The sequence below is a fragment of the Sciurus carolinensis genome, chromosome 10 (assembly GCF_902686445.1).
Source record: "Sciurus carolinensis chromosome 10, mSciCar1.2, whole genome shotgun sequence".
In the NCBI taxonomy this organism is placed as follows: domain Eukaryota; kingdom Metazoa; phylum Chordata; class Mammalia; order Rodentia; family Sciuridae; genus Sciurus; species Sciurus carolinensis.
In genome coordinates, this window is record NC_062222.1 from 103,657,796 (window position 1) to 103,729,884 (window position 72,089).

A 72,089-nucleotide genomic window follows, 5' to 3' on the forward strand; every position below is an offset into this window, starting at 1 on the left:
TCATTTTTATCATGTTCTAACAAGTGTCCCTATTGTCAACATGACATCTATTGATGTTAGCTAGCGTATTTACATAATTTATTTGGAATTCTGCATGGAAGACCTGTCTTTTCTCATTTATTTATATAATTATTGATTTGTTTATTCATTCTGTTTATATTAGCATAGGTAAATGGATATGTTTTATATATGTTTTGTTAGATCCATGCTATTTTATTTTGTTGCTCATTTTTCTGCCTTGGTGGTCATTGGGAGTTCTTTCAGTTGATGGTTTCTTTTCTAGCATTTCTTTACTTTATGACACTGTAAGAATCTTTAGGGTCCATTGTCTTGTATGTTTTCCTCCTAGTCCAATAATAAGCCTTTTTGCCAATGACCTCTGTACCCTTTCATTGAGAAAGATATTAGAAATTGAGGTCTAGATGCTAGACCCTGTTTCTCTTAGAAGTACTTTATTGTAACTTTGTGTAACTGACAGATAATGTCTCTCTCATTAAATATAAAATATAATACTATTTGGAGGTAAAATTAGAAGTAAAAAGGAAACTGCAGAAATTATATGTCAAATGTTTCTAATTAAATCTCAGAGTAAGTAACAGAAAATCATCTAATTATGTCTGCCTATAATTGGTCTGAATAAGGTAAGTTGCATATAATTTTGTAATACACTTGTGAAATGCAATATATATGAAGCAAATTTTATCTCATGAAATATCCTGCCATGAATAAAGAAATTTACTGAATATAAACCTTTACAATTCTAGGAAGCTATTAGTAGATAAAAAAAAATCATGGTAGCAAAACTGAGAATTTTTCTTTATGATATAATGGATTGCAGTGAGTTGTAAATTTTTAAAAATTTAATGTATTGTAGTTTAATACTATTAACAAAAGAATAAAAAAATATTTGTCTTAGTCAAATTCTCATCACAATAACAAAAAATTTAACTCAATTAACCTATGAAGAATAATGGAGGGGGAGGAGGGAAGGAAAAAGAAAAGTACTGATGGCTGAATTGTAATAAATTATATTCCATACTTGTATGGATTATGTAGGAATGAACCTCAATATTATGTATAAATATAGTGCACTAATAATAAACCAAGTGAAGGAAAATACAGGCAAATATGTAACCCTTTCCTTTGGGCTCTAACTCACTTTCTTTCAACATTATAAGTGGATTGTATTCTATAGACATGAGTGTTTCAAATGTTGTTTAAAAGTATTGACAAGTGCTAGGTTATCACAAATGACCATCACTGTTTCTTTGGAGGAAACCAAACAAATAGAGACTTAGAAAAAATTAAAACAGCTTCTTAGCCAGAATACATTTTATCTGAGCTCTTAAAATAGGTAAGACAAAAATAAAACATGAACCCCAACCTTTTATTATTTGCAACCTAATTAGTGAATAATAAAAATTTATATATAATAATAAAGTTAGAATAAATAAAGAGAAAAATAAAGAATAAAGATTAAAATAAAGAGTATGTGTTTATTTATTTCATAGTTTGGGAGGTTTCAGTCCACAACTGAGTGGCCCTACCACTTTGCACCTACAGAATAGCAACATATCAAAGCACAAGTGTGTGGTAAACAGAATTGCTCAATTTATCAGCCAGGAAGCAAAGAGAAAGAGAACAGAGCTGAAACATACCCCCAGTGACCTAAGGACATCTCATTAGGCTCCACCTCCTAAAGATCCCATCACGTCCCAGTAGCACTACCTAGGAGACTAAGTCTTTAGCACATGAACCTTCAGGAGACATTCAACATCTAAACTACAGCAAGGTTCTAAGTGATTATTTAAAGTAAGTATGTTGATTAATCATGCTATGTAATTCTAAATATATTCATTTCTAATCATAAATCATAAATCAAATTATTCTGTGAAGTTTTGGAATTGATAAAATTATGACATATAATAATGATCTGAAGAGCTAATTTGTTTGATGTACATGTCAATCTTAGAAATTGTAGTCAACCTGCAAAATTGTTTTAAACATACATCAACCATGTACAATTCTTCTGCTATACAGATAAAAACCATTCATTAGACTGATATATTTGTCTCATTTTTCTCTAAATACTAGGAAATACAGGTTATAAAATAAATTATTAGTTCTATCAAATGAGTTATGGTTCCATATTTCATATTAGGCATGTTTTTTAGAACCAGATAATTAAGACTTAAAATACTTTCCACTTTTACCAGACTACTAAAACCAGCATATCATTTCCAAGTGTCTGTTTTCTTCATGTATAAAAAGGAGAATCATAATAACTATTTATCAGGGCACTTGCAAAGATTGAAATACATGTAGAGGGTTTATCATAGTGACTGGTGCATGATGAATGTTTCATTGAGGTTACCTTCCTTTTTTTTCTTATTATTAGAAATAATAATATAAGAACCCTGAGATCCTAGGAAGAAAAGATCAGAAACCACCTTCTGTACTAATAGTCTCCTAGAAAGTTGTATAAAGAGAGCACCAGTTGAAAGTTTGCGTAAGGCACGGTCATGAGACTCCTAGAACAGATTAACTGTATTACTTTTGAACAATGAAGAATCTTGATCTTTAAACTACTGAATAAGAGGCAGAAAATCATAAATCACATACATTCCAGATTAGATTTCTTTGAAAAGAAAGAAAGAAAACAACACAAAGAAACTACCTACTCAACCACATGAGGTAAACTTAAACATTATCAGATAATGGTTTAGTAAAAGAACACATTTATTTCAACATATTAAAAAAGTGGCATACCTGGCAACATTTTGAATATTTGTAAAACTGCTCCAAGGAACCTGGTTAGATAAATCCTCCAATGCAGTGTACAAAGTAAATAGAAATTTCCCCAAACAATACTAGATTATTCTTAGTGTACAATTTTTAAAAATAAGAATAGTTATAAAGAATGTTTTCTAAATGTACATGTTTTTTAAATTTGAAAATCAAAGAAATATAATGCTTACATATACTAAGTACTAAACCAGAAATTAGATAAAATGAGTATGCTGTATATTTGAATATTCCACAAATTTTCTATTATTGGAGTAAATCTTTAATCATGGACCTAATGACCCTGATGTCTATCCTCACAGGGTTCTATTCTGTGTAATTTTTAAAATAACTACTCCAATTTTGGTGTATTTTTATATATAATAATAATGTCCTGGAAGCAAAAATCAGATGGATGAGTTCTTGAGAATCCAAGATATTTACTTGGATATGATGTTTTACTTTTATGAAACAATATTACCCTACGTATATGTATGATTACATAAATGGTGTGAATCTACATTGTGTACAACCATAGAAATGAAAAGTTGTACCCCATGTGTGTACAATGAATCAAAATGCAACCTGTAAAATTAAAAAAGATTAAAAAAAAGAAATATGTACTCATTTACTAATTTTCATACTCATATTGTGCCATGCTAGCACTTAGGTATTGTTCAGATTCTTTTTGCTCTTTGAGATGACCTGAAAAATACTTCAAACATTGGGTGAATAAAGTCATTGAATTTCTTAAGACTTTAACCATAATTATTTGATTATTATATAATGGTAAATGACATAAGATTGTTGCTATATAATATCATGCTATAAAACTGAATTTGAGTATAAGCATTATTTATAGTTAATTTATAGATATTTCATTTTCTAAATAAAAAAATAAAATAATGCAATATTAACCAAAATCGGTCACCTAACTGATGGCTAAATGTGGAAGTTAACATGTGAATAAGGAACTGATTGATAAAGTTTTTGTAATTTATAATGCTAAACACAAAAACAGGCTATTTTTTTTAAAAAATTATTTTTTTCTAATTAGTTATACATGACAGTAGAATGCATTTATACATTTTGATAAATCATACATAAATGGAGTACAATTTCCCATTTTTCTGATTGTACATATTGTGGGATCACATCAGTCATGCAGTCATAGATGTACATGAAGTAATAATGTCTGTTTCACTCTACTATCCTCCTACCCCCATACCCCTTCCCCTACCTTTACTCCCCTCTATTTAATATAAAGTAACTCTATTCTTCCCTAGCATCCCCTCTCATCGTGAATTAGCATCCACACATCAGAGAAAACATTCAGCCTTTGGTTTTGTAGGTTTGGCTTGTTTCATTTAGCACGATATTCTCCAACTCCATCCATTTATAAGCAAATGCCATAATTTCCTTCTTCTTTAAAACTGAGTAATATTACATAATATACATAAAGATACATTGTTTTATGTCAGATACTAAAAAGCAGTAGTACGTTAATCTACTCATGTATTTGTAAATCCCATTTCACTTTTTTAAGCCAAATTTTCTTTTTTTTTTTTGGTTTTATTTTTTTTTTATTATTTTTTTATTTTTTTACATTTACATAGGGTAATGATGTTTATTTTATTTTTCCCCTCCCCCCACCCCTCCCACCCCTCCCACCCCTCTTTTCCCTCTACACAGTCCTTCTTTCCTTCATTCTTGCCACTATCCTTAGCCTAACTCTAAACCTAACCCTAAACCTAATGCTAGCCCCTCCCACCCCCCATTATATGTCCTCATCCGCTTATCAGCGAGATCATTTGTCCTTTAGTTTTTTGAGATTGGCTTATATCACTTAGCATGATATTCTCCAATTTCGACCATTTGCCTACAAATGCCATAATTTTATCATTCTTCATTGCGGAGTAATATTCCATTGTATAAATATGCCACAGTTTCTTTATCCATTCATCAACTGAAGGGCATCTAGGTTGGTTCCACAATCTGGCTATGGTGAATTGAGCAGCAATGAACATTGATGTGACTGTATCTCTGTAGTAAACTGATTTTAAGTCCTTTGGGTATAGGCGAAGGAGTGGGATAGCTGGGTCAAATGGTGTTTCCATTCCAAGCTTTCTGAGGAATCTCCACACTGCTTTCCAGAGTGGCTGCACTAATTTGCAACCCCACCAGCAATGTATGAGTGTTCCTTTTTCACCACATCCTCGCCAACACCTATTGTTGCTTGTATTCTTGATAATCGCCATTCTAATTGGGGTGAGATGAAATCTTAGGGTAGTTTTGATTTGCATTTCCCTTATTACTAGGGATGTTGAACATTTTTTCATATATCTGTTGATTACTTGTACATCTTCTTCTGTGAAGTGTCTGTTCATTTCCTTAGCCCATTTGTTGATTGGATTATTTGTATTCTTCGTGTAGAGTTTTTTGAGTTCTTTATAGATTCTGGAAATTAGCGCTCTATCTGAGGTATGGTTGGCAAAGATATTCTCCCACTCTGTAGGCTCTCTCTTCACATTTCTGATAGTTTCCTTTGCTGAGAGAAAGCTTTTAAGTTTGAATCTATCCCAGTTGTTGATTCTTGCTTTTATTTCTTGTGCTATGGGTGTCCTGTTAAGGAAATCTGATCCTGAGCCAACAAGTTGAAGATTTGGACCTACTTTTTCTTCTATAAGATGCAGGGTCTCTGGTCTGATTCCGAGGTCCTTGATCCATTTTGAGTTGAGTTTTGTGTAGGGTGAGAGATAGGGGTTTAGTTTCATTCTATTGCATATGGTCTTCCAGTTTTCCCAGCACCATTTGTTGAAGAGGCTATCTTTTCTCCATTGCATATTGTTGGAACCTTTGTCTAGTATGAGAAAATTGTATTTATTTGGGTTTGTGTCCATGTCCTCTATTCTGTACCATTGATCTACCTGTCTATTTTGGTACCAATACCATGCCGTTTTTGTTACTATTGCTTTGTAGTAGAGTTGAAGATCTGGTATTGCAATACCCCCTGCTTCGCTCTTGCTACTGAGGATTGCTTTAGCTATTCTAGGTTTTTTATTCTTCCAGATGAATTTCATAATTGCTTGCTCTATTTCTGCAAGGTACATCATTGGGATTTTAATTGGAATTGCATTGAATCTGTATAGCACTTTAGGTAGTATGGCCATTTTGACGATATTAATTCTGCCTATCCAGGAACATGGGAGATCTTTCCATCTTCTAAGGTTTTCTTGAATTTCTTTCTTTAGTGTTCTGTAGTTCTCATTGTAGAGGTCTTTCACCTCTTTTGTGAGATTGATTCCCAAGTATTTTATTTTTTTCGATGCTACTGTGAATGGGGTAGTTTTCCTAATTTCTCTTTCTGAAGATTCATCACTTATGTATAAAAATGCATTGGATTTATGAGCATTGATCTTGTAACCTGCTACTTTTCTGAATTCACTTATGAGTTCTAAAAGTTTTCTGGTGGAACTTCCAGGTTCCTCTAAATATATAATCATGTCATCAGCGAACAGGGATAGTTTGAGTTCTTCTTTTCCTATTCGTATCCCTTTAATTTCTTTGGTTTGTCTGATTGCTCTGGCTAGAGTCTCAAGGATGATGTTGAATAGAAGCGGTGAAAGAGGGCATCCCTGCCTTGTTCCAGTTTTTAGGGGGAACGCTTTCAGTTTTTCACCATTTAGAATGATATTGGCCATGGGCTTAGCGTAGATGGCCTTTATCATGTTAAGGAATGTTCCCACTACCCCAATTTTTTCTAGTGTTTTGAGCATGAAGGGATGCTGTATTTTATCGAATGCTTTTTCTGCATCTATTGAAATAATCATGTGATTCTTAACTTTAAGTCTGTTGATATGGTGAATGACATTTATTGATTTCCCGATGTTGAACCAACCTTGCATCCCTGGGATAAAACCCACTTGATCGTGGTGCACTATCCTTTTAATATGTTTTTGTATGCGATTTGCTAAAATTTTGTTGAGAATTTTTGCATCAATATTCATTAAGGATATTGGTCTGAAATTTTCTTTCCTCGATGTGTCTCTGTCTGGTTTAGGTATCAGGGTGATATTGGCTTCATAGAACGAGTTTGGTAGGGTTCCCTCCTCTTCTATTTCATGGAATAGTTTGAGAAGTATTGGAATGAGCTCTTCATTAAAGGTTTTGTAGAACTCGGCTGAGAACCCATCTGGTCCTGGACTTTTCTTTGTTGGTAGGCTTTTGATGACCTCTTCTATTTCATTGCTTGAAATTGGTTTATTTAAGTTGTGTATGTCCTCCTCGTTCAGTTTAGGTAGTTCATATGTCTCTAGAAATTTGTTGATGTCTTCGAGGTTTTCTGTTTTGTTGGAGTATAGATTTTCGAAATAGCTTCTAATTATGTTTTGTATTTCACTAGTGTCTGTTGTGATGTTTCCTTGTTCATTCTGAATTTTAGTAATTTGAGTTTTCTCCCTCTTTCTCTTTGTTAGTGTGGCTAAGGGTTTATCAATTTTATTTATTTTTTCAAAGAACCAACTATTTATTTTGTTGATTTTTCCAATTGTTTCTTTTGTTTCGATTTCGTTGATTTCGGCTCTGATTTTAACTATTTCCTGTCTTCTACTACTTTTGGTATTGGTCTGCTCTTCTTTTTCTAGTGCTTTGAGCTGTAGTGTTAAGTCATTTATTTGTTGATTTCTACTTCTTTTTTTGAATGCACCCCATGAAATAAATCTTCCTCTAAGTACTGCTTTCATAGTGTCCCAGAGATTTTGATATGATGTGTCTTTGTTCTCGTTTACTTCTAAGAATTTTTTTATTTCCCTCCTGATGTCTTCTGTTATCCATTCATCATATAATAGTGTATTATTTAATCTCCAGGTATTGGAGAAATTTCTGTTTTTTATTTTGTCATTTATTTCAAATTTCAATCCATTATGATCTGATAGAGTACAAGGTAGTATCTCTATCTTCTTGTATTTGCTAACAGTAGCTTTGTGGCATAAAATATGGTCTATTTTAGAGAAGGATCCATGTGCTGCTGAGAAGAAAGTGTATTCGTTCTTTGTTGGATGGTATATTCTATATATGTCCGTTAAGTCTAAATTGCTGATTGTGTTGTTGAGATCTATAGTTTCTTTATTCAATTTTTGTTTGGACGATCTATCCAGTGGTGAGAGAGGTGTGTTAAAATCACCTAGTATTATTGTATTGTGGTCTGTTTGATTTCTGTAATTGAGAAGGATTTGTTTGACGTACGTGGATGAGCCAATGTTCGGGGCATAGATATTTATGATTGTTATGTCTTGCTGATTTATGCTTCCCTTAAGCAGCATGTAATGTCCTTCTTTATCCCTTCTGACTAGTTTTGGTTTGAAGTCCACATTATCTGAGATGAGGATGGATACTTCAGCTTTTTTGCTGTGTCCGTGTGCATGGTATGTTTTTCCCCATCCTTTCACCTTTAGTCTATGGGTGTCTCTTTCTATGAGGTGAGTCTCTTGCAGGCAGCATATTGTTGGATTTTTCTTTTTAATCCAATCTGCCAGTCTGTGTCTTTTGATTGATGAATTCAGGCCATTAACATTCAGGGTTATTATTGTGATATGATTTGTATTCCCAGTCAATTGACTCATATTTGTTTTTGACATGATTTGGTTTCTCCTTTATTTGGCTATTCCTTTAGGCTAGAGCCTCCTGTTGCTGATTTGCATCGTTGTTTTTCATCTCTTCCTCATGGAATATTTTGCTGAGAATGTTCTGTAATGCTGGCTTTCTTTTTGTAAATTCCTTTAGCTTTTGTTTATCATGGAAGGATCTTATTTCATCGTCAAATTTGAAGGTAAGTTTTGCTGGGTATAAGATTCTTGGTTGGCATCCGTTTTCTTTCAGGGCTTGGTATATGTTGTTCCAGGCCCTTCTAGCTTTTAGGGTCTGGATTGAAAAATCTGCTGATATTCTTATTGGTTTCCCTCTGAATGTAATTTGATTCTTTTCTCTCGCGGCCTTTAAAATTCTGTCTTTATTTTGTATGTTAGGTATTTTCATAATAATGTGCCTTGGTGTGGGTCTGTTGCAATTTTGTATGTTTGGAGTTCTATAAGCCTCTTGTACTTGGTTTTCCATTTCATTCTTCAGATTTGGGAAATTTTCTGTTATTATTTCATTGAATAGATTGTTCATTCCTTTGGTTTGTTTCTCTAAGCCTTCCTCAATCCCAATAATTCTTAAATTTGGCCTTTTCATGATATCCCATAATTCTTGTAGATTCTGTTCATGATTTCTTACCATCTTTTCTGTTTGGCCAACTTTGCTTTCAAGATTAAATAATTTGTCTTCAATGTCTGAGGTTCTGTCTTCCAGGTGTTCTATCCTATTGGTTATGCTTTCTATGGAGTTTTTAACTTGGTTTATTGTTTCCTTCATTTCAAGTATTTCAGTTTGTTTTTTTTTTCAGTATCTCTAACTCTTTATTGAAATGATCTCTTGCTTCCCGTATTTGGTCTTTTAACTGTTGATTGGTGCGATCATTTAATGCCTGCATTTGCTCTTTCATCTCCTCCTTCAATGCCTGCATTTGCTCTTTCATCTCCTCATTAGCTTCCCTGATCGTTTTAATTACGTACATTCTGAACTCCCTTTCTGACATTTCTTCTGCTGTGCTGTCATTGGGTTTTATTGATGTAGTATCTAGGTTTGTTTGGGACATTTTCTTCCCTTGTTTTCTCATATTGGTCAGTTGTCAGTGGGACCCTGAGATATTGCAGTTTTCCGCTACTGGCTTATAGTGTTCCGGTAGATTTCCAGTGTATCACCTCCCAGCCTTCAGTAGCCTGATGTCTTGGAGGAATCTGATAAAGCAGCTCATCCGAAGAAAACTGCCCCTAGCCCCCTACTGGTTCCATGGTTTGGAACTGGCTCTGTGCGGAAATGCTCTCACTGTGGGCCTGTGCTGTGCAGCTGGCCGTGTGGGAGGAGCCCACTGCCGGAGTGTGGAAGGCTACCTTGGGAAGACTCTAGCTGCCCTGCCCGGCTCCAATAAGCCACCTCTATCTGGGCCTGCCACGCGGGCCGAGCTTTACCCAGTGGGCAGACTCACCCGTGGCTCTATTTCAGTCCGAGTCTCTCAATGCCTCCCCTTCTTAACTCCAGGGTTCTGGAGCGACTGGGGGTGCAGTCTCCCTCTAGGCCGCCATCTTGGATCGCCCCGTCCCAAATTTTCTTAATTGGATTTTTTTTTTCTTTCCCTGATGAAGGGTGCCCTTTCCTACCTTCCTTTCCCAGACATAACAAGAGAAGCAGGACATGCCTGGAGACAGAAGTTCCACAAGCTATGTGAGTTGTATATTCTAGTTTTTAATTGCTGTTTCTGTCCAGAAGAAGGTCTTCCTTGTTACCAAGCAGATTTTCTTTTTCCTTAAGTGTGTCACAAAGTTCATCTTCTCATGATCTTTTGGGAAACAAGTGGAAGCAGTTTCAAAGTTTCCCCTACTCAAGAGTAGTTTGTGTCACATTTGCTTTTTTTAGTTATGTCATTACTTTGCTAATATCTAACAGCTTGTAGGCCATTCTGATTCCCGATCTTTTTCTGTTATATTTTCCAGGTCCCTGTATCCCCAAAGAAATGTATCCTTTGTTCTGTTTTGTTGTTATTGTTTGTTTTTTTTGTCTTTTTTTATTGTAAACAAATGGGATACATGTTGTTTCTCTATTTGTACATGGAGTCAAGGCATACCATTTGTGTAATCATAAATTTACATAGGGCAATGTTGTTTGATTCATTCTGTTATTCCCCCCCCACCCCTCCCATCCCTCTTTCCCCTCTATACAGTCCTTCCTTCCTCCATTCTTACCACTCTCCTTATCCCTAACCCTAAACCTAACCCTAACCCTAATGCTAACACCTCCCACCCCCCATTATATGTCCTCATCCGCTTATCAGCGAGATCATTTGTCCTTTAGTTTTTTGAGATTGGCTTATCTCACTTAGCATGATATTCTCCAATTTCATCCATTTGCCTGCAAATGCCATAATTTTATCATTCTTCATTGCGGAGTAATATTCCATTGTATAAATATGCCACAGTTTCTTTATCCATTCATCAACTGAAGGGCATCTAGGTTGGCTCCACAATCTGGCTATGGTGAATTGAGCAGCAATGAACATTGATGTGGCTGTATCTCTGTAGTATGCTGATTTTTAAGTCCTTTGGGTATAGGCGAAGGAGTGGGATAGCTGGGTCAAATGGTGGTTCCATTCCAAGCTTTCTGAGGAATCTCCATACTGCTTTCCAGAGTGGCTGCACTAATTTGCAACCTCACCAGCAATGTATGAGTGTACCTTTTTCCCCACATCCTCACCAACACTTATTGTTGCTTGTGTTCTTGATAATCACCATTCTAATTCCAAAAAGTCAACTGCATACAACAAAATAAGAGGAAATAAATTCCTATGCAACGTGATCTTTGGTTTCATTTTTATGTGAGGAATACCTAAAACATACAGTTCTAAATCAGTACTCAACAACATTTTCCATGTCTATGTTCTAAAATAAAGGGTTAAAATTGTAGTCCTACAGTCTCTTTAGAATATGTAAACACAGTTGGCTGCATTTCTTACATGTGAATTACTTGCAACATGTGAATTGGCTTTATAAACATATGCTCAGTCAGTTGGGTCCTCCAGGAGGCAAACACTAAGCTGTTAGAAGACTAGGAGTCATTTGGGGAACAAAGCATATAAATCATAATGCATAAAATGGAATGGAGAAGCATTAGGCCATGATTACCATGTGATCCCAACTGTGGAAAGAGGAAAGTGAGAAAGCATGATGGGCAGAGAAGTCTTGGTCCCTGGTGCTGATCTAGCACAACCCAGTAACCAGCAGGAGAGCCTTGAATAAAGATAGCCCATTATGGGGGTGTCTTGTGTTGGGCAAAAATGCTTAGGCCTTAGGAAATTCACTGAAACCAGAATTTTAGATGAAACCAGATTTGATACTTAAGTTGGAAGTGGCTGCACACTTCACCAATTTCCTCTGGGTTCTTCTCCCCCATATTTGAAGAATAAAAGTTATGTACAACAACAGAAGGTCAGAGTAAACCAATAGGTTTTATTTAAGTGAGAAGAGAAGATATAGAATTCCTGCAATACAGAAGAGAACCTAATAGCAGGGAAAACGATTCTGGTGTTCTAGCATAGGGGAATTTATGGGGCATGAGCATTGGTCCAATCTGTTAAACAGGCATTGAAAAAGTACCAAAGTCATTGGTGGACATCTATTTAACAGTATTGAAAAAGTCTTGAAAAAAAGCTATTGACTGTGTTCATACTCACCCTCCCCGACCCAGACTCTGGGAAAGAGAAGTTGGCTGGAATGTTTCCTGGGTTAGTCTCCTCATGGGGTCTTTGTATTTGAACAAGACCTTAATTGGGGGCTGTTACCTGTCTTGTTCACCACCACTACCCTCTGGTCCTTGGATGGAGCTGGAGCCCATGTCCTCAACTTGAAAACTAGAAAGGAAAAGGCATCTAAAGGCATAAGGGACAGTGTACGGTAATTGCCCTGTTCCCTGTGCCCTGTTAAGTTCAAGTATTTCCTTGAATGGAGAACCAAGCAAGCCACATTCCTCTTTGCTGCTACATGTTACATTTGCCTTTTATGAGGAAACAAATTCAAACTTTTTTTCAATCTGCCACAAATTTTATTAAATGAACATATAGAATATCCCAACTATTAACTATAGGCTATCATCCATATTTGTAGGTTTCCCATCTGCAGATTCACCAGTCTCAAATCAAAATATTATTTTTTAAAATTGAATATGTACTGACTATATGCAAACATTCTGTCTTGTAATTATCCCCCAAACAATAACTTATAACAATCAATTTGCATAACATTTACATTGTATTAGCAATATAAGTAATCTAGGGATGATTTAAAGTGTGCAGAACGAAGTGCGTAGGTTATAGGCAAATACTACACTTTATATCAGGGGCTTTAGCATTGTGGATTACGGTGTGCCAGAGTGGTGCTGGAACCAATCCCAGAAGGATACCAAGGGAGGACAGCAGTAATCGTTACATCAATTAACTATAGAGAAACATTTCAACTAAATATTGGGCACTGTACAATCACTTAAGTTGTGTATATAGATAATTTAAAGTTAAACTTCTAAAAATAATATGTAAAACCTGAAACATTAGAAGGGCAAGGACTGGCAACTCTAAGTACAAATTAAACTTAACCGTAATTTTTTAATGGATGCCTCTCTGAAATATAATTACTGTGAAAGGAGGCTTGTTATTATTATTATTTATCAAATTTTTCTATTCATTCTAATTAGGTGTACATGACAGTAGAATGCATTTATACATTTTAATAAATTATACATAAATGGAGTGCAATTTCTCATTTTTCTGATTATACATATTGTAGGATTGCATCAGTCATGCTGTCAAAGATGTACATGAGGTGATAATGTCTGTTTCACTCTACTATCTTTCCTACCCCCATACCCCTTCCCTCCCTTCACTCCCCTCTATCTAATATAAAGTAACTCTATTTTTCCCTATCCACCCCGCCCTCATTGTGAATTAGCATCCACATGTCAGAAAAACATTCAACCTTTGTTTTTTTGGAATTGGCTTATTTCTCTTAGCATGATATTCTCTAACTCCATCCATTTACCAGCAAATGCCATAATTTCATTCTTATTTAAAGCTGAGTAATACTCCATCATACACACACACACACACACACACACATACACACACACATATATATACCATGTTTTCACTAGTAACAGTATTTTGTCTACCATGTGTGTGCTAAAATATCTGCCAGTTTCTTTTTATTTTAATCAATGTTTTAATTTCACTTACAGTTTTAAAGAAACTTTTACTAATGGAGTTAGATCTCTTGACACATAAAGATATAGATCATGATTTTCTTTCATAAATTTTGAATGGAATGGGGATGGCAACTTTCAAAGAATAGAAAATACAAATGCATTTTTTAATTTAACAACAAAATTAAAGTTTTTGATATGTGATAATTGCAGTATTTATCCCTGCTGATATCAATCTGATTGTTGATTGACACAAATCATTTATAAATTTTTATAAGTAATTTTATATCATTCTTAGTCCTATCAGCATGTTACTCCATGACCACATTATGTACAGTGTTCACCAGGAGTTGTCAAACTTGCCACTAATAAAAATTGTGTGTCAGGTTTGATTTTATGTAAAGCAAACAACCCTGTACCACAGATGAAAGCAAAAGTATACAATTTTGTATAGCATACTCATGCATTTATCCTGACACAGAAGTTAGAAAGTCACACAGTGCTTACAGATTTTGAAAATATAAAAAAATTAATGTGCTTCTTGTTTTTTAGAATATTTCATAAGATTTCATTTTTAATTCATTACTTATGTTAAAATTTATTATAACATTATATACATTAATGTGATACTTCTATATTCATAATAATAGTTAAGGTGCTGTGCATATTACTGTGCCACACACATAAGCACAGCATCTCTGTTGTTCTTCATAACCCTGAAAAGTAATTATTATCATTTCCATTTTTTTAAGTGGAGATATTAAGGCCCATTAAGCCAATAAGCAGAAAAACTGCAATGTGGGCATAAATATAATTTGCTTGAATACATTGTTTCCCAATAAATGACAATGATGCTGTCCTAAAAAGTGAACACTGAAACCAAATCAAATATCCAAGATTATACTTTATCTCTGAGATAAATCAGAACTTCGAATACTGGAATGGGTCTATACTAGTAATGTTTCTACACACGGGACCATAGCAAAATGAAGGGGTAAAACTGAAAGCCTCCAAATCATCAGAAAAATGTATTTCTGTGAGTGTTTCCTCTATTTTATAAAATGCCAAGTAATATTGCATCCAGGAAGTCTAAACATATCTTGGTTCCTGGGGTTCATCGGATTACAAGTTCTCGTCTTCCCTTTGTTTCCACTGGTAGGATGGGGCTTTTCTCTCCGTGAGGGAGCACCACCTCACTGAAGAGGAGTCATACTCATAGAGACTGAGTTAGACATCTTGGTTTGGTTTGAAAATTAAAAGAAAAATTTTCTTTTTATTTATTTATTTATTTATTTATTTATTTATTTTATGTTTCATTATACTCTTTTTCCATCCCCACCCCCTCCCACCCTTTTTCTTCCACACCATCCAAAGTTCCTTCATTCTTCTCTTCCCCCCATCACCCCCCCTCATTATATATTTTCGTGCACTTATCAGAGAAAATATTTGGATGTTGTTTTTTTGGGGCTTGGCCTATTTCACTTAGCATGATATTTTCCAACTTCATCCATTTACCAGCAAATGCTTTTTTTAAAATTTTAAAATAGATAAACCTAAGTAGCAGAGATTTTTGCTGATGAGACCAACTTCACAGCTGTTTTTTTCCTACAAGTTGCCAAATGCATTGATGACAACTACAAGTTTGAATGTTCTTTAATGAAAAACATTTAATTATACAGCATGGAAAATGCCCCATTTCTTATCATATGTTAGAGATAATTTTTCACAAAAAATGATTTTTATAAATAAAATTGTTTGCATATAAAGAAAATGGTTTATACACTGGTACTTGCTCAAAATATAAAATTATGGCATCCATGGAAGTCTATTGAGTCAAAATTTCTGGAAGTGCATTTATAAATTCCCAAGTGGATCTTAAACACATTCAATTTTGACAACTGTTGTTTGAAGGAATAAAGTTTAACTGAAACTTGAAAAAAAATTTTGAACCCCATTCTTTTTAAGTAAACATCGAATATAAAATTAGTCTGAATGGTCACTAGCTTTGCTAGATATATTTTAATTACTGAACAACTTTTAAATACTTAGACGCCACATCTTTTTGAATCAGTATTTTACCCATCTTTTGACGTACTACTTCATAGTTAACAATAAGAGAAATTTGGAAACATCTGTTAAAGGTTATACATGTTATACATGTTCACAAAGCAAAGAATGTTTTCTTTTTTCCTTTGGTTCTTTTTATTATACGTGATAAAAGGATTTATTCTGACATAATTATAAAAACATGGAATATAATTTGTACTAATTCAGTCTCTAGTACTTCCTCTTACCTTCTTCTCCTCCCTCGCCTTCCCTCTATTCTACTAATGATCTTTCAGATATATATATATATATATATATATATATATATATATATATATATATATCTAGAGAGAGAGAGAGAGAGTTATGTGAGATATCTATCTATATATCTATAATCATCTTAGTTCTATATAATGAGTATAAAACAGCAAATAAGAGGAAATATATAGGCAATGAGGCTTATAAAACCCAAAAGACTCATTAAGTAGAAAGCTCAAATGTTTAAAGCAAATCAAAAACTACAGCCCTCTTCAATCTTCTGGTCCCTGTGGCCACCATTGTTGCTCCTCCTATCAGCTCTTAGAAGAAAGGGATTCATTCCATGCACACCATCAGGGCCTTCCTTAGAAGGACATGGTGTTTGTGTTTGTCTGTGTTCTCTCCACTCTCCTTTCACACCTTAATTGAAGTGAGATCTGTTGTTTATTTGCTTTGTTCATTAATCACTTCCATTTAGACTCACCTGGCTTTGTGCAAGCATTTTTCTTCTATGTAATCTGCTGTACCTTTTCTTATTCCCATATGATTTATGCAGGAAAATAAATGATCAGGGTTGCCATGTTAGTCCCTCCTTTGCCTTAGTGGTATTTTAGAAAATATTCTTGCTCCAGTGTTCCAATGGTCTTGAACAGAGAAGAAAATTGTGCTAAAACTAAATGGAAAAAAAGAGAGGGGAAATGCTCATATGACTAGAAAAGTCTTGAATATTTTCTTAATTTTATTCTTTAGGGTTGGTCATTTTAGATTGTTTAAAAGTTTTGTATAAACTGTAACTCCAAAATTTTAAATGAGTTGTTTACTCAACCTAATTCTGAGAAAATCAAGTGTAAGATTATATTTATTTTTCCTTATTTTTAATGTTTTGTTAGTTTTTTCTGTTTTGCATTTTAAGTAGTTATTTTTATTTTAATTAAATGACTCTTTGAAATTAACATTTAAGTAAAAAATGTATAAGGTAGATAATCCAGCAATTCATTGAAGAAAAATATGAAGAGCGTATATACATGTGAAAAATATTTAATCACACTATTAATCAAATAAATGGAAGGTGAAATATGTTGTATTTTATATTTCAAAATGTATAATGGGGATGATTTTAATGATAATAATTAAATCCTATGAATTTGTGTCATGAACAATATTGTAACATATCTTCAGAAAGATTATAATTTTGTCCAGTTTTTCTGGGAAGCAATTCAAGCAACACATCTTTAAGGATCATAAAATTTTGTCACTTCTTATTCAAAGAAAGTAATGAGAGACATATTCAAATTGTATCTATACATTGGCATTCTAAATATTATGTAAATAAAATAATATTGGCAAAATACTCTTGATAATCCTTTTGTTACCATAGTAGTTTTTCCAAAAAGAAATACAAAAGGAAATAAAAATGCACTGAAATAATTATAAAATATTCCTTTTTTATTTTTTTCTATAACCCTGTTTTAAAGCTTAAACTTAGAATAATTTTAGAAATTCAGATTTCTCAGTTTTAACAAGTGTATATTATTCTTTTATAATGAAAAATACTTTAGGAAGATAGGTAAGATGTGTTTTTACATTATTTATCTTTTCATAAATCTTAATTTTTCCCCTACTTGCACAAAATAAGAATCCCTTTCAGTTTTAAACTTGAAACGTCCAAGTTTTAAAATTTGTGGTATGTATTCTTTTAAACATGTCTTTCTCAGTGAAGCTAAACTTTAGGTGGCTTTGGTGGTTTCTATACCTATATTTCAAATGCAGTACGTATCAGTTATTCAGCAACTATCATGTTCAATGGTAAATCTTTCTGAAGAATCTTAAGTTCTTCATGGCAAGAACCATCTACCATGACTCTGATTTTTGATATTTTCAGGATTTCACACTATAGCATATTGCATAGAGTAGACACCTATAAATATTTGTTGAATGCACGTCAGGAATATCACATCTATGACTTTCAGACCATGCTTCTTAATACAGAATCACTCTCCCATATTTAAGTTAGACAGTATTAATCAATCATGGCAATAATTTCTTTTTGTCTTTATTTAGCTTTAGATCTTTCTTGACATAAACTTCCTAATGGTTTCTAACAAATAATTAATTTAGACATGTATGCTGAGGCCAATTCTGACTTCCTGTTTTAAAACTTTTAAGTAATTTAAAGCTCTTGCAACACTTGTCTCCATCAAACTATAATGTTCCTAGCTAATTTTTGTTGTGCATCTCTAATTAATCTAAATAACTTGTTGTCTGGTTTTATTATGTCCAAGGTAAATGAGCAGGGACTATTCCAGGAGACAGCCCTTCCTTTCCCTTACCTGTCCACTGTGACAAGGGGTCTTATTCTAAACAACAGTCCTTACACCTTATGGAAAGATAAGAGACACCAGAGATCTCTATCTGTCCTGACAGTGTGAAGATTTAGCAAGAAACGGTTATCTACAAGCCAGGAAGACAATGCACAGCAGAAACCCAACCCTGCAGGAAATTTGATGCTATACTTTCTCGTCTCCAGAATTGTGAGAAAATAAATTTCTATTCTTTTTGCTGCCCAGTCTATAACATAGAATTGTAGCAGAAGAATAACACAGTGTCACTGTTATCAAATAACATTACTGTTCTCAGATTAAAAAAATAGACAATACTTAAGATGTCGTCACTCTCCCTAAAACTAAGTAGTAACTTTTCCTAGTTTTAGAAGCAAATTTTGCTAGGAAATCAGTGTCAGGGTTCAAATAATTTGACTACAATGGTTCTAAATTTCTTTAAAAGGACTTCTCTAGCCTAGTTTTTCATTTTATAAGCTTATATTCTTTGTATATGTAGCTACCAATTGTAGGTATTGTTGGAAAAGTCTTCCAATTCCTTATTTTTCAATCATAAAAATGTTCTAGGTTGTCTCTGTTCAAGTTAATACGGCAGTGCTCACAATCTTCCTGTCAAATAAACTATCTAAATGTGTGTCCATGGAAACCAGCAGAGTTAACATTAATCAACTGTGGAGAAAGAATAAAATAGAAAAAGTAGATCAAAGTTTTTCTACTTTCCTTAGGTTAATATTAACGACACGAGGTTCTGCATGCCTATTATAAATAATGATGGGAAATAAATGTTGACAAAATAGGAAACAATGGAAAAAGTGACCTTTTCTGGACATTATGGGTTTGAAACTATTTGTTGCTCCTCCACCACAGGATTAGGATGTGCTAATTCTACTAGACTTGGGCCTGTATCTATTCTAGTTATCTGAGACTATAAGTTAGCATTTTATTTATTTCAATCAAATCCTGGATTTTAATTTTCTTAACTCTATTGAGCACAGTTTTCTCATAAAACACTATTTGACAATATTAAATGTCAGGAAACCCAAGGATCTTTGAAAACTATTGATGGCTATCTGCTATCCTTGGTGATACACACCATCTATCCTGACACAGACATTTGCCTGATCCATTCCTCTTCTGGGACTCACATTCTGTCGTGATTCATATCCAGTTGACTGACACCTCAATACCTGCCTAGTACTTGGGACACTTTCTTTGCAATGAGTGTTCCATGTTGTAGTTACCAAAATCTTCTCTGTCAAGTCTAGATCTAACATAGTTGGTTCAACAAGGACCTAAGACTCTAAGTTTGTCTTTTATCTTGCCAATCTATTCTTGACATTTAGTGATAAAAACTATATTACAATTCCTTTCCATTGGTTTATTTAAATAAGGGCTCAGTGGTGAATGCCTATAATCCCAGCAGCTCCGGAATCTGAGGCAGGAGGATTGAAAGTTCAAAGTCAGTCTCAGCAACTTAGTGAGGCACCAAGGAACCCAGTGAGACCCTGTCTCTAAATAAAATTTTAAAAAGCACTGGGGATGAGGCTCAGTGGTTAAGTGCGTGTGGCCTCCATTCCCCTGGAACCAAAACAAAAAACAAAAACCAAAAAACAAAATAAAACAAAAGAGCGAGAGCATTCTCCCTGATGGTAGCCAATGACAATGCCAATACAGATGGACAGTTTTGATGTCTGAGAGTGTGCTTTTAAAATATAAAAAAGGTGAAATATTTAAAGAAATAAATTATTTTCAGAGATTTCTTTGTGAATATAGGTATATTCCACAAGTTTTTCTTCTTTATTATTTCTTTATCCTTCTTGAAATAAACCTTGAGAGTATTAGGGTCAATATTTGAATGATTATACACAGTGATTTATTTATCTTATATTATGTTTTGAGTGATCTAAAATTTATATTTTGAGAATCTAAAATTTATATTTTAAATACTGTATTTAAAATGTCATGTACCATAAAAGTTTCTATTTTATAGCTTGATTTTTCTTCTGCCCCAAAATGAAAATTTATAAATATCTAAATGCCCTTTAATTTTGTTTCCAACAATTCAGGGTATATATTCACTAATTATATTTAAACATTACCAATTTAATGTGTGTTCAGACAGACATGTAGGGATTAAATTGACAAAAATTCTTTATTTGAAATGGTGTGGACTGCAACAACTTTCCAAGTTCTTGTGTTCAAAATAGCACTGTTATAACTTAAGGTAAAAAGGAATGAGATTTAAAGATCACCTTCATACAATTGGTGCCTAGACCTTTTTCTTCCCTTTCTGCACATATCATTCCCTACCACTGAAAAGGAACTAGAAGCAATGATGAAATGTGCTCTAAAACAACAACAAGTAAAGGTCTCTTATATTCTGTAAAGAAATATTTGCAATTTGCATAAAATCCTTTTATGTAAGTTACTGCCACAAAGACAATTGATGGTAAATTTGTTTTAAATTGTCTTAAAAGCTTTATTTTAAATAGTAGAACAAATGTCAGAGACTCCAAGACAAGATGAACAATAACATCACTCTAATTTCAAACAATAAAAATGTACAACCTGATTTGTATTACAGAAAGGGTATATAGACACAGTTAGGTAATTTTATATTTCCCAGCTGACTAGAGAGTCATAATTATCGTATACCAAAATCTCACTTCTATAGCGTGTCAGGAAGAATTAAAACAATATTGGTAACAATTTTATATGCATTCAACTATTATTTTCAGATGACTATAGTAACTGGAACAAGACTTACATGACTTAATAGTCAGATAAAAATGAGACATTTTTGGGGAACAAATCCAGAGGGACTTAGAAGGGTGAAATTTCAGCTGACCTGCTTTTAAAGCAATATGCATCTTTTCAGTACATTGGTAGTAGTGGTTTGGATTAATGCATTGAATGTGTGTGTATATGCCCTTTTGGCATTCATTGATAGAACATTAACTAGTATAAACTGCAAGAAAGCTAAGGTGTTTCAGCTTCCAAATGCTTCATTTGACTACCTTTAAAGTTGAAATTCCCTCTTAGACTTTAAAGAATTTACCTACAGAGGATCTAATTTCATTTTCATAATGGTTTTTGCACAAACTCATGTCACTCTACCTGAGCATTGATATTGGCTTTGGATTGGATTCGGGGTTTCTTAAATGCAAGAAATACTACAAGAAAATATACATGTAGTGATTGCAGGCATACTGCAAGCATAAAAGAACACAGGTTCTCTTCACACTTCAGTATCAAAATAGCAGAAACGTGGACAGTTTAAAAAAGATTAGTGGATAAAGGTGCCAAAATGAATGAATTAGGTGGAAAATCCCTTTAATTATAAGACATTAACTGTGAGTCTATCCCTTTCACATATTAGTAAATTTTGAAGGAAGGTGAAAACAGTCCATTTTCTATTACCTATTAGAAGGACTGCAGAGAATGAAGGATTTTCCTCCAGATACAATAGATCTACAGGCTATATAAGTCAAAGGTAGAAGACTCAAAAGTCATGAGAGTCAATATTTCATGTAGACAGGATTTGATGAAAACTTTAAACCACAAATGTAAACTCAGTGCATGCCAAACATGAGAATCATAAGCAATTTGCCATGGTCATATCATAATCAAATTGCTCAGCAGAATAATCAAATGACTGACAAGATTGCTTCTCAGAAACAATGGAAATAAAAAGACAGTCCAGAAGATCTTTAAATATTGAACACATAATTTTATCAACCTAGTGTTTCATCTCTAGTAAAATATTGTTCAAAGGATGAAGATAAATTGAAAACTTTTTGAGATACTCAGAGCTATAAGAATTCATCACTAGCAGAACCACACTATACAAAGCATAAAAGGGAGTGCTTCGGGCAGAAAGAAGATGCCAGATGGAAACTGAAGCTACCAAATGAACGAAGACATTAAACAATAACTGCATGGACAAGTACAGAGATTTGTAAAAAAATAAACGTTTTTACAAGGTAGTTAACTATCTAAAAAATAAAAAATGCTTAAATACATATAGGAATAAAGAAGATGACAATAATAGCACAAATGCTAGAAGGGAAAAAAATGAAAGGACGCTCTTAGAGACAAGGATCTTATTTATCTGTGGAATAGTCAGAAAGCCCTTGGAGGTAGATTGTGATAAGGGAGGGAGATATGTTATGAATGTTAAGTAACCACTAACCAGACAAAGAATGATAGCTAGTACATGAAAACAAGAGGCACAATAGGATCATGAAATGCATTTAGTTAAACTAAAAGAAATCTTCCTCTTCTACACAAAAATAGAGAAAGGGAAGTGGACAAAGAAAAGAGATGAACGGAAAACAACTGCAAGGTGAAAAGTTCAGACCAAAGCATAGCATTCTTCACAATAAATTAATATCCCAAATGTTAGGTAAAGATGATTAGGTTAAATTTAAAAAACCAGACTCAACTATTTGCTGCCTACAACATGTAGATCATACAGGTACTTTTCCTATAAAGAGAAATAACTTAAAGTAAAAAGATTAAAATAAAACTCAGAGCATTATTTTGATTAATCAAAAGAAAACTGGAGTGGCTATAGTGATATATTGGAAAAAGTAGATTTCAGAAATTGAAGGGAACTTATTAATGATAATAATCCACCAAAGGGACATATAACCTTTGTCACTTATTCACCTAACAATGAAACTTCAAGATACATGAAGCAAAAGTTTATAAAGGTTTGGGCGTGGTGGTGCACGCCTGTAATTCCAGTGGCTTGGGAGGCAGAGGCAAGAGGATTGCAAGTTCAAAGCCAGCCTCAGCAAAAGTGAGGTGCTAAGCAACTAAGTGAGACCCTGTCTCTAAATAACATATGAAATAGGGCTGGAGATGTGGCTCAGTGGTTGAGTACCCCTAGTTCAATCCCCAGTACCAAAAAAAAAAAAAATCAAAGAGGAATAAACAAATACAAGATATTAGTGAGAGATTTCAATTTCCTTCTAGTAATTGATGAAGCAAGCCATCAGTAATGATGGAGAACATTTAAGAAGCAATACCAAGCATCTTGACCTACTTGAGATATACACAATATTCAATCCAGCAATGACAAAAGAAAATGTTCTTTATCAAATCTATGAAATTTTTTTTACCAAAATAGACCAGTTTATGGACCATGCAAAATTTCAATAAACAACAATGGTTTAAGGTTCTACAAAGCATATCCTCTGAGCAAAATAGTTAAGTTATAAATCATAGAATAATCTTTGCAAAGTCCTCAAATATTTGGAGACTAAATAATATATAACTATATAATAAATGTGTCAACAGTAAAAATTGAAAATAAGTATTTTCAGCAGAATTGAAATGAAAATACTTTGTGTAAACATTTATAAGATACTTATGAAAAAATATTGAGTCTAGGACATTTTTATCAAACATTTTTGATCTCAGACTTTATTATTTCTTATTGTATTTTCATCTTGTGTTTTATTTATTGAGTGCATTCACACAGACAAAAAAACAATTACTTTATAAAATTAAATTTTCTTTCTTACATTCAAATGCTTTTTAATGTGCTTATAATTTTATTCAACCTATTTTTAGGGTCATGTTTATAATTTACTAATTGTAGAAATTTTGGAAAGGTTTATAGTTCTTTGGAGTGAGGGTATAAATAATCTAATAAAGAGGAATCTCTTTATGCAGGGTTCACCAAAAGTCGGTCATGTAGCCTGCACTTGACAAAACCAATGTCCTTTGGAGCCTTCTGTTCTTTGTCCCATCTTTCCATGGAAAAAGAGCACACTTTTCATTTTGTAGGCATCACCAGATTTTGACATGATTTTTTTTTTCCTGCTTTCAAAATTTTAGATTTCATAATTAAGAATTTATAAAAGTCTTGATAAGTAAGCACCTGTGTATTCATTACCCCGCTTAAGAAAGAAAACTTTACATTTTAAAAATCCTTGCATTTTTTTTTACCATATCTTTATTGAGAACTCATCATTAACAAGAAGTTTGATGGATTTTCATCTGCATTTCTTTCTATCAAACACATGTATCCATTCTTAAAATCAATAGTTTATGTATCTTAAAACTTTGTACAAAAGAATTGCACCCGTTATTTTTTAACTTTCTTCTTTCAATCAGCCTGATGACTTTAAGTCACGTTCCTCTGTTGATTCATGCAGCTATAGTTTTTGATTACCAGCTGAGGTTAACCATGAAAGGAGTACTTTAAAATTCTGTGGAGAGCTTTCTTTTCTCCGCAAGATATAAAAATATCATTGGCATTTAGTAACCAAAAGTTGTGCACGTTCTGCACAACAACTTATTGGGGTAACCAAACCCGTGGATGAGGTCCCACAGCTCACCCCGTGGGTGAGGGAAAGGGTTTCTGTGGAAGGGATGGGCTGGCTGGGACATAATAACTGAGAAATTTAGTTATCATAAAAAAGACATTTAATAAAAATTATCTTTGAAGCAAGGGTAATGACCAACTGAACCATCCTGGGTTTGGTTTATTTGTAGCTGTACAGATCAAAGGGGGATGGTAGGTGCTTCTTCCGTGAAACACAGGATGCGGGGTGGAGTTAAGTAAGCCATTTGTCTCCAGCGGGTCATTCCCACATCCAGGGCCTGCATTCAAACTCCAGCGGTGAACCAACCGCACGGGAAACCACATATTCCAGGCAATCTGGAACAATTTTCCATAACTGTCAGCTCCTGAAAGCCAGATTTCCCTGTCTAATAGCTCAACCAAGCTTGGTTTTACTGCAGGCAATAGGTGGCCTCCCGCATGGCATGAGGAGATTAGAAAAAAGACACAAAAGAAAAGAAAAAGCCAGGGTTTGGTGCTTCAGACTGTTTCTGGTGGAGGAAGACTGACTTCTAGCAAACTCTGAACATTTATTGTATAGATTTAAACATCAAAAGGATTTCTTGTGAGAAAGCTTCTTCAAGATACAACCAATTAGGGTTTATCAGCTTGGGCCTATAATTCTCTACCTTTGGGCAGCAGGTATTTGAATCCAAGGTTATGACCTAATAAATTCTGTGACTGGCACAGAATTCCTCCTTGAACAAGGCATCGCCATGTTGATTGGGCGATCTTCTATAGGCGCCTTTGCATGGAGAAATTCCCAAAGGAGGTGTTGCCTCTGTCTTTGGGCATTTCAAAGACCCATACATAATTGGTTCTCTGCTCCCGACAGTCAAGTAAGTTAAATATCATTGCTGTAGTTTATTCATTTTTACTATTAAATGATATTTAATTTGATGATCTACCACCAAGTAATCATCCTTTATAACATTATATTTCTGACATTCAGTGAGTTATGTATTTTATTAAAAAAATTATGATTCCATATACTTATGCAGTACAAAATGATGCTGTGCCTCTTAATACAAAATGGAATTATTAAATCAGGTTCATCATACTAAATATAAAATTTTTACCAGAACTTTAAAAATTTATGATTAATATAATTTTTGTACAGCACTCAATCCACCATGCTGGGTGGTTGAACTAAAAAAGAAAAAAAAAATTATTAAACATGCTTTCATCTAATTGAGGGTTGGTACTCTTTGGACTTCAACCACCTGCCTGCCATGCCCTCAGATTCGGATAGTAAACTTCTCATTCTCTCCTTCTGTCTGTTCAATTGTTTTAGATTCCATATTTAAGCAAGAACATGGAGTATTGACCTTTCTGTATTTGGCTTGTTTTTTTTTTTTTTTTTTAATGCTACTGTTTCAGAATCCATTCATGTTGTTGTAAATGATAGAATTTCTTCCTTTTTTAGATCTGCTGATATTTCACTTCTTTATCCATTCATCCTTGATGTTCCTTGATGGACACTTACATTTATTCCATAACTTGGTTACTGTTACTAGTACTGCAATAAACATGGGAATTTAAATTTTGTCATTTGATTTTTTTAACTAAAAAAATCTCAAAAATTTTGCTGCTATTGTATATATACCCTGGAAAAGTTAATCTTTTTTTTTTTTTTAACTGAACTTAACTGATTTTCTATGTTCTATCATTAACATTAAGATGAGATATTAAGTTTTCTTTTATTTTTTGGAAGTGTTTAAATAATATTTGAATTATTTGATCCTGAAAATTTTATTGAGCTAGTGTCAATCCAATTTTGCTCCTATGTATTTTTAATAGAAGAATTTTTAAACTATTGTTTTAGCATTGTTGATTACAGCACTTTTCATATTTCCTAGTTTTTCCAAGTCAATTTGTTAAGTGGCATATTTCCATTCTAATGATTTATTTTTTATTTTTAAAGTTTTTTCATATTATTGTCTTATAATCTATTTCTGTTCATGTGAAATATTTATATCTTAAAATTTTCACTTTCTTTTTGTGTAATCTTGCCATGTTTTTGTCTACTTATTTTTAAATAGCTAACATGAATTTACTAGTTTTTTGTATTATATGTTGGTTTTATATTTCAATAGTTTATCATTACTGTACTGCTCTTATTCATTTCCTTTTCTTCTTTGTTTTGGTATGTTCATTTGATCTTTCAATGTTTTAAGGTAGATGTATTTCAATATCTTGGACAATTTTACAAATTTTGAATTGTAAATATTTAAGGACATAAATTTCTAAGCAGTGCACAAAATTTTATTATGTTTATGATTTTTCCTCATTTCTAATTTTTTTAGTTGCTTAGGTAATTTTTTACAATTTCTGTATTTACAAGATTTAAAAAAAATTATGAAATGTAGTATGCAAGGGCAATAGTATATTTATGAAAGTAATGATTTCACATCCACTATGGTTCTTTTATAGTCAGTGTGGTCAGTTTTATGTTTTCTCTAATGTTTAGGAAAAAAGACATTACATTTCTTTTGTGTGGGTGTGTATGTGTGGTGCTGCACAAGAGCCTTGTGCATACTAGGCAAGCACTCTATCAACTGAGCTATATCCCCAGCCCCAAGACATTGCATTTTTATCACATTGTTGTATGTCTACTGGTCAAAGTCTGCTAGTGGTGCTCTTTGATTGTTATATAACTTATTGATTTTAATTCAGTTAGACTAATCAATTACTGAGAAATTCTTGTTCAAAATATCCAAGATGATAGCCATTTCAATTACTTTCATATTTTAGTACATTTTTGATTTTCATATTTTCTATGTAATAAGGTATATACGAATTTATAAATATGTCTTCCAGTAACTTCACTTTTGCCAGTATGGAGTGATCTTCGTTTCTAGTCATTATTTCTAACATTAAAACTATTATACATGGTGGTATTAATATAGTTCAATCAACTCTTCTTTGATTTTCTGGTATCCTATTTTAAAATGGATTTAGTATAAGCTTTATTGTTATATTATTATCATTACTATGGGCATAATTTTTTCCACTTCCACTCTAGAAAAAGTCAGGGCTAGTATACATACAATTTCTTTCACTCAATGATGAATGTATTGACCATTTCCCTAAAATTTGTTTTATGGAGTTCATCAATTTTCAGTCAAGTATGTTTTACCAATTTTTACAAAGTATAGAGTGGCAGGGCTTGTAATTGTATTTGCAAGTTTCATTGCAGTAGAAATTTTAATTTAGTACATAACCCGCCAGTTAATAACTACATTTTAAAATCCTTTCTTCAGTATATGAGTAGAAAAGATGCAGACAAAATTTTGGAAATGTCTTGAATAGAAAGAAACATGATTTTTAGCCAGGTGTGGTGGGGCATGTCTGTAATCCCAGCAACTCAGAAGGCTCAGACAGAATGATCTCAAGTTCAAGGCCAGTTTCAGCAACTTAGCAAGGCTAGAAGCAAGTTAGTGAGACCCTGTCTCAAAAAATCAAAAGGTTTGGGAATGTGGCTCAGTAGTAAAGTGCCCCCTGGGTTCAGTCCTCAGTATCAAAATAATGATAATAATGATAAAAAGAGAGAGGCATGATTTTGTTTTTACTGTTTCTTCCCTTGCTTACTGATTAGAATAAAGGGAAATATTTTGGATGTGGAGACAAAGAACTTTTAGTAATGTCAATAAGACCAAAGAGATTGGATTCCTTCACACTATGTGACCACAATAGAAGGCCTGTTTTTTTCTAGGCTTGAACTACTTACATGTGAGAGAAACAAAATCTTTCTCTGGTAAAGTCTTTTTATTGGTATAATATTTTTACAGTACCCTATAGTGTATTTTAAATAATACATATGACTACCATTGATGTTTTAATTTAATGTGGGTGGAAAAGCATTCCTAAATCTAGTTGCCATTCTGATATCTAGAAAATTCTTATATGTATTTATATGTTATGTGATGTTTGCTTCAAATACAAGTGGAATCAGAGGGCATGGGAGCAAGATGGGAGAAGAAGAAGCTCTGTACCCTTGTACCCTCCACCAAAACACTGATTTGCAACACAAACAATTTTTCCTTATGAGAAATCCAGAAAGTAATCAGAAGGCTTCTGTATTCTAGGAAAATGTAAAATAAAATTCACTGAAGCTAGCAAGTAGAGTCCAGACACCCATTTTTCAGATTCCCTTCCTCAACTACAGAGTGATATGATCAAGAAAAGACTCCCTGTCTTCCAACTTCCCCAGGAGAATGAAGTACTTGTTTCTTATGTCCAGTGCCTCAGTTTTTCTGGGATTGGTATGATGACTAGAATCTATCTCACCAAGCATAAACACAGTCATCCCTCTCCCACAGTGAGCTTGCAAAAAAGTTCAACAACCAGCTTCTTTCCTTAGGTGAAACAAAAATTGATCTATGGGCTTCTCTGGGCAGCCTGAAGAGCTGCCATTTATCTTGCCAATCTTGAAGGTCTGTCAGAGTTGGAAAAGTTGGTTTGGTGCAGAGTAGATATGCTGTAGTTTCCCTCTCACACTCCTGACCCACTTTAGCATAGAATACACAGACAGAAAACACAGCTAACCACAGTGTCTTATTTACTCTGGTGTGGGAAAGGGTTAGTAGAGGCTTCTAAATGGCATTACGTGAATCATTTAGCATATTTGCAAATATACAGAGACCATAATACTTAAATTGATGTTAGTTTACTTGCTGATTTTATAACATTCCATTCATCATTTTATATGATGTCTGTAAGTGTGTGTGTGTAGATATAATTAATTCAACAAATATTTATTGAATTCCTACATTGTGCACTGAGTATATGCATATAAATAATGACCTTTTAGAAGTTCTATAATGTGATGAATAATGGTAAATTATGTTCCTGGACTGTATGAGACAAGTAGGATAATAAAACACATTTTAGCCTAAGTTTCTTGAAAATGACAGAGACTGAAGCATAAAATAAGGTTCCTACTGTTTACTGGAAGGTGAAATCCCTGGGAAATATGAGTGAGGTAAATAGGAGTGTGAAGCACAGGAGGAGAGAGAATAGATAGAAGGAACTAGTTTACAGGTCTACCATGCATATGGAACATAAATGATTTATCAGCAATACTTCATGATAATATTTGCTGTTATTGTATTAATTACTATAACATGCAATCATGTCAATGTAGCAGATAGCTGTCACTCTGAAATAGATGGAAAATATAAAATGTCGCTGATGAATGTGTCATATCAGGGCATATTTGGAGATTTAAAAAATGTCTTTTCCAGGCTTATGATAACACTGCAAAAATTGATATGCTGGAGAAAGAACTTCCGCTTGCTGATAAATCAATAATCCTGGCTGTCTTAATTTTAACCTCACCTCCTGTATTTGTTGAAACAATGTGTTGAAAACGAAAAAGCAAAACTTCTTGTTCAAATACAGGCTGCATCATAGACTAAATAGAATTGAGATGATTTTGAATTTTTTCTCTGTGAAACTTTTTTGAGGGACTTGGAGTCAATGACTGTTACAATGAATATTTGGTATAACATAAAGGATGGTTTCATGTAAAGTCTTTAACGTTTATAGAATTTTTTATCTCATTTTATTTCTAAAAGGAATATTATTTCAAGTAATTGATTCTTGTAGGTGTAATAATGATTTTCATGCATATAATTTGTTATCCTAAAGAAATATTATTGCATTTATTCTGAAACTTATGACACAAGAATGATTGAGAATACTATTAACCACTTATTTTTTTCCAGGGAAATGATATTTTATAAGTAGAAAATTAGAAAGTGCTTCCAAATCTGAAGAGGTCACCCCCCAAAATTAGCAAATCCCCTGTCAGAATTTTGAACAGATAATGAATAAAGTATCAGATAAAAACTGAAATATACCCTTTATTACTGCTGAAATCTCAGGTGTAATCAGAAGACCCATATGAGCATAAGATTTAGACAGTAACTGGAACCTGGGATAGGCAGGTGGTGGGGGGGCATGTTCTTGAAAGAGAGGCAGTGTGCATAACTAGTTGTTTTCCCCCAGTCAGAAAATGTCACCCTAAATCTTCATGGGCTTAATGAGTCAGGAAATGAAAGAGAAGAAATGTTCTAGGGAAGTAAGCACTCTGGGGAAGCCATATGGAGATTCATCAGAAAACTTGGAATGGAACCACCATTTGACCCTGTTTTATCACTCTTCAGTATATACCCAAAGAACATAAAATCAACATTCTATAGTGACACAACTAAATCAATATTTATAACAGTTCAATTTACAATAGCTAAGCTATGGAGACTACCTAGGTGCCCTTCAATAGATGAATGGATAAAGAAAATGTGGTATATATACACAATGAAATATTATTCATCCATGAAAAAGAATGAAAATTTGGCATTTGCTTGTAAATGGATGGAACTGGAGACTATCATGCTAAGTGAAATAAACCAGTTCCCATAAATCAAAGACCAAATGTTTTCTCAGATATGTAGGTACTAACACACAATAAGCAGGGCAGGGAAGAGAAGTTCATTTGATTAGAACAAAGGGGAATGAAGAGAAGGGAGGTGGGATAGGAATAGGAAAGAAAGTAGAATAAATTGTACATGATTTTCTTATGTTTATATATGAACTCATGATCAGGGAAACTCTATATCATGTACAATTGCAAGAATGGGATCTTATTTAGAATAAGTGGTATAATATGTCAGAATACACTCTGCTATTATGTATATCTAAGAAGAACAAATAAAATAAAATATAAATGAATTGGACACATTGTATGGAAAAAAATAAACAAGAGAGTGAAGAGAGAATCTAGAGAATGGGAGATCTTTGAAATCAGCACAACAGGAAATTGATATCCAGAATACATTAAAAAATTCAGAAAACTTAACATTAAAAAAAACAACAAATAACCCAATTAATAAATGCTGAAAGAACTAAATGGACACTTCTCAAAAGAAAAAGAGACAAAATGACCATGAGATATATTTTTAAAAAATGTTCAGCATCTCTTGCAATGAGAAAAATGCAAATTAAAACTACCATTGAGATTTCATCTCACTTCAGTTAGAATGCCAGTTATCAAAAACAAAAATAATAAGTGCTAGTGAGGATGTGGTGCATAAGTTACACTTGCAAACTTTTGATGGGACTGCAAACTAGTACAACTACTCTGAAAAGCAGTATGGAGGTTCCTTGATAAACTAGGAATGGAACCACCATGTGATCCAGCTAGCCAACTCCTTTGTATTTATCCAAAAGAACTAAAATGAACATACTATAGTGATAAAATCACATAAATGTTCATAGCAGCACAATTCACAATAGCACAGTTAAGGAAACAGACCAGATGTCCATCAGCAGATGAATGGATAAAGAAAATGTGGTATATATGCATAATAAATTTTTATTCAGTCATTAAGAAGAATGAAATTATGGCATTTGCCAGTAAATGGGTGGAAATGGAGAATATCATGTTAAATTAAATAAGCCAGACTCAGAAAATCAAGGGTCCAATGTTTCTCTCATGTGTGGAAGCAAGATCAATTTAAGGGGGGAAAAAAACCAGGAAGAATCCCTTGAACACAGAAAAGAGAATCAGTGGAGTAGAGAAAAGGGATTGAGGGTGGAGGGAGAAGGGACAGGAAATGGGAAGAAAGGTGAAATGAAAATCATCAAAGTATCTTATGCACATATATGAATATACCATAGTGAAATTAAGTACTAATTTAAAAAAATACAAATAAATAGACGGAAGACCACTAGAATAGTGGAAAAGCAATGGGCAGGAAGGAGAAAGGGGAAAGGGGAAGAACTAGGGAATGAATTGGAACAAATTATAGTCCTTGCTTAATTGTATCAAAATGAACTCCAATATTATGCATAATTATAAAGTACTAATAAAAATAAACAAAAGAAAAAATGTCTCCACATGGAAATCAAAAGTAGGAAACAAGTATTACCCTCTAATGTAAATGATCTATAAATACCTAAGTGTTCTTGCTGAGAGTATATTTTTAATAAAATTCCTTATGGTTGGGAAATAATACCTTCCACACAATTTGGAAGTTTCAAAAAGCCAAGAAGGACCCAAACAAAATCCTAAATCTAAAAAATTGGTAAGGAAATAAATTCTTTCCACAGTAATTTCAATGTTAATTGATAATTTTTGTCAATGAATGTTTTCAAAATCTTATGACTCTCACACAAAAGTAGAATAAACATGTATGGCAGTTAAGTAATTGATAAATGAGAGAAACTGCATGGCATGGTACATTAAATAAAAGGCAATTTGATAGAGAAAGGTAAATAAGCACTGAAAATAAGGAATTCCCAAAAGATTAGTAATTTACATACAAAGCAGATTAGTGGTGTTATAAGGCTATGTAGCTATAATCTTCTGGGTTATCTTTTGTACTGCACAGAGATAATTTTTATCTCTACCAGAAAGTAATCTGAAAGCATCATCATGTTACTTTAAGAATTCTAATTCCAAATGAATGGCACATAACTAATGAATCAAGGCCACTTTTCCTCCAGGAATTAAATCATTATTCTATGGGTCTCTTAAACAATACTACACTTTAGAGTCTGAAATGACAGGCATTCATCCTTTGGCTTAATTTCTAATTTTTGCATAACTTTTCTTTAACAGTTTCAGTAATGTATGAATTATTCTAAAAATTTATTGAAACTTAAGTTATTCATGATAGAAGAACTCATAAATGCTAGAAAAGAATATGAAGACCTTTGAACTAGAAGGCGAGTAACTTCCGCAGTTATTGCAAGCTTTTCAAGCAATTTTTTGACAATGTCATTTATGAAATAAAAGCATCTACAAATCAGTGTCCAGTAGGCAGGAGTCAGGGAGGCAGGAGTTCAAGCCACAAAAATCTCAGCACATAAGGACTGTAGCATTAGCATAACTGAAGGGAAGTCAGTGGTGTGGAATTCTATATCACCTCTTAACCATTTGATTTGACACTTTTTATCAAGTATGAGAAAATCTGCTTTTTTTTTTTTTTTAACATAAAGAGTAAACACTCATTTCTAACTTACTCCAAGGAGAATAGTGTTGTTGTGGCATGGAGCGATACCCTATTTCACTTGGTGTATGGAGACAAACAAAAAACAAATGGAGACTCAATGATTAAGTTAGCTGATACATGAAAATTATATATGTGAAGATCTCTGCTAGGATTATTTACAAGTAGACTTGTATAAATATATTTATAAATAAACTGGAGTTTTTCAGATCATGCACCATTCTATACAACCTTTTATTATACCACATGGAACATTTAATACAAGAATCCACTCCCAGAAAGCAGCAATTCTAACACCTACTCATCATCATGTATATATTTTTAAACGTTTGCCTGGATGATTTTAAAAGATTGCTTAATACAATCCAGCTTATGCTGAAAAGGGATTTGTGAATAATCAAGAACGGATGTCATATCACACTACATCCACTTCAAACCTTGCAGACATAATTTTTAAACAGTTCTGAAGTCCCCTTAGAGACATCTGCCTCTTCAGGGTATTTTCATAACATTTTGAAAGAATAACAGAGGCCCAACTCCAGATATTTAGAGAGAAATGTGAGAAAACTCATCTTAGAAAAAAATTATAATTTCAACACTATTAATATTTCAAGGGCAGTAGGTTATATTCAAGAGAGCTGTAGATTTCCATCTTAATTGCTGCAATTTTATAAGTGCAATAATCAAAATTCTACTAGCTTCTTGACTACTTTTTTTTCAGGTGAGACTAAAACCCCTCAAAATTGTATTGCTTTGAAGCACTTAAAACATTCACATAAATAATAAAGGAGTGTAGTTTTAATTTATTTATTCCTAAATATTTTATGATAGATTATTAGTTGGAATTTAGCTCCTGTTATATTATTGAAACTCAAGTTGAGAGTGGTTTTTGAAATGAAAGACAACTTGTTTCAAAAGCTGAATTGACACATAACAGTGGTTTTTAAAAATGTGTTTCAAAAAAAAGGAAAATAGAAAAAGGGAAAAAGAGGAGAGTGGGAATTGCATCAGAGGAAAGATCAGTAGAGTAAATGAAGGGGATTGTGGAAGAGGAAGGAAGGACAAGAAAAGTGAAGAACAGTGGAAAGAATTTGACATACCTTTCCTGTGTGCGTGCATGGGTGTGGCACAGTGGGTCCCTGCATCGGTGTATCCACAGGATACTAATAAAAAATAAAAACTGTAAACGGATTGAAGAGAAATGGGTGGGTGGAGTGAAGTTGTTGGGAGAACTCCTAGTTCTTGGCTGGCAGTAGTGAACGTCTCAAGTGTGTAAGGAAAACTTGCGGGGAGGAGCATTCTGCTTCGACTACCTAGGAAAATAAACGACTGTCCCAAGTTGACTCATTGTTACCTAGGGAACCCATAGAGGAACCTGGTGGTCTGATCCCCTATGGCACATTGTGATTGGGCAAGAAACCTATAAAATATATAGCTGTTCCTGCAATAACAGAGTTTGCAGGCTGCTCGCCACGAGCCTGCTTCCACCCAACTCCTGGAGTCTGGATCCTGACTCTGCACCCTTACCCAGCATATGAGCTAGCCCGGCACATTAGAAACTGCAGGCAGTCAGTGCTGAGGACTAAGCAGGTACGTTCCATGCTTTTGTGAATATGTCAGGTATACCCTGGCGTTGTATAGAATCAAAGAGAAAAATGAAAAATGTGTTTCAGAAAATATTTTATGATTTATGTTGGTGCATCAGGATTCTTTGATTGTTTAATTCAAACTTAAATGTAAAATACAATTTTTCTTAAACTCTGGTAAGAAGGGTAGAAATTTAAAGTTTTTTATACTAAACTTTAATATCTGACTTAGGGATGACAGTGTCAACCTGTGCTACCGTCAACTCAGAATGAAGATTTTCTAATCATCTCTGAGCACATATTCAAAGTTTCATGTAAATGTGTCACTGATAAAAAAGTTCCAACTCTGAAATAGCCTATTTTTATGAATGAGGTGCTGGATATGCTTGTTCACATAGAGTTTTATAGACAGCACCCTCACGAGGCACAGATCTATGTATCCAAATAGGTGGAAAAAGTCATGTGCATGTTCTTGAGGCACAAATTTACTATGGCTTTATCAAATTTAATGATGACATCATACTAAATATATGGTCAACTGTTTTAAGTTTTATGTATCTGTCATTTGACTTTCATAGTTGTAAAGACTTTGAACAATTGTAAATATTTTTTTACTTGAATCTAAAATATCCCACTGCTGATATAAGAGTCTGGTTACCTTAACTATAAATTAACTTGAAGTTAAAAGATGAGTTCTTAAAATAGGTGGCTTTCAGGTTCATTTTATGGGACTTTTTCAAACATGAACAAAATATGACTGTTCACCTGATGTTAGCTATGAATTTCAGGATTATTCTCAGTCCTCAACTTGAATAGCACTTCCTCAAACAGATTACTCTATTTTCTGTCTAACATAAATTATCTGATATTATCATAATATTTATTTACTTCAGTGATTTCCATCTGTCCATGAAATTATAACTATAATTTCCATGAAGGAAGGGATATTTCCTGTATTGAATGCCTGGAATCAAGTACACTAGAGAGAAAATTAGAAGATTAGGACAAATCAGATGTCATCAATTTTTATAATCTCACAAACACGAAGGAATCTGTCTTATACACAGGAAGATTAAAGCCACTGGGAGGCAGCACGGTCCCCTCTTGTTTTAAAACGTTCACTTAACTTTTTTTTTCCCTTTCTTTTTCTTCTTCATGTTAAGCAAGCAAAGATGGAAAGATACAGGGAAACCAATTAGAAGACTGAGAAAAAAGTAATAATGATTTTATTTACACTAGTTGTGTTTAGTTTCTAAAATCACTAATATAATCATTATATATGAATGTAAAATCATATAGAAACTCAATGGATATCCAAATGTCCCCAAACTTCAGTAGGCTCAAATATCATGACATATATTGACTAAAGCATAACACATATTGTTCATAGTTCAAGTTATACTACAGATATTATAGTGTACCTTAAAGGCATTATTCTAATCAATGACCAGTATAGGAAATTTAATACACTGGTGAGTCACAGTAAGTTCAAGTCACTAATGGTAAAGTGCTATGTTCTTAGTGTCATGGTCCATAAGGATAGACATGTTTTTATCATGTACTTGTGCATCCTTCCCTTACCATTCTTAGTGTTCACTTTTCTATTTATAACTCATTTTATTATATTTTCATTTTTAACCAGATAGAATATAGATAAAGTCTTCATCCTTGAAGTGTATACAAGAAACATGATAATGTATTTAATGCTTACATCTCAAGATGTAAGCTTAAACCCTACAAAAAGAGTTTAAGTCTCTTACAGATGAGAAAAGTGAGGTGCAGAGAAACAAGAGCATATGTTCACAGTCAATGATCAAAATTTGGAAGATTTTAACCACAAAATTCTCATTGACCCTAAATATAATGTTTCTCTGAGTACTTTGATTTTTATATATCACACTGACATTAAAAATAATATAATAACTTAAGCACCACATTAATTTAAAAATGTCACTCATTAACTACATGTACTTCAAAACAGATTCATTTCAATACTTATGAATCACATAAGTTTTTCAGTCTGAGGTGTAGAAGACTTCATGAGATTAAAAAATATCTATCCATGATTTTTTTTTTTTGGATAAAACACACAAACTCATATCCAAACCATATATTTCCAATTTCTACTACAGAAATCAAATTACTGAATAAAAAAGTGTTTTAAGATTGATAAAAACATAACAATCATGTGCTTGATATTATTGTAGATAATTTAGAAACAAGCTCCCTTGATATACTCCCATGAGAAACAATTTTATTCAATAAAATTACTTTGAAAAGAAACAAATTATATTTGAACTCTTTATTAAAACAGGGATTAGGATGTAAATCTATTCATCTGAACTCAACTTGAGTCTCAATATTTTTCTCATATTTCTATTTTGTCTTACCTATCCCTAAAAGGAAAGATAATTATTTCCTAGGCCTCTCAAAAAGACATGTAGTATACAGATAATGCCTTTCAGTGTGTGTATATAGTATCTCTATTTGTGTAAACCTGCAATGTTTCTGAACGTGAATTTTTCTCTAATTCTAATATGTTCCCACTTTTTAAATTTAGAGGCATATATTTTTGCCAAGATTATAATGATTTGTTTCTACAAAGTAAAACAAAAAAAAATTGGTTTGATTTGAAACTAGTGTCTCTCAACAATATACCAAACATGTTTTCAATATTTTTGATACATAGCCTAATAATTTCTTTTTAATGTACCATTCTGCAAAGTCACATACTTAATTACTATGCATCAGTTAATAGCAAATTATTTGTTGTATTTATCATGTTGTTTTTTGAAGTAGTACACTTAGTGTATATTAAAATGTACATATCTTAAGTGTTCAGGTCACTAAATTTTGAGAACTGTATGTTCTTATAATAAATATCATCCTAAATATTTTTTTTTAATTCAATTATCCTAGTAAGAGCCCTTCTGCCCGTTTCTGGTTGATTTATAACATCACCCAGAGATAACTATTTCCTCATTTCAAACATGTTGGGTAATTTTGCATCTTTCTTTATAGTTCACAGGAGTGGAATTCAATGTATAATAATCTTGTATATAATTTGTTTTGCTCAGAATGTTTCAGATTGATCCAGTCAGTGCTATGTATGAATCAATAATTTGTTATTGTCATATATGAATATAGCATTAATCTTTATCCATTCTGTTATTGAATAGAATGGATATTTTCACCTTTCTAGTTTTAGCCTTTAAAGAATAAAGCCACAAAAACCATTCCAGTACACATTTTTGTGAGAAAAATCTTTCCATTTCATTTTTTTAAAAGAAAGAGAATTACTAAATTATAGATGTGATTTCAATATAATAAGAAAATGTTAAATAATCATCCAGGCATGGTGGCATACTCCTGTAATTGCAGCTACACAGGAGGCTGAGAAAGGAGATTGAAAGTTCAAGACCAGCCTGGGTAACTTAGTAAGACCCTGTTTCAATCTCCAGTACTGCACTTACTAACTAACTAAATAAATAAATAAATCATTATGTCATAATCCAATAATTCAATGTGAGTGTAATTTTTTTATTATGAATCAGTTACTCCAGATTTTTCAAAAGAAGTAGCTAAAAATGAGTAGACTGTTTCCACTTTAAATCATGCATTTTCATTTTATCAGAATTCATGCATTACTACAACATGACTGGCAGGAATTATCCTGAAATTCCATGGAAAAGATTACGTCTAATCTTATATAATTTTCCACATTGAAGATTCATTTCAGTATTTGAGCTAAAATTAAAAAGTATGTTTTTATCCTACTTAAATAACTCCTATACCCTTAGATGAATGATCAAAATAAATTACCCTTCTACTTCAAGTTTTCAATTAGGAAAGCAAGAAGTGAGAGTCAAGATTTTTACCTCATTGTATGGTAGTCCTAGCTTTGTGTGGCTATCTTGTATTTGAAATGTAACTGCTCTGAATTAAGCTATTAGAATTAAATGTATATTAATATAAAAATATATTATAAGATATTTCAATAATCTTTACATTTGTTTCATTTTGAAATGACAGTTTGCCTATGTTGCATTAAATAAGCAGTATTATTAAAAATAATTATATCTGTTTTACTTTTTTAGGTGACTAATATTTAAAATTATACATGTGGATTGCACTTGTGGTTCACAGTATGTATCTAATGGACAGTACTTATCTACCGAGTAGCTCTAGAAGTAGAAAGCAACTCTAAGAAGAGAAAGCATAGTTTAGAATTGCTTCATACATCATTCAAAAGGGAGTTACACAAAGGCTATGTAATGGGAAATTTGAAAAGGAATTGAATTTACTAGCTAGTATGAATACAGTAGTGATAAGAAACTCTCAGATCTACCAGTAAAAATATATATCTGATGTGTCAAAGATTTCTATGACCCTTCATCCCAATGACAATATGGAGGGAAAAAAAAGAAAAATCATCATAATAATATAAGCTATGGTGGTGAAATATATTGACTATGCTCAATTGCCATGACTCGTCTTATGACATCAGGCAATATTTAATTATTTCAATCTACTTAACAAATTTATTTATACAATGACATGAAACATTAAGATACTTGGTCTAAGTTACATGAAAATCAATCTGTTTCACTTCCAATATGAATTTATAGGAGTTTCTTCAAGAATTCACATTCTTTGTTAGTTTTCTTATTTCATTATATGAAGAATATTTCTTGGAAAACAGGAATTTTACAGGCTCTGCTGTTATTTTTAGCATACAGTGATAATGAGAGAACAAGTTCTGACAAAATCAAAAGGTTCAAACATGACTAGGTGATATTTGGAGATGAGTTCAGAGAAGTACTTACTAGAAATTAATCTTCTGACTCTTGATAACCTGTATGTTATCCCTGAGGCCATTATAATTTGTTTTATTTATAATCAGTTATAATGTGATAATTCTGAATAATTTAAAAGGAATATTGTTGGTAAAGTGTGAGACATTGAACATTATAAATTAAAAAAAATTAATTTAGGGTGATGGTAAAACATCATCAATACACTGAATATTTTGTTCTACATACTGGACTCCTGGTGTATAGGACAATTTCTCTCCTGAATTCAATTTTAAGGAAAAAACTTTGTTTTCTGATACATTTGTGAACATAAAGTATCATTTAGTTTTTTAACTTTCAAATGAAAACAGCAAGTAATTCATTTAATATATGTTTAATCTATTCATATATATATTTATATGTATATATACACACACAAGCAAAACAATGCCATTTATAGAAAAGTCTTTGATAATGAGGTTCTTATCAGGCCACTACTAGTTTGGTTACTTGCAGAAGGGAATGAAAAAATGAAGGAAAAAGAGACTGTGAGAGAAGAAAAGGATATGAACTGTGCATTCAAGAAAATGACCCACACACAAAAAAACTTACATTAACTTTTAGAATGAACACTTTAAAAATAATTTAAAAAACTGTTCAGCAACTGAAGCCTCAAAGCACAGATGTGAAAGCTGTTTCTGGAAAATACAAAACAGCTGGCAATCCTGTGTATTAGAAAACAAAAGCAATCAGTTGAAAACACTAATTTCACCAAGAGTGAATTGCCATAATTCCAAAAATAGTTCATTTCCATTAAGATTATTCATCTTAGTCCTAGTGCACAATTTTGGAAAAAATAAACTCTTTGTTCCAGAACATAAAAGATGAGTAAAATAACATGAATTTTAGATGTAGAAGCCTACAGGCTATTAATTCTTAAATCTTTAGTGCTTGGAAATGCATTTGCTGTGTTTATTATTTTTTTGCTTTCTTTTTTATGATCAGAAAGTTCACAATGTGAAGTTTTTAATATTTGACATGGATCCAAATGGAGTGATAAGTGAATATAAAGTTCTCCAAAGGCCTGAGAGAGAAAAACTGTCTTTTTCTTTTCTTTTCTTTTCTTTTTTTTAATTATTCTGTATTAGTTTGTTTATAAAGTTTGCCATCTCTACAGGTCAAGGCCTATTTCAAGAATAATATCTAAGTACTCTGCTATGTACATACTCATTGTTAATATGGTAAATGTTTCATTGTCCACTACATTGTTTAATTTCCTCCTCTGTTTTTTGAAGTACTTTGACCACCCTGAGGATCCACACCTCCTGAACATCCACATGACATAGAACCCTGATTATCATCTGCCATGGTAGGAGATGTAACACAAAAGGTATTCATTATGACTGGTCTGTGTCAATACCATATAGATTTTTTAAAATTATTTTTTATTTGTTCTAATTAGTTATACATAAGACTAGAATGCACTTTGTTACATCATACATAGATGGGGTATAATTTCTCATTCTTCTGGTTGTATATGATGTAGAATACCACCAGTCATATAGTTATACACGTACATAAGGTAATAATGTCTGATTCATTCTATTATCTTTCTTATCCCCATACTCCCTTCCTTCTCTTCTGTCTCTTCTAACTAATCCAAAGTAAATTCTATTTTCCCTAGCTCCCTCCTTAATGTGAATTAGCATCCACATATCAGAGAAAACATTTGGCCTTTGGTTCTTTGGGATTGGCTTATTTTGCTTAGCATGATGTTCTACAACTCCATCCATTTATCTGCAAATGCCATAATTTCATTCTTCTTTAAGGCCGAGTAATATTCCATCACACACACACACACACACACACACACACAAACACACACACACACACACACACACACACACACACACACATATATATATATATAATTATCTTTATCCATTCATCTGTTGAAGCATACCTAGGTTGGTTCCAGAGTTCAGCTATTGAGTTGAGCTACTATAAACATTGATGACTGAATCACTGTAACGTGCTGATTTTGAGTCCTTCAGGTATAAACTGAGGAGTGGGATATCTGGGTCAAATGGTGGTTCCATTACAAGTTTTATGAGGAATCTCCATATTGCTTTCCATTATGGTTACACCAATTTGCATTTCCACCAGCAATGTATACGTGGCCATATAGATTTTTAAATGTTTGTTATTGTTGTTGTTTTGCTTTTAGATGTACATGACAGTAGGGTATATTTTGACATAGTAAAATTCTAGATCTGAATGATCTGACAGTTAATGGCAGTTTCTGCATCACTTTTGACATCTCTTTATTCATACTTCCAGAAATGTCCTCCTGTCTAAATAGTAATATCCTTGCTTTGAAAAACATAGACCTTCCATGAAGAGTTAATAAATAAATAATTGAATTCCAAAAAATATTCTTACCTAAAGAATAATTACTTCATTTATTTAAATATTTACTAAACTCTTGTGTCCTAATGCTATAGTTGTTACCAAGAACACAATAATTAATAATTTATACTCCTTTCATGTTACAAATATATTTTATAATTTGATTCAAAGGAAGATTTTCCATTACCACATATTTAGCATAAGAATATACAAACATATCTTCAGTTTACAATTTATGTTTTTTCATTATGGTAGTCATTAAACTTACTCAAAACTGTTAAACTATTTTCTGACAGTAAAATAAAATATTAAAAATATATAAAAATATCCTTTACTGTGTTAAAATTGGCTTTTCTGCATGCATGAATTTATTAAAATATTTTTCTAAAAGTATATAGATGCACAATTCCTAGCACTGTGTGGCATGTAGGAGATACTAAATAAGCAAAAGATACTATAGTATTCAGTTGTCCCAACTTAATGCATTCCTTTAATTTTCACTAAAGAAAAGAGCTTCTCTCTTTTTTTTTAACTTGAAAAACCTTTCTAACTTCAAAGAGCACCTCTAAATTTATAATTTTGTGATTTAGTATAGAAGTGATTCCTCAGCTTATGTATACTGTGTGTTTTCATTATGCATTATCCACTTAGTATAGAACTTCACTACCACAAATGACAAATCAACCTTAATCAAATTAGAATTAATTGAAAAGTATATTATAGTCAGATCCCTAGAGTTATTCTGAAGGTCTACTCATTCTTTAATTTTGAATATGATTATTTTAAACATTGATGCAAAAATATAGAGATTATAAATTTATCCTTTCCAGAAAGTTAAACTGACTGGGAATTGATCTGGAAGGGCTACATTAATCAACAGATTTTTTTTTTCTTAATCTTTTCTACTTTATAGCCATCTTCAAACGAACCCATTTGGAAAGAGTTACAACTTTTAGGACTCCAAACAGAAATTGAGGCTAATAGTACATTAATTCTAGATTTTTATTTGTTCTTTAATATTTTTATTATTTTAATCATGTATTCATTGAGTGAATTGTTTTTAGTACCTAATAAGTACTAGGTGCTCTGGTTTGAATCTTGAATATTCCCCAAAGGCCGGAGTAGTGCAGACTGGTCTCTAGCCTGTGGTGCTACGGGAAGGTAAGGAGCCTTTGGAAGGCGGGGCCAAGCAGGAGGAAGTTGGGTCATTGTTGGAGAGCTCTTGAAGAAGATGAACCCTGGCTCTTCCTCTCCCTCCTTCCCCCACCTCCTCTCTTTCTCCTTCTCCTTCTTCTTCCTCTCTCTTCCTCCCCTCAGTCTTCTCTTCCTTTGCTTTCTGGCTGATCTGAAGTGAACATGCTTCCTCTGCCATTGTCCTGGGTTCCTTGTAAGTCAATTGTATCAAGAATATTATCACAGTGACAGAAAGCTAACTAACACACGGTACATTTTCAGAATTGCTGTGGTTGATCAGGGTTTCATCCCTAATAGAAGTTTCTTTTCTTTTTTTTTTTTTTTCTTTTTAATCTTAGTGAGAGAATTGCAGAGTAAACAAGTATTGCATATTGCAAATAGTGAAAATGTTATGGAAGAAAATAAACCAAGGAATGTGATAGGAGTACCAGGTTTACAAGTGGAAGATATTGCAAGAAGAGGAAATACTAGGTGCAAATACCCTGACAAACAGCAAATAGACCAGTGTCCAGAACAGAGACATATGGAAGAGAGTAGAGGGCATAACGTCAGACAGATGCCCTAGTACTGTGAAGGAAGGGCAGGCTACATATGGCCTATGTTTCTTCACTGATTACTGAGGCTGGTTTTGAACTTGTGATCCTCTTGTCTTTCAGCCTCCCAGGTTGGCGGGATTACAGGTGTACATCACCACTAGAGCTGGCAATTCACTTTTAATAAAGCTTTTCAAGTTCTAAAAACCGGAATTATAGGAACCAACTAAATAATTCAATTTATAGAATGTATGATGATTGTAGGAATATGAAAAAATATTGATGTTTCACATCACATATTTTGGCAGTTTTGTGGAGTTTTTTGAGCTTTTTTGGAAGTCAGAGAATCATCATCTTTACATTTTTCTCTGCAATCTAATCAATGTTCAGAAGTCTAGCCATCTCCTCCAATTTCATCAGCGAATGAAGTATGAGAAATTAGCTGACTAAGCTCCCAAAAAACTTTCTGAAGTTTATCTTGAAGGTTGCAAACTTCATGAATATTAATATATACTGTTTACTTGTGCAGCACATTTGAAAAGAAAATTTTTCACTAGAATGCAAATTCAATTTTCTAGTGAATTTTTAAAAATGTGTGTGGTATAGATTTCAGAGAATAAATATTCTATAATTACTTTTCAGAGAGTTCGGGTCATATCTCATACAATTTGAATCAAATTCTCCCTGAAAAACCTTAGGGTAAAATACAGAGATTCCATCATTTTGCTAAGAGAAATAGAGCACACTCAGTATGTTTTCAAAGACTTATAACAAAAATTTGAGTAGGACTTGGGATAAAACATTTTTACTTATTTAAACTTACTTTCACTTTCCACCCCTTATTTTTTACAATCTAGCGCAGTGCCTGTTTGATGGTGATCTTCAGTAAGTGTTCTGTATCAGAACAAAGAGGGTGATTGGTGGCAAATACTTCTAAAATCTCTCCACTAATTATAAATATTCTGTAAGTATGCTCTAAAGCATTGACATTCATGTGCTTTGCTAGATGCTGGCAGGTATCCCAAGAAAATGAGAAATTATATTTTTGAGATAGGTAGGACTGAGATAAACTTTATTTGCTATCCAAATCTAACATAGGCTTCAAAATGACATTTAATCCAGACCAGGACAGAACACTCCAGGCCTTACTCTGAAAGGCCCACTACACACTCGCACATGCGCATAAGACACATGACATACACACACAATTCAGTTCTCAGTGTTCTTCAATTCAGATTAATTTTTCTCACTTGAATACATGCCTTAAATCTGCAATACTCAATCTGACAAAAGCAATGTGAAAGGTCTGGGAATGAAGAATGCAGCTCAATGGTAGGGCACTTGGCTTGCATGTTGAGGCTGAGGGTACCATCCTCAGCTCCACAAAAATTAAAAACAAATAAATGTAAACAGTTAAAAAATAAAGTTTAGAAAAGACAAAACTATAGAGACAGTAGAATATTAGTGGTTGCCAGGTATTTCAATGTAGATAGATAGAGGGTACATGGGCAATTTTTTAAATAGCAAAACTATTCTGAATGATGCTATAATGGTGAATAAATGATAATATCCATTTTTTTGTGCAACCGTAGAACTGTAAAATGTAAAAAGTGAACTCTAACATAAACTATAGACACTTCACTCAAAAGTAAATTATAACTAATGTGCTTATAATTGTAACAAACCTATCAGACCAAAGCAAAATGTCCATAATAGAAAAAAATTGCTATTTGGAGAAGGAGAAGAGGGGCCATTTAGAACTATGTATTTTTGGTTCTTCTGTAAAAATCCAACTGCCCTACAAGATAAATTGTACTATTAAAAAATAAATTCTATTTAATATTTCTTTAAATTCTACTAAAAATAGGCTTAGACATATTCTCTAAGTCCTACAGAAATTTCATCTTAAAGGGTTTGAAGCAGCATGTAGTATGAAGCAGCATATAATATCAATAAATAGCATAAAAATTGGGAAAATTATGCATTGATATTTTATTTATTTATTTAATTGAAATATAAGCATTAATAATTAAATAGTATAATTTTTAACAATTTCTATAAGACAATTTCTGAATATTTAAGATTATAAACAAAAGAACTATTAATTAATAAATAATAAATACAATCAGCATTAAAATGAAAAATAAAGGCAATAAAATTAACAATTTTGGAAAGGCAAGGCTGGCTCAATATTAGAAAAAGCTCCTAATACACCAACACTTAAAGATCATATGTAATAACCCATAACTCAAAAAAATGCAAATATCTGCGAAGCAACACATAATATCTTGATATATCCTTGAAACTATTAAAATGTATATGTTAGTATAAAATCCAATAATTTGTCTCGTTAATGTAGTCACGGCATTCCTATTAAATTCAGAAATATGATCATGAACCTATAAATTCTATAATTTAACATTAATATGTGGATTTCAAGATATTATTTCATAATAATAATATGAATATCATAATGGTTTGATACCATTTCATAAAGGAATAATCAAAATTACTATGTATTGATGATGTCATTATGTACTTGTGAAGCAAAAGAAAATAAAACACTAGCTATATCAACAATAAGTTCAGTGATCAGTTAAAATTATAAAAAGCAAAAATACTTTGATATCAACTTTTTATGAAAAAAAAACAATCTTTTTTTTGAGGGGGAGGTAGCCCTGGGTATTGAACACATAAGCACTTTACCACTGAGCTACATCCTCAGACCTTTTGATGTTTTTAGTTTGACACAGGATCTCCCTAAGTTGCTAAGGGTCTCACTGAGTTGCTGAAAGTGCCCTTGAACTTGTAATCCTCCTCCTTCAGCCTCCCAAATCGCTGGGATTACAGGCATGTGCCACCACACCTGACTTAAGTCTTTATTAATCCTTATGAAAACCAATTTGAATTAATTTGGAATCACATTTTAATCCTAATCAAGAAGCATACATGTTCTAACATTATTGTCTATAGATATACAAACACATTCATTGTAATCTGTTCAGGCTCCGAATGCACATTCTAAAATCTTTTTAGTGACCTAGAAGACATAGTTAAACCCCTTTAAAAATACTCACATGAGAGATAGAACAAAAAAAAATTGAAAAGGAATGAATTTATATTTTAAAAAATCTCCTATCTGATATTGAACAAGCTGGTTTTAACTACTAAAATACTGTAATACCACCTTGGGAAAAAAAACAATTGTATCTGTGTGGCAGCAGGTGACAGAATACTTGATGGACAGGGATTTAAATGACACTGTTGTTCATCATTACAATGCCTAGAAGTGGACATTTTCAGATGTGTTTTCCTGGATCAATGATTCTGGCCCTTCCCTCATCTTGACAAAACATATCCTATGGCAACAAGCAAGTCCTTATACAACAGTAAATCATAAAAGAGGTGGGTGAAGAGAACTTTTTTCTTCCTTTTTTGGTTTCTAATATCAAGAAAGAAAATCTTTTTTCAGTATATCATATGCCAGAGTGATTTCCTTGCTTACCTCTTGTCTAAATGCTAACAAAACCCTGGAATTATAATTGACAGATTAGGCTTATTATGATTCAATCCTTGATCTTTCTTCACACACTTGTCGTTGAGGACATAACTGGGATAATGTTAACAATGTCAGAAGGAAGTGATGGATGTTGAAAAGGCAAGTCACACTATCTGCTCCACATTTCAATTGATAAGTAGGGTGAAGAATGCAGAGACATTTACTGTAATATTTGATTAAAATATAATTTCTAATCAATGGAATGAAAGATGAATTATTCACTAACTGTATTTGGATAACTGCCCATGTCAACTGAAAAAACAATTAAAATAAACTTTTAATGTTCATTACACTTTATAATAAAAAAATCAAATGATGATTCCAAAGTAGAATTTGAAAATCATAAAATTAATTAAACAAGACAGTTATAAAATGTTTTTAATCTCAAACTGGGAAAGACTGTAATAAATTGACCTTAAATTCTTAAAGGAGATCTGACACAGTGGTGCGTAATCCCAGCTGTAATCCCAGCAACTCGAGAGGCTGAGGCAGAACCGCAAGTTCAAAGTCAGCCTCAGCAAGTTAGTGAGACCCTAACTTAAAATAAAAGTACAACAAGGACTGAGGATGTGACTTGTGGTTAAGTGACCCTGAGTTCAACCTCTAACACCCAAAACAAAAACAAACTAAAAAACCCCCATATTTGGCAATTTAAAATCATGTCAAGTCAAAAAGTAAAAAAAAAAAAAAAAAAACTAGAATTTGAAAGAAAAGTGACAGCATAAAAATATTATTTCTTTTATTTCTGAATGACAAAAGTGTTATTTTATGCTTTTATTAGTTCATTACAGTAGTACACAATATTGGGGTTCACTGACACAATTAAATATGAATAGAATATAATTTGGTACATTTCAGATCTCAGCATTTACACTTTCCTTCTTTCTTCTCCTTTTCTCCCTCTACTGTAGTGTTCTTCATTCTATCTTTTAATAGTTTTTGTTTAGTTTAGTGCATTAGAGATACACATAAGGTAAATTCACTCTGGTATATTTATTCATACAAAGCATAAACTGGACAATTTCATTCCACTGTTATTGCCTTTTTGTCCCTCTCCTCCCACCACATCAATCCCCTTTCTCTGCTGCACTGATCTGCCTTCTATTTTCATGAAATTCCCCCTATTATTTTTCTTTATTTTGGTCTGACTTTTGCATATGAGAGAAAACATTCAACCTTTGACTTTCTGAGTCTAGCTTATTTCACTTAGCATGATGTTCTCCAGTTCTGTCTGTTTACCAACAAGTGTCATAATTTCATTCTTTGATTCTTGATTAAACCTCGTGTTCACATATATCACAAACAATTTGTTTTTAAAATAAGATTATTAAATTACCAATTAATACTGTAGTAGACAGTATTAAACAAGACAGGCTGATTTCCTTGCTTATTAATACTGTACTAGTACTAATAATGACCACATTTATTAAATGCTTACTTTGCATGAGAAAACAAATGTGTATCATTTCATGCAATTGACATGAACAACCAATAGGGTAGTGCTTTCATAGTAATAACTTTTCACACATAGAAAGATGGATACTAAACACTTAAGGACATAAAGCAAGTACACAGAAGAGTTAATACACATTTATATAGAAAAAAGTATACTTACCATAAAAATTGAGTTTATAGAAATTACCCTAATGATATAATCAGAGCATAAAAAGATATGCACACAGAGTAGTTTTTCATAACACTATTTTTACAATAGCAATCCTCGGAAGTCACATATAACGTACATCATAGAGATTGGTTAAGTTAATGCTGGTACATGCAGTATGAAATTTTAAGCAGTCATTAAAATGATAATGTAGCTCATTTATTAACACTGAAAAATGACTATAGCATACAGTTAAGTACTAATTAGTTACATTGAAACACAAGACTGACCGAAAGCATTAACCTCTCCTTCTCAAGATACAACTAAAATAAATATAAACAAATCCTGGGTGTCCACATGTGAGTGTGTGTTCCTAAAGAGAATAAAATAGCAAGAGCAGAAGGTCATAACAGACTGGGATGAGTGATGGCGATACATATTTGATTGAACTATTGGGTTTAAAAAGGCAGTGAAAGCTTGTCTTTAAAGATTAGAGATCTTGTGAAGGAAACTATTCGACAAATTCCAGTCCCTGAGAATTTGTGTCATGATTGATTTGAATTGTCGACTTGATTGATTAAGAGATGCCAATGATTAAGAGATGCCAGTGTCAATGAGGGCATGTCTAGGAATGATTGGAATGTGGGATAGTGAACTGAAGACCCTCCGTAAGTATGGGCAGCATTGCCCATGAAATAAAAAGTGGGAGAACAAGGAAGCAGATACAAATGTAAGTCCAACTCTTCTTGAATGGGTTCTTTACTGTTGCTTCCACTTATAGTCTGAGGATATTGGACTCTCACTTCTTCACTCATCAAAGCGGACTCTGCCAGTGATTCTTCAGGGAGTTTCCAGAAGCCTTGGTCTCGACTAGGGTAGCACTGTTGATTCCTCTTGTTCTGGGGCTTCCACCTCTTGGACTGTGCAGTTACTGGTTCTTCCAGCTCTCTAGCCTGTAGAAGGCCATTGTGGACTATCCAGCTTCTGGTCCTATAAGCCAATTTAATAAATTCCCTTTTCATAATCATACTTCCTGTTGATGCTGTACCTCTAGAGAACCCTGACTAATACAGTTTGGAACTTAGCATCTGCAGGATATTTGTTAAGTTTGGATAACGTAAACAAGAAAAATGTATGCCAATATTAATCTGTGCAAAAATCTTACACGGGCACAATAACAGGTATTTTTAGTACTCATGCATGAATCTTTTTGTAGTCTGATGAAACCTATGGTCTCTAAAAATAACATTTTTAAATACAGAAAGTGAAATACTTTCAAGTGTTATGAGAAAGGCTAGCTATATTTAAATAAAGATAGAAAATTATTTAAAATATAACAATTACATGTATCTTTGTTAATTCATTTAATAAGATTTAGCACATATCCACTAGTTATTAACAGAATGGTTGTAAAATTATTTTATTATTCCATTTGGTGACAAAATCACAGACACTGCTGGTCTACTAGGGTTGTTTGTTTACAATCTATCAAAGAATGCTTAATTTTAGATGGAAACGAATGAAAGTAAAGGTAGATTGTCCAATAGCCAAGTTATGAAATGAGCCCATGTGTCCATAAATGGACTTAAAAATGTGATATATATATATATACACAATGGAGTTTACTCAGTGATAAGGAGGAATGAAATTATGGCACTTGTTTAGTGGATGGAACTAGAGAACATCATGTTAAGTGAAATAAATCATAATCAGAAAATCAAGTGTCAAATGTTTTCTCTCATATGTGGAAGCTAGAGCAAAATAAAGGAATAAAAGAGGGATGGGAATCAGATATCATAAAGACAAAGGGAAGATCAGTGGAGATCTGAAGAAAAAGGAGATTGAGGAGGGAGGAGAAAATGTGGAATGAATTTGAATTCATACATGCTATGTACATATACAAATATTCCTCAGTGATTTTCACTTTTATGCATAATTCTAAAACACAAATATAAATAAATAAGTAAAAAAAATGGAAGAACAGCAGAATAGAGGAGTGGAAACATGGGGGAGAGAAGGGGGGAACAGAAAGAGAATGCACCTGGACTGAAATTGAACAAATTAAATTCCATGCACATATGATTATGTCAAAGTGACCCCAACTGGCATGTATAACTACAATGATAAATAAACCATTTATGAAGATAGTTTTTTCTCCTTTAAATTCATAGATATACTGAATTAAATTAGTGATATCCTTAGACACCAAGAGTGACTGAAATGCCATTCATTTAAATAAATAACAATTTATTTAAGACCAAGATCTATCTACAGTAGGAAAAATGATGAGAATAGAAGACAACTAAAACAAGTGAATGCAGAAACTTCTGAGGAAAAGAACTGAGAAATAGGAAAATATGAATATTTTTGTTTTTGTTTTTACTTTTGCATTTGTTCATTAAAACTTATGTATTGCCACTTGATTTTAACTAATGCATAGTAAACTTTGTAACAAAAATATTTTCTTAAAAGTCATTGCATTGCATGAGTAATGTTATTCCCATTTTGTAAGTTATGTACATGTGTACAAACATGTATACAAGGAAAATTTTTACAGTGTTATCAGTGATTAACCTATGGATAAGATTTCAAGTGGTATTTCTTTGTGTTTTCCATATTATTTGAACCACTGTACATTGATATCTACAAATATTCATAGATATGTGTGCTTCTAAATTTAAAATACACAGTATGTACCCACTCTTCAGAACATAAGAGATGGGTGTGGTACCCTTGCTCCTGGAGGTCCACAGATCTGACTCTTGCTTCAACAGTGTTTGTATGGAACTGACACAGGGGAATCCCTATTTTTCCAGCTTCCAATTGCCTTCCAATCTGATCTCCATTTACAGTCTCCAGAACCATTTTCTTGCCCACCTCCTGCTGCTGGGACCAGCCAACTCCATTTTTTGTGGTTAGCTCCTTATCGACGACCAACCTTGACCTCCCAGATTCGTCAGAATTACTCTACAGAGGTGGAGGCTGCCCTCAACTGCCTGGTCAATTTGCATCTGAGGGCCTACCTCTCTCTGGGCTACTATTTGGACCAGGAGGATGTGGCTCTGGAGGGCCTGCGCCACTTCTGTGAGTTGGCCAAGAAAAAATTCAAGGCCTCTGAGTGTCTCCTGAAGATGGAAAATCAGCGCATTGGCAGTACCCTCTTCCAGGACATGCAGAAACCTTCTCAAGATGAGTGGGGAAACACCCATGATGCCATGGAAGCTGCCTTGGACCTGGAACAGAACTTGAACCAAGTCATTGTGGATCTTCATGACTTCCCGCCCAGTCCCACATCTCTGTGACTTTCTGGAGAACCACTTCCTTGATGAGGAGGTGAAGCTCATCAAGAAGATGGGAGACCACCTGACTAATCTCCACTGTCTGGCGGGCCCCCAGGGTGGCCTGGGCGAGTATCTCTTGGAAATACTCACCCTGAAGCATGATTAGGAGCCCTTGGAGCACAGTGACCTTTGATGGGGCTCCTTTGCATCTCCTGGCATCAGGGCTTTGGCCTGAGCCTCTCCCTTTAACCACTAAGCAGCTTTTTAACTACTGTGGAGCCCCTACCAAGCCCTGGACCAAATGAAAATAAAGGTTTTTCCAGCAAGAAAAAAAGAGATAAAGAAAAAGAAAGAAAAAAAAAAAAGAAAAAAGAGAGATGGGTGTATAATATCAAATGCATTAGATTCAATGGGAAAATGAAATAAGTTGATATTTAAGTAAGTCTATCATAAACTAAAGAATGTTACAAGTTAATGTATATAATTCAAAGAAAAAACAATTTTTTCTGTATGAAAATGCATAAGAAAATCAAAAAGTTTAGTAAGAAAATAAATGAGAATTTAGAATTTTTTAAATCTGATAAAAGGTGTTTTATTAAAGTAAAATAATTACACATTCATTAACTTCACATTTAAATTTAAATTGTGTGGAATACCATTCATATTACATAATTTATCCTGATTCTTATGTAATCTTGAGAGTCATTTCATATCATTAAAATTCTGATATATGAAATTTTGCTTTTTCTATACCAAAATTCTATCATTCACTGTGGCAATTCAGTATTCAAAAATTGAGGACAGTATTGAATTCATTTATTTATGAATCAAAATATATACTGAGTCTATCCTACGTGCCAGGCAGGGCGTTAAATGTGAAATTTTAAATATTTAAGGTCCCTGTTTCTATTCACATTCTTCACATATGCCTGTGTAATGGATTAATATGCCACAGATGAGATGTGTCGGTTCAAGTTGCTACAGCAAAATTTCCATATGCTTGCTGTCTTTAGCAAGAGAAATTTATTTCTCTCAGTTCTGATGGCTGGGCATTCCAAAGTCAAGGTGGTGGCAGAACTCGAGGTCATCTTGCACTATCCTCACATGGAGGACACAGTTAGGTCTCTGTCTCTTTTTACACAGACATTAAGCACATCTTGGAGGATCCATGGAGGCTCATCTACACCTAATTACCTCCCAAAGGCACCATCTCCTAATGCTATCTCATTAGAGGTTAGCACTTCAACATATGAATTCTACAGTGACAAAAACACACAGGCCATAACAGCCTATTAATGAAGGTGTGATTAAAATTGAGCAGATGATTACAAACAAAAGAAATAAAACACAAAAAAGGATATATAGCAAAGAATCTGCTTTAGACTTGGATCAAAGGAAGACTACTCTGGGGTGATCAGAATGGGGTTGCATTATAGAAACCAAAAGGGAATTAGGGGGAAGGGAAAGAAGTGTTGCCTGTCAGAAAGAAAACACCCCCTTCCTCTTAGAGGAATATTTCATAGGAAGATTATTTGGAAATTCCAAAATCCAAGATGTAAAGTGCATAGCAAGGGAGAAGGTGAGTCTCTTAAATTAAAATAAAAATGTCAGGGAAGTCACAAAAGCCACATCATCTGGTAGGTCAAATTAAGGAAAACACTGGACGGGTTTAAATGTGAGTATTATGAAAGAGTTGAACAGAGTAAATTGATATTTTTGTATTTTTTAATTTCTCTTATTGCACATGGAAAGCAAACTGGACAGGGTACCTGACGGTCATAGAGAAACCAAGAAACAGACTATTGTTAACTTTCTTGTGAATGTACATACCCTATTCCTAAAAGTGCTGTTTGACCACATTATTAGTGTACTGTTTATACTGTTTCCCTCACATATTGATGAGCTGAGTAAAATTCTGAGGTAGTTTAATCTAGAATTTCATTATTTATTAATTTAGAAAACTACTGTAGTTTTGAAAGTCTATCAGACTTGAAAGTAACCTGTAGTTGCTGAGATCAGCCCTTGGTCTGCAGAAAACTGAGACCTCAGTCCTATAGCAGCAAGGAAATCTGTTCTGTCTACAACCTCGAGCTTGGAGCCAGATTCCTCCCTGAGCCTCCCAAGAAGCTTCCAGCTCAATCAGCAACCTGACTTTGGTTTTAAGTGGCTTTAAGCAGAAAACTTAGTCATACCTGCTCAGACTTCTCATATACTGAGATAACAAGTTAATGTTATTCTAAGTATTTAAGTCTGTGGTATTCTTTTCCTCAAGAATACAAAGTAAATACAATTTTTGCATTTAACCACGTGATCTCAGACCAGTGTCAAAAACACTTTACTTACTGGAAAGGGGTGCAGTTTGTTAGTATCTGGACAAGTAGTGCTCAGAATTTCTCTTAAGTGATCCTGAAACATCTACTCTAAGTTTCAAGAAATAAGGTAGGTCTTTGACAAAGTACAATTCCAGGGTCTGCTAAAAAGTACTGTACCAAAGTGCAACCAACTATTACTATGTCAAAGAATTTGATCTTGGGTAGTTTTTATGCTGATAGCTATTAAACCACATTTCATCTATTCCAGAGAATTGACTCAGGATTGCAAAAGTGGTCTGCAGTCCAGAAGCAATTATCATGGAAGCAGGCTGCTGACCCAAGATGCAGATAAATAATAATATATTATACAGGAATGAAGGAATCAAGAAAATAATTTTATGGGGGAGACTTTGGGAATTTGTTTATGATCCATTTTCTAATAAACACATGAGGGACTCCTTTTTTATTTCCCCATGATGATATATGTATATGTATATGTTCAATAAAAATCTGTTCAAGCTTTTACCAGGGTGTATAAATTATGCAACAGATGCCTTATTTGGAGTTTCAGATTTGAGAACTATTATTTTTTATTACAATTAACATCATTTTACTTTAATTTGGTCATGTTTATGGATTATCATAGATACTTTTTCTTTAAATTTTTCTACAACCAAATAGGTAAAAGGCAAAAACAATAAAATAAGGAAAAAGTGCAGAAGAAGAAGAAGAGGAGGAGGAGAAGGAGGAGGAGGAAGAGGAGGAGGAAGAAAGATATCCCTCAGTCATTGAGTTCCATTTCTGGTATTTCAGCTATACATTTTCACTTTTATTTTACAAAATTGAAATAATATTTTAAATACAATTTGTGTGCATATATGTGTGTTCTGTTTTTGTTATTTAATGTTTTGTCATAAATGTTTCCTTACATTAAAAAAAGTCTTAAGGCTTAAATTTTGTCTATTTGAATACTGTTATTTCATATCACCCAAAAGCACAGCTCCATAAAATCAGAAGCAATCTTAAAGATCAGGGAGCCTTGTTTCACAGGAGGAAAACAGGAGCCCAGGATCTAGTCTAGGTCTCACAGCTGGAGATTGTGGGACATCTCTACTATCTTAACTTCTCTACCACGGTGTGGGTGTGAACAGCTTTGCTCTGACATACATTCCCCACCATGATGTGTTTGTTGCCTTAACCACAGAAGCAATTGAGCAAACCAATCAGGGACTCAGAACATCAAAACTATAAGCCAAAATTAAAAGTTGATTTTTCTCAGATATTTTGTTATAGTAACACAAGTAGACTGTAAGAAACCTTCAACTGAAATGTGAATCTATTGAAAAGAATCTTTTACATAGCATCTTCAAAGGGTCTTTTTGGAAACCACTGCTTTGATGCTGTATAACTTGCAACTAACTGTATTAATCCCTTTACTTTGGATATTGATACATAATGGGGGTGTGGGGTGGGGAGGTAGGAAAACAATGGGGGAAATTTAGATTACACAGAGGGAAATGAGAGGGAGGACGGGGTGGAGGTATGAAAGATGTTAGGACGTGACAGACATCATTACCCTATGTACATGTATGATCACACTAATGGTGTGCATCTACATTGTGCACAACCATAGAAATGAAAAGTTGTACCCCATTTGTGTACAATGAATCAAAATGCAAAAAAAAAAAAAAAAAAACAACAGGATATGATCATCCAATTCATGAGGCTAAGCTCACAGTATGCATTTCTCTTTATCTTATCTCTATTTTCCACTTTTTTGCCTTTTTCTTTCCCTGGTACTCCTTTTCATTTCAGTCTTCCAACTTGCAAGTTATCTTGACTTATTCTCATTTTGAATGAGTACCTACTTCTGGTACCTTTCTGAGAAAGGGCAAATGAATATATATGAAAATACTGAATTGACAATATTGAAATCATTTCCTCTAAAATCAGAAAAATGAGACATGGGTGCTTACTCACCACTCCTATTAAAAGTAGTACTTGACATTTTAGTCAGAGCAATTAGGTGAAAGAGAAATGAAAACATACAAATAGGAAAGGAAGTCAAATTATCCCTATTCGCTGATGGTTCTATACATAGAAAACCCTAAGGCCCACATCAGAAGTTGACTAATACAGCCATTTTAACACTAGTCTCCAGACATGGGGGCAATCTTTCTACCTTATAAAGGCTTCTTCAGTTGCTTTTTGGTTTTGTTTTGTTTTTGTCTGTAGTGAATAAGATTATTTTCCTAATTTCTCAGTGAGTTCATTAATAGCGTTTAGAAAAGCTACTGATTTTCCTAGGTTGATTTTGTATCCAGCTACATCACTAGTTCAATTGTTTTGAATTGGTTAAGAAAAGTTTTGTGACTTAATATATGGTCTATTTTAGAAAGATTCATACATTGATGAAAATAACTATGTATTCTGCAGCTTTTGGGTGGAATATTCCATAGATGTCTATAAGGTCCATTTGATCAAAAGTATAATTTAACTGATATTTCTTTGTTGTTTTTTTTTTTTCCTGGATGACCTTGGTGAGAGTAGGGTATTACTATTTGGGGGCCTATCTTTTTATGTCTGGTAGTGTTTTATGATCTTCACTTGCTTTGAATATTCTCTGTTCATTCCTTCATTTCATTTATCTCACACTTCATGGTTCATGATATTGATAATGTTTGATTCTTCCCTGTTGCTCATTTACATATCTACTCTTCTAGTTAGATTTATTCTTTTACATGTTCTTATGAGCTTCCTTTCTCTTTTTGTAGGATTTCCTTAAGTATGTTTTGTAATGTTGGTCTAGTGGTCATGAATTTCCTTAGTTTATGCTTATCTTGGAAGGTTTTTATTTCTCCATCTACAGGATAGCCTTACTGGATAAAGTAATCTTGGTTAGCAGTTATTCTCTTTAGGAGTACTTAAAATATATCATTCCATGTCCTCCTGCCTTTAGTGTTCCTTTCGAGAAATCTACAGTTAGTCTAATGTGTCTGCTACCAAGGGTGATTTGACACTTCTCTCTTGTTGCTTTTAATATTCTTTTTATACCATGTATGTTTGACAATTTAACTATTATCTTTTCAAAAAGTTCCTTTCTCATCATGTATTTTTGGGATTCTAAATGAGCCTTGTATGTGAATGTCCATGACTTTCACAAGATTTGGAAAATGTTGTGCTATTATTTCATTAAATAGGTTTCTTATGCTCCCAACCTGTAGCTTTTCTCCCTTGCCAACGAGCCTGATATTTGGTCTTATAATGGTGTTCCAAATCTCTTATATGGCCCCATCATGCTTCCTCAATTTTCTTTATCTACTTCTGTCTGAGTTTAACATTTCAAAATTCTTACCTTTGATATCTGTTATTCTTTCTTCTACTTTATCTACTATAATGGCGAGATTTCCAACTGAATTTTCTATCTGACTTATTAAGCCTTGCAGGTCTTTCTTGAATTGTTCTGTTAATTCATTCAGTTGTCTATCTCTATTCTCTCTGATTTCACTTATAGCTTTTAACTTTTTTTTTTTTAACTCTTTGTGTGGCATTTCATCCACTTTAATATATTTGAAATCAGTTACTAGAGAGTTATGAACTTTTGGAGGTACCCTGTTATATTTTGTCACATGTCATGTGACAAAAGATTTTCCAATCTGTTGAACTGGACTCTTCCAGTTTTAAGTGATGTCCTTCTTAGTGAGTGACTTTCTACTAATGATATGTCCTGTGGTGTCGAATTATTGTGTATTGTTGAGTTTATTTCCAGTTCATCTCTAGTGTAATCTCCCTGTGTCTTCTTGGACTGTGATTAGTGGGTCTGGACACAGTGCATGTGGTATTGGAGTCTGTGGTACTCACTATCTATGCAGGTCTCACAAGAGTGGGAATCCTTCCATAATTCAGGCAGGTGTAGTATAAGCAGCAGAGTACTTGGAAGTACACCCTCTGGAAATCCTATTAGGTGGTGGAAGTTTCTACAGGCACAGTTGATATTGGCTCTATTACACAAAAGCAATTCTGATGCTGAATACATTAATTGTAGTGAAGGGACTGAAGTTCTTCTGTTTCATGGAGAAGTCAGGGACAAGGATCACAGCTTACCCTCTGTGGCACTCACATCCAGTATTGCCAGGAGTGCACAATCTGACATACGGATGCGACTGATGCAGAGGTCCCTCGTAGGTGAGGTGTCCACAATGGTGGTACTATTCCTCCCACTCTTAGTGTGGGAGTGTCAGTTCAGGAATGGGACTTCAGACCTCCACTTGAGGGCAGGTCGTCCACCAGGAGTCTTTTGACACTTATATTCTTTTAAGTATCCACCAATATTTGAGAAGGACTTGATTGTAGTTAAAATTGGGTACAATTCCTCAGCTGGGCTGGGAGTATATGGCCAGCAGCAGAGCACCTACCTGTCCAATGTGTACCAGGTACCAGGCTTGATTCCCAGTACTCAGCAGATCCCAGGGAAATGGCCGCCAGAACCAAAATTTGAAACCAGCATGGTTCTCACTCACGTGAGAACTATTTTTATTTGGTAAAGAATGATAAACCTTCTTTTAGAAATGATCATTGTATTCAGAAAAATAAAAATAGAGTGCTTTCAATATCCTCTCCAGAAAATTGATCTGATGAAGAGACCCAGATGCACAGAAGTCATGGAAGATCTCTTTCAGGCATGGTAAAATTTTTAAAATCTGTGAAGGACCTCAAAGAGGAAAGACTTCACTAATATTTCTAAATTTTGAGTGTAAAATCTCAGGAAGATAATTTTTAGCACTAGCTGTTTCTTACTGTTAGAATAAAAAAATCAAATTATGGAGACATTTTGAATGTCTAACACCACATTACTGATTAAAATTTTCAGGTAGGCTCTAATTCTCTTCCTTCTGGTGCCTGTAGTATAGCCTACATATGAAATGAATACCTACTCTTCACTGTGACAGTAGTCAGAGAAAATCAAGCAGGATTGATTTTATTTTTGTGCTGGAGAATAATCCTTAATTATTTGTGGTTAAAATGGACATAATATTAAGAAAAATATTAAAAATAGATAAAGGAAAATGTGGATTCACATGAAGATCATTTTATTATCTAAGGAAATATACTCTACTGAAGTTGATTTTATATTTACTCCTAAGAGCACAGAGTCCATGGAGTTACATGCTAACTTGTAAATTTCTGTTTGGTAAAGAGCATAACTCCAAAGTTTACAGTTAATGGCCTTGTAGGATATAAATTAGTTTTATATCCAATTCAGCAAATCTCATTCACAGTGCCCTTTCTGATATATTCTAAATACTTTGTTCCTCCAAATGATCTTTCCACCAGTTTCAACCTAATTAGCTTGCTCAACGTAAGTTGTGAATTGAATAAAATATTCGATATGTGTTAATTTTATAAATTACATAATTGATGGTTTTAAATTTTGGGGAAATGTTTATAGCACACTGGTGTTTTGTCATGAAGATGGAGTAAAACAAGGAGAAACAAACAATTATGAAAGTAAAATTAGGAGAAATTAGTATTCTATTTGCTATGGAGTTTCAAAGTGAAGAAATGGTGAACATGATTCTTGTTTGTACACACACATAGGATAACAATATCATTAAGTGACTAGGGACCACAATAAAATAGAATGAGGTTACATGTTGAGGTGGGGAAGGAAAGGGTCAGAAGAATAGAAAAGAAAAAAGGTCATTATTCTTGTCAGAGGTATTTTGGGGTTTGAGGTACACCTATCTATAGGTGTGGAGATTGTACATTTGCAGTCAACTGTAATTCTTAAAGTAGATATTTAAGATCAAAAACACAGATATTACTTTGATAGTCATAAATATCAGTGACTTAATTGAAATCGTGGACATGGGCCATGGTTGAAGAATGAATAGACTATTTCAGCCATGACCTCTATCAAGATATCCTGCTCTTGGATCAGGTAAGTTATTCAGTAAAAAATCCCTTTTTAGGGTGTGGGTTAATGCAGAAAGTCACATAATATTAGAAATCTGTCCCTTTAGCTCTGATGAATCTTTGCTGGCATAATTTCAGGTAGGCATTTTGCCAGTGTGATGAAGGTGCCCTCAGTACCTCCAGGATTGTTCACTGATAGAGTGACAGTTTTCTTGCCCTAAGAAGTGACGTTGGAAAAATGACTGTGATTGAGAGCATGGGGTAATCAACCTGGGTTAACAAGTCACCTCTGTTGATGGGGAAATTGTGAACTCTTGTTTGAAAACTCTGTCAGATAGAGCATGAGAAGATTGTCAGGGAATCACTGGTTTTGTTTTCCAGAAGATGACAGAAGATATACTGGGCAGAGGAAACAGGTGTTACCCGGATGAAGAACGAATTCCATGTATTGGGGGAAAACCCTGGAAGAAATTAGTTGAATAGATATTGAAAGCCTGAGTAATTTTAAACAGTAAAAAAAATTCTGAGTGAATAGATGTACTGAATAACAACAAAAAATTAAACTGATATGTCCTAGGTGTATTTTAAAAAGGTAATTTTAATGAGTAAATATTTCCAATAAAAATAAATATTTTTATAAAAAAATTAGGAGGGCTGGGGAGATAGCTCAGTTGGTAGAGTGCTTACCTTGCAAGCACAAGGCCCTGAGTTTGATCCCCAGTACCGCAAAAAAAAAAAAAAAAAAAAAAAAAATTAGGAATTGCTACTTTTGTCAAACTAAAGTATACTGGTGCTACAATATGGTGATTAAATACTGGCTAAAAAATGCTTTCACCAATGCTTTATGGTGGACTAGATATTAATAAAAATGAATAAATAAATAAATAAATAAATAAATAATACTGGATAAACACAACTGCACTTTCAGTCTGTTGCTGAACTGAAAAGATGGAAATCTGCAGGGGCCAAAAATTAATTAATTTAAATTCAGAATGTTAGACATTAGTATTTGCTTTGCCCTGATGATGACTAAGTATTCCAGTCTGAAAAGATCCACTAGTTACACCCAAGTCACCCAAGAGATATTAGCCATTTGGCCCCTAAAAGAAATTAGTACTTGCTCCCCTGTGGAAGAGACTCTGAAGTGCTACATCATCAGTGAATGTCTAGAGCATATCTCCTACCAAAAGAGAAAAATCATCTCACAGGTAGAGAGATGGCAAACTATGACATATTTTCTTTTAAAATTCTAGCTGGTAAAATACAAGGAAATGAAAAAACGATCATTATTATGGCATTAAAAAAGAGTTCAATAGTGCAGATTTGGAGTATACATGTAAACTACCTATAAAGTTTTGAAAATCTTAATCTGAAAAATTTAATTTCAAATAGGGCATGTTTGTAAGCCCCTAGGACTCCTGTCAGGAATATAGAGATGGAACAGAGGAATTTTTTCTAAGTTCATACCCTATGAATTTCCCAAGATTGTATACCTAAAGACTCGCTTTGGAGGCTTTCCAGCAAATTCACACCTTTAATTGCTTTCTCACTAAATTTTTGCACTCACTTTAGTACATCTTGATTGTTTATGTGCAATCAAAAAATGGTATGCATTTATCAGTGACAGAGGGCAACAATTGGATAGTCTACAAAAAAGAAGCATTCTCTAGATATTTCCTCATCACCAGGTACTCACGAAATTCAAACAGGGCTGCATCCCACTTCCTCTCTGCTCAAATTTTTCTTTTCCTTCTTCTTTCTTTTTTATAATTAAACTACATTTAAGGAAAAGTTCTGTCAATTTATATGTGCAAAAATAATTTAAAGCAGAGCATAATGTTTCTTCTAACCATAAATATAGTCTGTATGATGAATAAAAAATATAACAGAGAAAGTCATAATTCCTAGTTCAAATGACAATTTTTTTATAAAGCAACTTCGGGGTTATTAAATGAAAATTGGTATATTATAACATTTGATTTAATTTCCATCTATTGTAAATGACTTAGTCCTAATTCCAGGGAAACTACATTGATTTCTTTTAGCTTCAAATGATACATAAGAAAAATTACATGATTCAAATTCATAATAATAGCTGTAATTATAACAGCATGATGTTCTCTTATATGTGAACTAAAATAAAAGAATTTATAAGTGACAATAGAAATGAAGCATATTTATCATGAGTTTTTCTAAATGAATTTCACTCTAAGATAATTTTAAAAAGTTATATATTATTCATTCAGCCAGTAACATTTTAATCTCTATTATGTGCCAGGAATTATGATGTCAATACAGAGATAGTCTACTTAAGTAAGCTGTTGCTTTTTCTCTTTGAATTTCTTTCAATAATACTATTTCAAAAGATATGATTCTGAAATGCCACTAAGGTAATTTTAGGTATTTTCTCAGGTCTTTCCAGGGGAGAATCTACAGATCATCATGCATTGCATATATTCAAATGGCAGTAGAAAATTTGCCATCTGGAAAGCAAGAGCATGCTGCTTGGGCACATATTACAACATGAAATTTGAATTTCAGTGCCATAGTTTGTTAAGTTTCATAGGATAGAAAATGTCACTGGCTATTACAAAGGTCAAATTCAGTTGACTGATGGGGAGATTTGGCAGGTTTCATGTGAACTGTATATTCACAATAATTCTAAGATGTGTCACCTAAAAATATTTCAAATTATTAAGACAGAGAATGCAACTGGGGAATTTTAGATAAATCTGAAAGAGGACTCTGGCACTGACGGGTTGTATAAAGTTCCTGGTTGCATTAATTTGTAGGGCTGTAATGTGTTACCACAAATAGTTCCTTAATTAGTCTTTGTGTTTAAGATATCACCAATTTATTTTCTTAAAATTTGTGGAAGGCAAATTTTTAAAAAATCACTCTTAAGGGGTTAAAATCAAGGTGATTGCATAATTTTTTCTTTTTGTTGGTTTTAGGAAAGACAGATTTCCTTGCCTCTTCAACTCATAGAGGATATCTGTATTTCTTGGCCTGTGGTTCCTTCTTTTTTCTTTTATTTTCAATGCAAGCAGTGCAACACCATCAAATCTCCTTCCCCCAACCCCTAATTTTCAGGGACCTAACCCTTCTTGCTTTCTCTTATGAGAATCACTTTGCTTATGTTGGAGGCTTTCAGAAAATTTAAAATAATCAGAGTGTCCCAAGCTTCTTAATATTTTTTTTTTTTGCTGTAAGGAAATATTGCACCTTTTTTCCTATCAGGTAATAGTGAAAAAATCCATGTATTAGAATGTAGACAACTTTGAGGGGTGTTGTGCAGTCTACCACACTTTATGAACTTGGGCAAGTTACTTAAAGTTCTATGTTTTTAATTTCCTCATCAAAAAATGAAATATTATAAGTGATAATATCCTGCATAAAGCTGTGTGTGTATACTATATATCTATCTACATATCTGCAACTATATGTATATCACAGGTAAATAATATGTAAACATATTCTATATTTATATCTTTATTCAACTATTTAGGTATCACTAAAATGGTGCCTGACTCCTAGTGACACATGGCTATGTATTAATTGTCTTTATTATGAGTGTTGGTTAATGCTTTTAAAAAGTAATAATAATAGCAAGCACTTGAATGCTTATTTCATGTGTTCCCTTTAATATAATTTTTTTTATTTTAATCACTTGTTGGCTCCCTTTCCCATTCCATCTATCTTCAATTCTCATGAATTTAATGCTCTGAAGTTTTCATGTGTCCTTGAGGAAAATATAGTACTAGTTTGAAAACAATCCATATTTGTTTTTAATTTAAGTAAATGGCATTTTGCCATGGTTTTCATTATCTTGCTTACATTTTTACACAGTGCTATGTTCTCAGAGAGCTTTGATTAAAAGTACAGTCTTTGAAATGATCTAGCATGAGTTTCTATGGTGCTATGGATTCATATACATGTGATGCAGAAAATCTGCATCACCTTTCTTCTCCTCAGTGTTTCTAGGTTATTCCTTCTGGCTACATCCTCAGCATGTAACTTATTTTCTTCTTCCAGTGATGGACACCTAAGGTCCCTCTAATTCACTTTAAATGTAAATAGTGCAATTAATGTAGTTTTCCATTATGGAGGTATGCTTGAAATATGAGATGCATACTCCAGAGGGGGTCATTGTGGTCCTTAATTCATGCAATTACTTAATTTTAATAACTAATGCCAGTTTATTTTCATATTTTATAGATGGTACAGAATGCACAGTATCTTTATGTCCTCATTAACTCATGATTATATGACACTTTTCCTTTGTCACGGTGAACAACACTTCAAAAGTAAAATTAAACTACTTTTAGACATTTTGAGGCCTTTTATCTTCCCCTCAAGCAATTGTGCTACATTGCTACATAATATGCCTACTGTAATAAAAAAAGAAACTTGTAGAGTAACTATGTCTACCATCATCATTAAAAGTTTAAGATATACTACTGTACAATTTTTTAGTACATTTTATTTTGGAATAAATTTAGAATTCTAAAAAAGTACCAAATACAGAACAGAATTTTTAAAAAATATATTCTTTACCCAATTTTCCACATTGTTAGCATTTTATTTTACCATGGTCAAAATGACAAATGTGACATTGGTACATTACTCTTAACTAATTTGAGATTTTGCCAGTTTTCCCACTAATGTGTTATTTCTGTTCTAGGATCCATTCCAGTTCAGCACACTGTGATTAGTCATCACGTTTACTCATTTGAACTGATCTATGGGAGCTTCTTCCTGTCTTCCAGGGAGTGACTTTAAGGTCTTGAGTGCTACTATCTCCTGTAGAATGTCTTTGATCTGGTTTTTGTTGTCGACTTTCACATAATTAGATCAGGTTGGGGTCTTTTGAGGGAAAAATTACAACAGAGATAAACTGACAATCTCATCATATCATATCCACATACTTGATATCCACATGCCACTGGTAAAGTTAACTTTTGCTACTTGGATAAGGTAGTGTTTAATAGGTTCCTCTGCTTTGTCCTCAGTTTGGTGCTTTTGGAAGGTGGTAGAAACCTGTGAGAGGAGGTGCCTTGGGGTTTTTAGGGCACTGTGGTGTGCCCTCAAAAGGAACTGTTGGAACCCAGTCTCTTCCTCCCTTTCTTGCGTATCTTGGTCATGAGGTGAACAGTTTGCTCTACCTTGATTTCTCTGCCTTGATGTGTTTCCTTTCCACAGGCCAAAGTATTGTGGAAATCCAACCATGAACTGAAAGTTCCAAAACTGTGAGCCAAAAGAAAGCTTTCCTCTTCACAAATTGTTTAGCTCAAGTGTTTGCTACAGTAATAGAAAGTTGATTAACACAGGTTACTACAGCAGAATACCATAAGAGTATTTTATTTTTTCAAATTTAGAGACTGGAATATCCAAGATCAGTGTGCTGATGTAACACGGAGCATGGACGGGTAGGTTCTTTGTCTCATCAATTTAAGGAGTAAAATCCATGGATGCAAGGGTGAGAGAAAAGCAACAGGATTTATTAGAGTAATAAGGGGCCCCAAGAGATGCCAATAGGTGTCTGTTGTCTAGGGGTTTTTAAAGGTATAGCTGAAGGCCCAGTGCAGGTGATTGCTGGGGTGAGGGATGCCGGCATGGACCAATGAGCTCTTCAAGTTCTGAGCTTAATAAGCCAACCAGAAGTACATGATTTCAATTCCCTTTTCACACAATTAAGAGGACAGGTTCAATCTTGTGGTTAGACACATCCGTTGGGAAGAGGAAGCACTTCAGGTAAGGGTCCACGTTGTGGTTGGCCATTGCTAGGGATAGGGGTAGGGGTAACTAAGGAAGGGCTGCTGTGGTTGAACTGTGAGGAAAAGAAATAGGTGCTCTAACTCAGAAGTCATTGTGGTTAAAGCTGACAGGGAGTAGCAAGTCACAGATATCCTCCAGACCTGATGTCTCCTATCAGGTTGGTATGACGCCTCACCTTTCCTTCTCCAAGGTCCTCATCCTGGCTGCCTATGGAAGTTCAATCTTCCTGCCTCACTGACAGATCTGGTGTCTGGTCTTCGCTCTCTCCTTGGTTTATGTCCTTACAGGACTGAGAAAGAAAGCTGTAATCCTCACATCCCCTTAAAAGGGAATTAATTCAATTCACAAAGGGCCCACACTCATGACCTAATTACCTCTCAAAGGCCCCTCCTCCTAACACTATTGCATTGTGGGTTAAGATGTCAACAGATGAATTTTGGGGAAAGATAAATATTCTGTCCATAACAGAGATGTACAAAAACATCATTTCCATTCCCTCACCAATCTTATAAAACTCTCAATTGTTTTCGGACATGACAGTCATTATCCTGTTACGAAGGATGCAGCTTCTGAATGATGGTCAAAATTTGACAAGCTACTGTACTGTCAAATGAAGTGTAATACCTATCCTTCATGGAGAGACTATGAAGTCAGTATGTAGTCTTTGAATTCATGTCTATGTATTTTTTTCTTATATTGATTTTAAGTCAATATAGATAGACATCAAAGTTATGGCTTCTCATACAAACAAGGTTTTTTCTTTATTATCAAAATGAGCTGCTTCTATGTTATCAAAATGAACTTTTGAGGAAAAAAGCAACAAATATTAAATAACTACTACCAAATAACACTAAAGAAAAGAAAAGCAAACTCAGCTTCAAATCTATGGGGAAAAAGTCTAAGTTTAAGTTACACTATTCCAAAATCCCATCTTTTTAAAAAAAATTTATTTTATTTGTTCTAATTAGTTGTCTAAAACAGTGGAATGCATTTTTGTATTTTGATAGATCATACATAAATAGAGTGTAATATCCCATTCTTCTGATTATACATGTTGCAGGATTATGTCTGTCATACAGTCATACGTGTACATGAGGTAATAATGTCTGTTTCACTCTATCGTTAAAATATACCTAAATATATTTAAAATATAGTGTGAAAATACCACAATACAGAATATATTAAAAATGCCTATCTTTTTCCATGTGATACAATAAGACATTTATTCTCTCCATTAGTTAAAAAGAGGATTGTTTCAAATTGGAAATAAAAGGGCATATGAATTTGGTTCAAATATTTCTGTACTTAAATGATGAAAGTTATAAGTAATTAAAAAGTCTGATAAACATTTGTATCAAAATATTATTTCTTAATATTTATAAAAATAATTTGAACTTTAAACAATTGTTTATGATATATTCATCATTCATATCTGTGAATGCCATTAATATCTATAATTATATTTCTATTGGGGGAAATACTTCCTTAAATACAACTTGACCAAAAATGTATTTTGCATCACAAATTTGTTTTAATCTCAACTACAGTATATTAGAAAATAATCTTTTATTTTGCTTTGTGAGTTTTGCTAATTCACTATTTATAAGAGAAAATAACATTTAAGAATAGAAGTGAAGGGCTGGGGAAATAGCTCAGTCAGTGGAATGCTTGCCTTGCAAGCACAAGGCCCTGGGTTTGATTTCCAGCACTGAAAAAAAAAAAAAAAAATAGAAGTGAAAAGAATGTGTACTCAAAATCAACTCATATAATCACAAAATTTAAAAGAAGAATAGACTAACAAATTAAATAAAATTTCACCAATTTTCACTGGAATTAAATTTAAAATATAAATGTCACCAGGAGATGCTTAACAAACCATTTAATACGGACTTAACCTTCGTGAACTGGAATCATTAATTTCAAGGTTCCTCAAGAGTAGAAAAATACAGTTTTATAATGTCAAGCAGTAAGTTTGCAGAATTCACATATTTCCTTTTATTGTCTCTAAAAAGTAGCAGTGTTCAATCTGATGTCATGACCTACAGTTATGCTATCAGAAGATAAGTCATTACAGTGCATTTACACTGTAATTGTTAGTGGAACATCACAGGAGTATCTAGCATTAAAGAGTTGTGGTGCAAGTTACTCTGTCCTCCTAACAAAACAATTCTTGGAAATAGAAATCACATGTGTGGGTTTATTTTTCTGCTATTATTTCAGTATATTCAGCCTAAAAAATTGACTTTTTTATTCTAATGTTATTAGAATAATTGAAAGTGTAGTTGGTGGTTGTTTATAAAAATTGTTAGGAAGTATTGATTTGGAACAAGAATACAATGTCTACATTGTTTTTGAAACACAAGTCTCAGAAGTACTAATGTACTAAAAAAAAGAAAAATCAAGTCACAGCTTGATGTCCCTTTATTTGTCTTGGCCAACTCTGGAAAACATTGGTACCAAACATCAAAATTTTATAATGGTTTGGTTTATATCTTGTATATATTATTATAATAGACCTTATCTTTTCCTCACTTTTCTTTTACTGTAGGTCAACATGGATTAAAGTGTGAAAAAAGAAGCATACTTCAAAACAAGCAATTTTTAAGTGTTTGAGACAAAACTTAGAAGTTCTGTGTAAGATGCAGAAATTATAGCCCTGCATCCATAAGCATTTGAAGACAAAGGCTTTTAAAATGGTCACCAAGTATGTTCTACCTTTGGGTGCCTTCCAATACTTTTCAAAGTAATTCACCATTTATGTCACTCACTATTAGAATGCTACTATATGCAAATGATAAATACTGTATTTTTCCATTTTTAAGCTGACAGTTAATAAATTTGAAATGCATACTGGCTCTCATATAATTCACCTTAAAAAAAATAGGCAATTAGTTGAACTTCATATAGTTAATTCTGGAGGAATGGGAAAATTTTGGTTTTTGGATAGCATGGAAGAAAATGTGTATTTCCTTGCAGGACAAGAAGAGGGTCATTTTGGACTATATTCTTTGAGAACACAGAGATGATAATATTTCTGTTTTGATGCTTATAGTAGGTAATCATCATAATATTTTAGGGGGGATCTGCATTTTAACTAGTAGCACTTTGAAGATTAATTTCTCAACACAACTGAAATTAATGAATTATGAAAAGTTAAAGAGAAATAGATAAAAAGTAGTAAAGAAAAGGAAGATGCAGAAGGCAATGATACTGGACAGAAAGTATAGTAAGCAATTATTTTTTTTAAAAGAAGACTCTTCTGAAAATCAATCTAAGCCATTATAGGTAGGGGATCTCTACTCTGTCTGAACTGATCATTGCTTCCTGCTGTTTCTGTCAAGAAAGAAGACATTGTGATTTCCAGTGTAATTTCAAACCTTGTGATATAAGGTTGGCCATCTGCCCCTCCTGCACGCTGGAAGATCTCACACCTGAATGAAAGGTAATTTCACCTCCATCGTGGGGTGATGTAAGATGTGCTCTTCTCAAGGAAGGATCATACAAATTCTTTTCTTCCAAACACAAAACATTGCAAGATGCTTATTAAATCATTTTTTTTCTTTTCTTTCTTTCTTTCTTTTTTTTTTTTTTTTTTTTTTTTTTTTGTGGTGCTGGGGATTAAACCCAGGGCCTGGTTCATGCTTGAGAGGCAAGCACTCTACCAACTGAGCTATATCCCCAGCCCTTGAATCTTAATTTCAAATTATTTTATTGTGTTTTACCCATTTTTATTAGAAATCACAGAAAAGGAATGGATTGGGAAAAGCATCAGGATATTTATTAAATTTAATTTAATACTTTAAACAATATCATTGAATTATATACCTAAAAATGATTAAAAAGGCAAATTTTTTGTTGGTTACATTTTACTGCCAAAAAAATATTTACAGTGAAAGTGTCTCTCTACTCCTTAACATCCCACAACACAACTGAATAACAACTCATCATTTTTTTCTGTATCATTCCAGTTTTCCCTGCTTTTATTAAAACAAGTATCTAAATATTCTCATATTTTAACTTTAGCACTAAATGATGTCAATTTTCACAACAAAAGAAAAAAAATGATATTAAGATACACAATAAGTTATAAACTTTTAGATAATGTACTAATCTGGGTCAAATCAAGGTGTAGAATCTACACTATGGGTTAAACAGAAGACAATAAATAGAAACAATTAGTAAATGCTCCTTAAAGAGTACCCATAAAATATAAGTGCTTTTCCTCTCCTAGAGCTCAGAGAGAATATTCCACAGAAGGAAAAATTTGAAAGGGTCCTTCCTTCTCTACTCTTTGATTTACCCAAGCTAGAGCTGGTCTAAAGTCACTGGGCAACAGGGAGCAGTACTCCAGAATTGGACAGGTGTTTGTTCATGAGTAATGGAGAGTGCAGGCAGGAAGAAGCAGAGGTACTTTGATGAGAACCCTTAGGATTGCAGGCAGAGGTATCAGGGACACGCAGGAGTCAGAATGTTCCAGACAACTACGTGAAGAGGCTCAGCAGTTCCCATGAGTGCTGCTGAATCACCAAGAGACCACGGACTCTGGCTACAGGCTGAGGAAGAATTTCACTGGATGTCCCTATGACACACTGCTGACTCAACTTCCAACTACTGAAAACCTAAGAGCCTCTCTTCTGCAGCATCCCTCTGGTGCCCTCTACTGTGAAAGCTTAATCGTGTACTCCCTGTGTAGATCCTTAAAAGGATTGTGTGAATTAACGTGGGGTGTGTTTGTTTGTGTGAGAGAGAGAGATAGAAAGACCAAGAGTTTGGAGCTGAAAGACAATAAATTCATAACTTTGACAGATGATATGATAAAACTTCTTACTCTCACCTAAATTCAACGTAAACACTAAGGAAGAGGGAACGGGGAGGGTAGACAGTATGGCTTCACAAGTAGGAAAACAAGATGATTTCTTTTTGGCAGCAAGTATGTCTGAGCATGGGGTGTGCTATTGAGTTGATGGTATCAATGTAGAGATGCCAAGCAAGGTACACAAATACCAGGGTATCTAAGACTCTCACCAATATTCCAGTTTCTCCTTTCAAGGGAAATAATAAGATTGGTTTCTGATTCATCTCCTTCTGCCCTGTGAAAATGTGGGAGCATATTGACACGTTTTCTCCCACTGAGTTCAACCATACCTTTAAGTTTATGTGAATGAAATAATTTGTTTGAAAAGTTTTCTTCATCATCAATTTAAGGATAATTTTACAAATTCAGGGCTGTTTTATTAGGTTTAGGATAATTAAGATCACAAGGAATAACTTTTATGCACATGGATGGTAATCTTGATTAGTATATTAAATGAAAGCTCCAGTTAACTCTCTTTTACTTTTTTTTGCTGTTATTTTGAAATGTCAGATTCTTAATTATAATTCTGTGTAGAAATAGAAACTGCTTGTTGTTATTTTCTAAATGTTTCTTACTTTATAGTGAAAATATCTTACATCACTAGTCTCTTCTGCATAGTTGACATAGTCAGC

The 72,089-nt window shown here is 33.4% G+C and overlaps 1 pseudogene; it reads left to right on the forward strand.

Moving 5' to 3' along the window:
- The first annotated feature begins 43,782 nt into the window (after positions 1-43,782).
- On the forward strand, positions 43,783-52,762 carry LOC124994295 (ferritin light chain-like; annotated as a pseudogene).
- The last annotated feature ends 19,327 nt before the right edge of the window (positions 52,763-72,089 follow it).